This window comes from Prionailurus bengalensis, chromosome D1, assembly GCF_016509475.1.
Source record: "Prionailurus bengalensis isolate Pbe53 chromosome D1, Fcat_Pben_1.1_paternal_pri, whole genome shotgun sequence".
Lineage (NCBI taxonomy): Eukaryota > Metazoa > Chordata > Mammalia > Carnivora > Felidae > Prionailurus > Prionailurus bengalensis.
Window position 1 is genome coordinate 9,503,334 of NC_057346.1, and position 72,089 is coordinate 9,575,422.

At 47.0% G+C, this 72,089-nt stretch overlaps 1 protein-coding gene across 1 annotated transcript; it reads right to left on the reverse strand.

The window, feature by feature from the left end:
* Positions 1-22,140: 22,140 nt before the first annotated feature.
* POU2AF1 (POU class 2 homeobox associating factor 1) lies at positions 22,141-45,284 on the reverse strand. Its single transcript, XM_043579282.1, has 5 exons — positions 44,889-45,284; positions 26,242-26,372; positions 25,684-25,726; positions 25,334-25,599; positions 22,141-22,698 (listed from the first exon to the last, which is right to left on the reverse strand). The coding sequence occupies exons 1-5, from the start codon at positions 44,902-44,904 to the stop codon at positions 22,384-22,386; spliced, it is 771 nt and encodes a 256-aa protein (XP_043435217.1). The 5' UTR covers positions 44,905-45,284; the 3' UTR covers positions 22,141-22,383.
* Positions 45,285-72,089: the final 26,805 nt, after the last annotated feature.

Here is a 72,089-nt window from a genome sequence, read left to right on the forward strand (position 1 = left end):
ACCCCAGCAGTTTGGGGTGTTTTCCCTGAAGGGGGACTGTCACTACTGTCCGGGTCTCAGCCAAACGGGCCTCCCCTTCTCAAGACTGTTGGGCAGGGACCCTGGCCTGGCTTTGTCAGTCACTCTATGCCCAGGCCCCACATATGGGGCCACCCCAGGGTGATTTGGACCCTCCTAGTGCTTGTAGTCTCAAGGAAGACAGCAGATTGTCAGAGAAGGTAACCTCAGGACCAATGTCTTAATCAGAAAAGGAGTGATTCCAAGGACAGACAAGAAGAAAGGAACTCCTGTTTGGGGCCAAGACCTTTGACATATGTGAGCACCTTTCACTGAACCAACCAGCAGCTCAGAGATCCGTAATATAACCCCCATTTTACAGATGAAGAAACTGAGGCTTGAGGAGGGAAAGTGACTTGACGAGTGTCATAATGTTAGTAAATGGAGTCAGGATTTGAACCCAGGCCTGCTGGCCCCAGAGCTTGCCTCATTGCACTTGGTCACTTACCCCACAGGGGCCAGTGTGCGCAGCCTGCAGACATGGGCGGGAGTATCATTCGCACGTGCCACAGCCAGACGGCTCAACTGTTTCATCTTGGGCCTCAAGTCAGATGGACTGATAACAGGGGCAGAGGGTCAGGTGTGGTGGCCTCAGGGATCATCGTCTGACTGGTTCCTTGTCCTCCCGATCGTGCCTGGCGTCTGGCAGCAGAGACAGGGGTTGGGTGCATGCCAAGGCCACAGTCCAGGACAAAGGGCACCCTCATAAAGGCCCCTGAAGCCTCCCAGCCCCTAATCTCCCTGCTAGCTGCAGGGCCCTGGGCTTTACAGGTCAGCCTCAAGCCCTGTGATCTCTCTCCAGGCTTCTGCTCTGTTGAGGGCTCGGCCCCAGTCTGACTTGGAGACACACAGAGGAATGCAGGTGCTGCAGCCGCGGGCCGCCCAGCTTCACACATGCACATGCAGCATTCTCCACCGGCTAAAAATCCATTCCTGGCTGCACAGGGATCTGAGTCAAATGGTAATAGCAACCAGGCTATCTGTGGGCACGTGCCTCAGTTTTCATAACAGAAGAGAGCAAAGAGAACAGAGTTAGCAAGCACTGAGTGTCTCCTCTTTGCCAGTCACCATGCACATTATGTGCCTTCTTTTAACCTCACGAGAATTCAACAAGGGAACAGATACACTAATAGCCTCATTATACAAAGGCCACAGACTATAGAGCAGCTAGGGGCATAGGCTCTGGAGAAAAGACTGCCGGGGTCCAAACTTTGGCTCTTCTTCTCCCTGCTGTTTGCCTTTGGGCAAGTTCCTTCACCTCTCTGTGCCTCAGTGTCCATTCTCATCAGTTCTTCCCTGGCCTCCAGATTTGAAATGCAACATCGGCCCTTCCCCGATCTCCAGCCTGCTGACCCACTCCGCAGATTTTGGATTTGCCAGCCTCCTTAATCAAATGAGCCAATTCCTTAAAATAACCCCCAGGCTCCACCTCCCTCTGGAATGTATGACCCCCCCCCTTTTCTTCTTCTCAAGCCAACGACTGTCCACACTGGTGCCATCTACCAGGCCCAAGAGAAGGCCACTCCTCAGGAGAGCTGGCCCAGCCCTGGCAGGTGGGGTCAGTTATTGCTGTCATGGTTATATTAACCTAGGTTGTAAAGGCCTTTACCTCCCTGGCTTCCAGCCCAACATCAGGGTAGCACCTGGTGGGGGCATCACGGCTGGGGGTGGAGGGACTTCTCACACCGAAAGCCCATGGGCTGTTTCTGGAGTCTGGTTTGTCAGTCCTTTACCCTTCTCAGCAAAACTTCCTGAGCCACAGAGACACTAGGTCATTTTCCCAAGGCTACACTGCTAGTGGATTTCAACCCAGATTTGCCTCCAGGGACCACCACCTACTTCTACTTGCTGTGGCATTAAATTAGGTAATAACCCAATCACACATGTGAAGTGAGTAACAAGCATCACATCTGGGGGCACCTGGGTGGCTCAGGCGGTTAAACGGCGGACTCTTGATTTCCGCTCGGGTCATGAGCTCACAGTTTGTGAGCGTGATCTCATGCTGACAACAAGGAGCCTGCTTGGGATTCTCTCTCTCTCCCCCCTCCCCCATCTCTCTCTCTCTTTCTCTCTCTCTCTCTCTCTCTCTCAATAAACAAACAAACGAACATTTCAAAAAAAATAACCACAACGTCTGGTGCATTTTAGGTGTTCCATAGTCATTAGCTTTTCTTACAGACATGATTGTCATCCAATCTTTACAAAGGATTGACACTTAAGACAGTTCCACCATTTTCTCAAAGTTACTCATACCGAGTGAAGGTCAGAGCTAAGATGACTGTGCAATGCTGATAGGAAAATAAAACCCACCGAATGAAAGCATTACTACTTTATTGGCATTACCTCGGTGGTCTAGACGCCCGTACATTTGCCATACAAAATGTGAGAGAAGTCAGGGTTGCAAAGTTAAGACACTTCAAAGGCAAAGAGTTGACATTTCAAAACCACAAGAGCATTTCTTGCGAATTTGTAATTCTCATAAAAAGTGATGAATGTCCATGCTATTTGGCCTTCCACCCCTCCTAGGCTGGCTGGTCAAAGTCAAGGTCATGGCTTGTGGCTTTACGGCCCTGCTCTGAAATCGACTGGTCACTAATACCCTGTCATCCAGTCCTCTGCTGCCGGAGGATGGCTCCTGGGTCCAGTCCAGGTGTGAGCTTGCCATCCTTAAAGATTTCCCAGGAAAGACACCTCTGAGTCTCCCCTGTCATCATTTCCTTCCTGTAGCTAATGACCATTGTCATCAATGCTTCATATATCCATGTTCAAGGATCTTGGTTAAAACATCATGGTGGTGGAAATTGGGTAACAAACGTTCACCAACTGTTCACCAACAAACAAACAACAAACAACAGAGGAACCAGACAGCTACGGCTTACGTACCCACAACGGGAAACTCCAGGCAGTGGCAGACAGGGATGAATGCATCTGCTATGTGTACATGGAAAGAGGGTCAAGACATATTGTGAAGTGAGAGAATCTCGAAAACGACGCTTGTAAACACCATTCCGTGTATTAACGGATAATAAGGGATGCTGATGCTTTCTCTGCATTTACTTAACATGAATGTGAGATAGAAAAAGCTCTGAATTAGCCAAACTGACAATAATTACCACCGGGATGGGGAAAAGTGACACAAAAATAGGGGATTGCAGCTTTTCCTGAGCCGTCTTAATTTTTCCACAAGAATAATGTATCCATGCGCTGCTTATGCAATTATAGAAAATTTCAAATAAAGTCGCTTTGATCATTTACATTAGAGAAACGGTAACATAAGGTGTTAAAGGATGCAGCGTAGGTTCAGATCTTGGCTTCCACGTTGACTGGGCCACTCAATAGCTGTGTGACCTAAAATAAGTTTACTTAACGTCTCTGCGTCTCTTCAGCCTTTTCTATAAAACAAAGCTGATACTAGCACTTAGCTCAGAAGGTGTAGGGAGGAATTAAATGAGGTAATGGAGTAAGCACTCAACTCTGTGCCTAGAGCATTAAGTGATAAGTAATATTGGCAACTCGTTTGGTTCCTGAAGACCTCTGAGGAACTGTGGCTTCTGCCCTGGAACTGGCAGAGATCTACTGGCGATTACTAAATGTCTCATCACAACTACAGGATTTCTATCAGGGAAATATCCAGAGCTCGTGCCTCAGCCCCAGCGCACGCACACACACACACACACACACACACACACACACCAGAGGAGAAGAAACGGCAGGACAAGTGACAGCCAACAGGGAAGCTGGATGGAGAACAGGCATGAGAGCTCTTGTCTGTTGAGGTCAGAGGATGTTTACGGAAGCAGGTCCCAAAGACCCAGGACTCATCTGACATCCTTTCCCCAACATGGCTGATCCCCTTAGCTCTGAGGGCAGGAGTTCACCCCCAGGGAAACCAGATCCCTAGAAGAAGGCTTTTGGAAATAGAAAGGGGCAAATAGAAGAACTGAAAGAGAGCATTTCTTCCTTCCTGTAAGACCACCACTCAGTTGACTGTGCTGAGCGCTGGCTGAGCAGGGAAGGTGGACAATAATGAGGGGGTGGCTGGGAAGGTCCAGTTAGGAGAGTGGTGGGGTAGGGGGCTTTCTCCAGAGAGTGAGGCTAGACCAGGCTCTGTCTATCCCAGCCCAGCACAGACCCAGAACCACAGCATGGCTGTTAAGGATGTAGGAGTCCGGGGAAGCAGGGCTGCTGTTCGGCACAACATATCCATGTGAATTCCAGTGACTGGCTTCGGGGCCAAATAACTCTGTAATCTTACCCTTCAAGCGAGGGAGGGACTAATACTTTCCTTGGCACTTAGCCAGAGTCTACAAGCACACGTCCCGAGCGTTGCCTTTACAGAGCCGAATGCTATGTATCCTGATTAAATATTGGTAATAGCTCTACCTGCCTTATCTTGATCTGGTGGAAACCTGGTCCCCGGGGAGCTGTGCATTCAGGCTGGGATTTACCTGCTGTGCTACATGCCAAGGAGATTTCCTTGAGTCATCTCTGCAAAGAAACTGCTCTAAATTATGTAAAATCCAAATCTGTGGTTTAAATACTTACATTAGCAAAATCGTTTGTCTGACTGTTAAACCCTAAATAAAAGTCTCCTTCAGCCATCTGGGTTTGGGAGGTGAATAGCAGGAATGTCACCTGTGTGACTTAATAAATCACTCATTAACTTTCTCCTGGCAGGTTCCGTGGGGGGTGGTGTGAAAGGCCCGGGCGCAGATCCCTGATGCCTGTGCTTGAGGCTGCTGACCATCCAGGCCCTCCCCATCCAGGGCCAGGGCCTGCGAGGTCTGAGGGAGTCCAAGAATGCCAGACCTAAAAGAAAGGACTAGCTTGAAGTGAAATCTTCAGGGGGCAGATGTTACCCTCAGTCCAAGCTTGCCCAGTCGCTCGGGGCCCTCAGGCTATTCTGTGCCATCCAGGACCCAGACCTCTATGCTGTGTCTTCCCTAGGAACATGCCAGCCCCCTGCCTGGGACCCCTGATTTCCCCACTACGCACCCTGCTAAAGGGGCAAGATTAGATTACGATTATCTCCCAGGAGATGAGGAAGGGGTGATCCCATGCCCTAGGTCTCTTTGTTGGCAGAGGTCATCAGGGTGTCCCTCGCGAGGAGGGTTTCTGATGGCAGAGCTCACTACAGTAAGGAGGGTGGGCACTTGTGACTCCCCCAGGCAGGTCCCCTGCTCTGCAGGTGTGAGTCAGAGGTTTCTCTCTCCCCCTCCCGCCTCCACCCCACAGCCCCTGGCAGACAAGTGAATCTAATCAGAAGCACAAATGCTCAAGACCGAGTTTTCAGTTTGCGCCGCATCCTAAGACCCTTCTGGTAAGAGCTCTGAATCGCTGCCGTCTCACACTCCCTTCCGCCCCTCCCCAGGCAGGAGATCACGAGTTCCAGAGCTCTGTGACAGAGAAGAGCCACACGCCTCTAGAACGCTGGATATGGTCTTCTCTTCAGGGGAGAATGTTTTGGTGTCGGATCCCATAGGCCACAGAGACGGATCTCTGAGACGTCAGGTTTTCTCTCTCGTTCTGCCCCGGTGCCACCTGTCACTCAAGACACCAGGCCCTAGGATAAGTGCTTTGTGTATTATAGTAGCTCATCTAATCTTCAAGGTAATCCTTTGAGAACCCATTTTATAGATGGAGAAACTAGGGCAGAGAAGCAGCAACCAACGTGCCCTTGGTCACATGGCGACTCAGTGACAGAATCAGGGTTTGAAACTAGATCCATCCGACCTCATAGACCAGCTCTCAGCCAGTCGGAGACTCTAGGGCAAGACCGCTGAGGTTACCGTAGTATGAAATGAGTTACTACCCATGAGGTACTCAGAGCAGAGCCTAGAACATTGTAACACTGTGCAGGGTTTATTAATTCATAACAAGCCTTGTGGGACCACAGGAGAAGATGACGCCGAGCGTCTGCGTGGCCAGGATGCAGCCCACAAATGGAGAAGTGGCCTGGGACCAGGCTGAAGAGCCTCTCAGATCTCTGCCCCTTTCGAACTCCTGACTGTCCCCCTAACCCCATGTGCTGAGGAGGAAGTGGGAGCCACCGGCACAGTTCTCGGCTCTGCCTGTACCTGACGGTCCCTGGGGCTGGAAAGGGCAAGAGTGATCTCCTGCAAGGGCTCCCAGGAAGGCTGCACTCAGCCCCCTAAGCCTGGACGTTAATACAGCTGGAGTTCGTTTGCATTGGGATCGCACGGGCACCGCATCATCCAGGAGATAAGTCTGCATTATGCAAATTACTTGTGCCAGGATTCTCCAGAAATAACCGAGCCACAGGGGAATTGCCTAACCGCTTAACCCTTTCCATCCAGCTCCAGATTGAAAACAGACACTGCTGATCAATGCGAAGTTTCCCAGGACTTGATAACTTGATGAGCAGACGGTGACCACTCAGGATGGGTGTGACGGGCACGGGACTCACCCAGTGGGTTTGCGGGTTTGCCCTTACAGCTGGTTTGAAGCCCGAACTCTGCCTTCCCATACCTCTTGAAGGGGAATGTGTTTCCTCCAGGGGATCCTTGGGGCTCACTGAGGGCGGGAGATTCCTCCAACGGGCCCCAGGAGCTCAGAGTCATTTCCTCTGACTGACAAGGCGGTGGGGGTTCTCAGAAAGGTGGTATTTGAACTTGACATTGGGGGTGAGTCAACCAGAGAGAAAGAGCATGTCAGGGACACAGAAGCAGAAAAGTCTTCGGTTTATATTGAGGACAGCAAGCGGTTTAAGCGGACTAGGTAACGAACAAAGGCAAAGTGCGTTTTGTATTACAGAAATCAGTGTAACAAAGCTAGGGATATTTACTAAAATCACCAAGTTCATATCTATGAGCTATAAAATTTACCACTTGAACAAAAGACAAACAACAAACAATTGCCCAAACTCACTAGACAGATTTCCTACCGGCAGGCATGTGGGCATTGGAGGTTCCAAAGCAAAAGGTAAGGTCGGCACAAATACAAACTCATAACTGGCATTTGCATAGCTGAGCTCCCGGGTCCAGCTGGAGCAGACAAGCCCCAGGAAGGCCAACAGCTTGGCCACCTGGGGCTTAGACTGCCAAGTGAGAAGAAAGCAAAGGGTCCCTCAGAAAGGCCAGTTTCCCCTTGTGAGTGGCAATCTGAGACATCAGCTTTTCTTATGGCGTCCATAAGAAGGAGTCATGGGATCTCAGGGGGGGTGGCCAACCAGAGAGCATCTGATCCATCCTTCTATTTTGAGGCCAAACTGTACTACCTCTAACAAAAAATGGAGACAGAGAGATGATGCTCATCAAATGCGTCTTGTGACAGTAATGTTCCCAGCCCAGCCTGTCCTTTGATGCTCAGAGATCTTATTGATTCCATTCACCCTATGGTGACGATTTTACTGCCTTTATTTTATTTTATTTTTATTTTTTTAATGTTTATTTTTGAGAGAGAGACAGAGACAGACAGAGCCTGAGTGGGGGAGGGGCAGAAAGAGGGAGACACAGAATCCAAAGCAGGCTCCAGGCTCTGAGCTGTCAGCACAGAGCCTGACACAGGGCTGGAACTCATGAACCGCGATATCACCCATCTGAGCCGAAGTTGGACGCTTAACCGACTGAGCCACCCAGGCACCCCTCACTGCCTTTATAACCAAAAGCTGTTTCTTTAGCGTCAGCCTGGAACCCTGGAGAGGAACTGTGAGCATCCATGGCTTTAGATGATAGAAAATGGACCACCTTCTCACATATGCTTCCTACATTTGCCCTCGCTTATCAGTTGACAGAACAGGACTCACTAAGCACTGTGCTCTTAGAAAAGTCACTTAATCCCTGTGGACTCAGTTTCATCTCTGTAAAATGCAGATAACAGCATCATGTTCTCATAAGATTGCTGTGGAGATCAAAGGAGAACATAGAAGCTAAATCTGTTCATAAATAATGCAGTATAAATATAAAATATCATAGTATTATTTCTACTTACAAAAGAACAATACCAGTGAGCAAACAGTAAGCACAATGAGGCTGAAGTGGCTATATTAATATCAAATAAAGTAGACTTCAAAACAAACGGTATGACCAGAGACAAAGAGGGATATTTCATAATGATAAAAGAATCTATTTATACTGAAGCCATGACAACGTAAATGTGTATCTACCTAACAAGAGAAATTCAAAATACATGAATCAAAAGTCAACAGGACTAAATAGAGAAATAAATAAACTCACAATCATAGAGATTTTAACACCCGTCTTTCAGCAATTGATAGAATAAGTAGACCAAAATAATCAGTAAATACATAGGAGACTTAACACTATCAACCATCTTAATTGAATTAACATGTATAGAATACCACATCCAACAGTTACAGAATTTGATTTTTTTTTCAAGAGATCATGGTATATTCACCAAGAAAGACCAAATGGTGGTCCATAAACACAAGTCTCAATACATTTTAAGATCGCAATCTTACAGACTATATCCCCTCGCAACAGGGGCGCCTGGGTGGTTCAGTGGGTTAGGCATCTGACTCTTGATTTCGGCTCAGGTCATGATCTCACGGTTCATGGGATTGGGCCCCATGTCAGGCTCTGCACTGACAATGCCGGGCCCACTCAGGATTTTCTCTTGCCCTCTCTCTCTGCCCCTCCCTTGCTCATGCTCTCTCTGTCTCTCTCAAAATAAATAAATAGACATTAAAGAAAAAAGAATATATTCCCCCACAATAGAATTAAATTGCAAACCAGGAATGTTATGATTTCTAGAGAATTCCAAAGCATTTGGAAATTAAAACATACCCACATACCCATGGCCAAAGAAGAAATCACAAGGAAAATTAAAAATATCCCTGAATTAATTATAATTAAAATACCATACATAAAAATTTGCAGAGCACAGCTAAGGTAATGTTAAGGGAAATTTATAGATCTAAATGCATATTTTAAAAGGTATTAAAAGAAAATTCAGTGACCTCAGATGTATCTTTAAACTATAGGTCAAATGTAATTCTCAACCAGGAGTGATTTTATTCCCTAGAGGATACTTGGAAATGTATAGAGACATTTTTGGTGTCACAGCTGGGTGAGGGAGAGCTATTAGCATCTAATGGATAGAGGGCAGGTTTGGCCCTAACCATCCTGCAACGAATCAAACAGCCTCCCCCAACAAAGAATTATCCAGTCAAAAATGTCCATAGTGCCAGGGTTGAGAAACCTGAATTAAATATGGCATGGAAAACAGCCCCACAAAAAAAGCTATAGGCCCAGATAATTTCATTGGTAAATTGTTTCAAACATTTCAGGAAACGATGAATACCAATCTTACACAAACTACTGTAGAATACGGAAAACAAACAAACAAACAAACAAACAGTTCCCCATTCATGTTATGAGGCTAGCATAACCTGTTATTAAAACCTGATAAAGACAGGACATATATACAGGTGAAAATTTTTTTACCAAACAAGTTACATCGTGGCCTAGTGAGATTTATTCCAAGAATACAAGGTTAGTTTAAATTCCAAATAAACCTATTGATGTAATTCACCATATTGACAGAAAGAAGAAGAAAAACTGCATGATTATCTCAATGGATCAGAAAAAGTCACATGACAAATTCAGCATCATTGTGACTTTTTTTAACTCAGCAAATTAGAAATAAAAAGGTATTTCCTCAATCTTATAAAGGGCATCCATTAAAAACCTACAATTAACATTATACATAATGGTAAATATTGGTTTCTCTCTAAGATCGGGAATAAGGCAAGTATGTTGCCTCTCTCCACTTCTATTCAACATTTACTAGAGGTCCTAACCCATGTGATAAAACAAGAAACGAAAATAACCCAAACAGACTGGAGAGAAAGAACTCTGTTCACACATGAATGTCTATATATAAAATCCTAAGAAGCCTTTGAAAAATAGCGACTATAATCAATAAATAAGTTTAGCAAGATTGTGGGGTACAAGGTCAATCCACAAATGTTAGTTGTATTTGTATATACTAGCAGCAATTAGAGAATGAAATTTTTAAATACAATTTCTTTTATGATAACATAAAAAAATGAAATACTTAGGAATAAATTTTGAAAACATGTATAGGATTTGTACATTAAAAACTACAAAACCTTGGTAAGAAAAATTTTTAAAGAACTAGATATATGGAGAGATACACCACGTACATGTATTGGAATATGCAATGTTTTAATATGTGAATTACTGAAAATTGATGTACAAATTTAATAAGATCCAATCATAATCTCACCAGGCTTTTTTTTGGGGGGGGTGGGGGTGGGGGGGGAGTAGGAATTGACAAGCTGATTCAAAATTTACATGGAAATGAAAAGGACCTACAATATTCAAAGCAATCTTGAGAAAAAGAAGAACAAAATTGGAGAACTTGCATATTTGATTTAAGTTTCACTACAAAGCTATAATAATTAAGACAGTATAGTACTAGCATAAGAATAGATAAATGTATCAATAGATCAGAAAAGAAAGTCCAGAAATAGAATTAGACTTACATACTTATCTAATTTCAGCAAAAAACATCAGAAAAATCTGATGGAGAAGGGCAAGGCTTTTCAACAAAGACTATTTCATACCCCACCAAAAAAAAATGGATATTAGGTTTCAACATAAAACATAAAACTATCAAGCTTCTAGAAAAAAAATAGGATAATATTTTCACAACTTGGTAGGGAGGGTAGGCAACAAAAATTTCTTAGGTAAGACACAGAAATAAATACCCATAAAATAAACTACTGCCTCAAATTAAGATCTTATTCGCACCAAAAGATACTATGGGAAAAATGAATGTGCAAGCTGCAGCCTGGGAGAAATATTCACAAAATATATACGGGGCAAAGGAATTATATTCAGAATACATAAAGATCCTATAACTCAATAAAAAAGAAGACAAATTGCCTTATTAAAAAATGGGCAAAATATCTGAACAGACATTTCACAAAGGAAGATAAATGAACAATAAATATGTGTAGGACAGTATCCAACATCATTAGTCATCAAAGAAATGCAAACTGAGATACACCAAACATTGGCAAGGATGTGGAATAAAATGGAACAACCACTTTGCAAAAAGATCTGGCAGCTTTTTTATGAAACTAAATATATACCTCCTATATGATACAGTAATTCACTCTTGGGTATTTACCTGAGATAAATAAAAACCTATGTGTACCCACACAGACATAGGCAAAGTAAACCAACTCGCACAGGACTGTTTTTAGCAACCGCAATCGGAAGAGCCCCAAACTGGCAACAGCCCGGGTGTCAGTCAATAGGAAAATGGGTAAAGCGACTGTGATGTGTTCTTGCCATGGACTAGTACTCGGCAGTTCAAAGAAACCATACGTTCAACAATGGGGGTAAGCATGAACAGCATTATACTGAGTGACAGGAGAGTTACACGAGGGAGTGTATACTGTATGATCCGATTCGTGTTAATTCTCCAACAGGCAACACTGATCTATGAGGAAAAATAATTGGTGGTTGCCCCCATGGAGTTGGCAGTGGAGACTGAGGGCATGAGGGGATTTGGGAGTGATGGTAACGTTTTGGGTCTTGATAGAGATTCGAGTTACACAGGTGTACTCGTTGAATTCTTACATTTCGTTTTACGTAAATTTGCCCTCCCGATAAGAAATAAGAGCCCTGATCTCAGTTGGGTTTTTTTTCTCATCTCATTTTTTCTTTTTTTTTTAATTTTTTTTTCCCAACGTTTATTTATTTTGGGGACAGAGAGAGACAGAGCATGAACAGGGGAGGGGCAGAGAGAGAGGGAGACACAGAATCGGAAACAGGCTCCAGGCTCTGAGCCATCAGCCCAGAGCCCGACGCGGGGCTCGAACTCACGGACCGCGAGATCGTGACCTGGCTGAAGCCGGCCGCTTAACCGACTGCGCCACCCAGGCGCCCCTCATCTCATTTTTAACATACGCGTCCTAAAGTACTTAGAGGTGAGTGCACCGATGTCCACGACTTAGTTTGAGATACATCTAAATACAAAATCGATTAATGGAGAAAAAGATGCATTAGATCAGTTTATAATAAACTAGACAGAAATGCTCATTGTAGCTCGGGGGGGGGGGGTGGTGAGCATATGGGCATTCACTGTATGTTTTTTTAAATTTTGGTGCCTGTTTGAAAATTCTTATGATGAAATGCAGGGAAAAAAAAAGTAACGGTGATGGGAAATATCAGAACTCTTCCTGGTAGCCTCAGGGCAAAGGTATGTGCGCTTCTCCTGTTTCTTTCCAGCCCACTCGCCCACCTGTTGCCATGAATGGGTTCTTCTAAACACAGGCGTCTGATAAACCCACATCGTTACGTTGAACTTGCCCAAAAGAATATACAGTGTTTTCAGTAAGTCTGTGCGTACCTTCTAATTTTAATAGTGGTTGCCAGTATAAGGTTTATGATAAGTACATCATTTAAGTATATGAAAGGTACCCTTATTTCAGACGTAAAGCTAGTGACACACAACTGCTATATACAGCAGTTTGTGTAATAAATGAAACTCTAACTATATTTATATAATAAGCAAGCTATAAAAAATATAATTATTTTGCAGCCAGGTGATTCTGTTTTACCATCAGCGATAAGAAAGGTAGTTTGCCTTTAAATTTTGTTTCGGAAGTGTTTCTACCATACCTGTGGGCTGCTTTTAAAGTTTCAGTACAAGATGCCGGAAGATCTTCTTTACCTTCTACTCAGGAGGAACTAACATTCATGGAAGGTTTATGATAGCTACGTCAGACGTTCCCACGGGCACTTTAATTCTACTCTGACATATATCATACCCATTCAAACCTAGTTTCGTCTGCTCTAAGCTGTTCTCCTTTTCACCAGGTACCTCTGCGGCAGATGGGGTAACAATGGCTTTTGATGTGAGAAAGAGTCTGTTATTCCATTTCAAAGGTGCAGGTAAACAGATCTTGTACAGGGGACACAGCAGCAAACGCCTAGCGTCTGAACTCGCCCCAGGTGAGTTGGCGCTGAGTCACTGCAATGACTCAGCTCAAAAGCCTTCTTGTCTTCAAGTTCATAGACTAGAGTCACTGTTGGGGGGGGGGGGGGGTCAATAGGGCCGAATGCCGCAACTCCAAAAAAATATTTATCCTGACTTACTTCCTGAGGCAGAAAGACAGAAATTCAGGTCTGCAAAGGCATTTAGGCGTTCTCGATGCATCTTTACCCCAAAGCCCTTGCACTCTTTATTGGCTTATGCAGAAAGGATTATGCTTTTTCTGTTTAGTAAGATGGTGTGTAGATTTCTGTTTAAAACGGAGAAAGTAGATCTGTAAGTCTAAGAGATTTGGAAAAACAAAAGAGGATCCCCTTCAGAATAAAGAGAAATACCTGTTTCAAATTATCTCATAAAAACTTCATACCGACTACATCATTCCTTCCTCTGAAGGGCATTTTTTTTAATTTAGTTTATTTTTGAGAGAGACAGAGACAGAGACAGAGCAAGGGAGAGGCAGAGAGAGTGGGAGACACAGAATCTGAAGCAGGTTCCAGGCCCTGAGCTGTCAGCACAGAGCCCTACTCAGGCCTCCCAAGTCACCAGCTATCAGATCATGACCTGAGCCGAAGTCGGACGCTTAACCGACTGAGCCACCCAGGCGCCCCAGAAAGGCATTTTTAAATCAAATCTACAGAACAGGGTACTCTCATGAATAATTTGCCAGAACTGAATTCTGTGTTGAAATTTACCAAGGTGTTTAACCCATTTAATTTCAGCCCCTTAGATATTCTGATTTATGTTAACGATGTCAGGAAACAAAAAAGAAAGGCGAGGAATTCTAAATTTAGGAAATGTGCCAGCACCTTGGCTGAACATGGTAGCTGCTCACTATGATATTGTGATTTTTAAGAAATAGAAATTTGGTCTTCATCCTGTTCCTAGCACACTGCTCCTAAAACCCTTGGAATTTCCTAAGTGACCAGGGGGATAAAGACGTTTTGTTAATGAAGCGGTTTAGGATAGCCCCTGGGTAACCTGAGGAGGGGCTGGTTGCCAGAGAAACCAACCTGCCAACCGAGGCTAGATAGTCCTGGAGGGAAGAGGGGCCAGAGGTTGATTGAAATGATCGCCAGGACGGATGATTTAAGTCAATCAGTGACCGTGTAATGAGCCTCCATAAAAACCCAAAAGGGTGGGGTCCAGAGAGCTCCTGGGTTGGTGAACACTGGGAGATTTGGAGAGAAGGGTGCGTGGGAGAGAGCAGGGGAGCACCGCTCCCTTTCTCCCATCCTTTGCCCCGGGCACCCCCCCCCCACTGGCCCGGCCCTTAAATAAAATACTTCTCTGACGTCTGTGAGCCACTCTAGCAAGTTAATGGAAACTGAGGAGGAGGTCATTGGAACCCCCAATCTATAATCAGTGGGGGTGCGGTCTCGTGGGACTGAGTCCGTCACCTGTGGGATCCGAGATATTTCCAGGTGATGGTGTCAGACGTGAGTAACAGAACTGGACTCCCTAAAGCACCTGTTAAATGGGTGGCTAACATATCAAAAGGAATGCAAAAAAGGAGCATAATGAAGACAGAGCTACCATCATCACTTCCCTCGATTTGGAAAGCACCCAAGCATAAGTGTGCATGGAGCGCTTTGGAGCTAACAATCTACTAATTCTCAAAATTCCTCACCCTCAGAAATGGGCAAATGATACTCCCCTCGACAGAGGAAAACAACCCAGGCACACAGGTGGCGTGGCAGACTCAGAATCTCAACAGCAACTTTGAAAATCTCGACACCTGAGAAACCGCCTCTGGGGACGGTTGGCTACAGGTCCATTGAAGGACAAACTTTCAGAGAGACCACAAAAGTACGAAAAGGTAAGACTTCTGGCTACAGTCTGCGTAATCCATTAAATATATTTTGTTTTGTAAATCTACATCCATTCAGTTTTCTATCTGTATTGTGTATATACCGCAGGTCCAAATGATATTACCTCGCTTAGTAGCAAAACGGGAGGGTTTGGATATTGGCACATAGATAATTAGCACCGTGAGAGCATATAGGACTTGGAGGGGGACACCACTAACCATGAAGATTCTAGATCTCAAGGTCAAACAGCCACCAGCCGGCTGACCTAAAATGGTGCCCTTCTCCCTGCACATCCATTCTGGATTCAGTGCTGACCAGGTGATTCTCCCAATATGTAGACCCCTGAGTGATTGCAATCTGAGGTCGTCCACGTGGGAACATTCCAACCAACCACACGTCTTCATCCGTATCTTCTTCTGCACCCATCTTTACACGCAGGGCAAACGGTAATACTTGCTGGATGAATTGAGGTGAACATGTGAACTTGGATAAGTTACTTAACCCCTTTAAGGGTTTCTTCTCCCTATAAACAGGAGTTAAAATGGTGCCTTCCTTAGTTGCTTTTTGTGAGGATTAAATGAGATAGTGGCAACACCTTTACTAGTAAATGTGAGATACGTAGAGCACCTGGGTTTATACTTACCACTCATGTCACGACGTTAACAACCTTCCATTTGCTCCGCTAACCCTGAGTGGCTTGTAATAAGGGCTATGCCTGACTTTTTAAATTCCCCAACAAGTAGCCCAGTACCCGGCACGTACATGTTATTTATTGCATGTGGCATATGAGGCAAGAGTCTCCAGTCTCATTTATCAGAAGTCAGTTACAACCTCTCTGGAGCCCTCCTGAGTCACTGTAGACACCACCAGCTTGTTTCACAGAAATAGATAGAATTTTAAGACCGCAACTAAAGACATTAGTCGTGGCTCAGTTACACCCTATCATTGGGATAAGCAGATTTTTCAGCCCTGCAGGGGTCATTCTAGTGCCAAGGTTCTTCAGGCCACAGCCAGCTTCCCTCGGGTGGTCCCCATGGAGGGGTTTAGTGACAACTGCAGCAAGCAAGAATCTTTAATCCAAGCTCCAAAGTGGGGTGTGTATATCCTAGGTATCACAAGAGACAATCCATTGGGGTATAGAAAGAAACTACTCATTTATGAGAAGAAAAGAAATGAAATCTACTTGGATTGAATATGTGAACTAAGGGGACCAGATGTCCCTGTTTGCCTCAGACTGAAGATTTCCTAGAACGCTTGATTTTCAGTGCTCAATCATGAGTGAATTGTTACCTCAGCATGGACTAAGGCTGGTGCCCAAACTGTGTGACACGTGGGTCTGAGAGTGTTCCCAGAGAGACGAGGACGTCCTGTATGGGAGAAAGGTTGATGGTGGTGCCTTTGTTCAGTTCATTCACTTCCATCAAGTTGCAACATAGTGAGTTTTACAGGATGATCTTCTGTGTGATTAACCTTATGGACACAGCACCTCTCAGTGACGCAAGCTTTATAGTGGGATGGGACTCTTGCACCATGAAGAGAATCACTGATTATCTCCCGGCTAAAACTCCAAAGAACTGTCAGACTGAAACATGAATTGTGGATATTTTTTTACCTAAACTTGCTATTCTTTTTTGGTTGATAAGTTTACTGTGCAAAATATGTTACCTGCAGATTTTTTAATGTTTCATGTATTTTTGAGAGAGTGCAAGCAGGGGTGGGGCAGAGAGACAGGGGGACAGAGGATTCGCAGTGGGCTCTGGGCTGACAGTTGTGAGCCCGACTTGGGGCTTGAACTCATGAACCGGGAGGTGGTGACCTGAGCCGAAGTCGGACGTTCAACCAACCAAGTCACTCAGGTGCCTCAGATATTTTTTAAGTAACCAACATAATTTACATTTAACCAGCCCATCAAAACAAAGATGACATTTTAATGATGCTTTTATAAACTCACACAATGGGGAAAACATTTAGAAAGTGGAAGTTTAGTAGATGTTGAGGAATATATCCATCATCATGGGCTATTGTTGCTGACAATTACGATTTAGGTGTGTGTCACCTATGAAAACTGTCTTCATACCTTTTTTTTTAAGTAGAAGCAGAATGTTTTAGCTTAAGAATTTTCCAGATAAAGATTTTGAGTGGTTTTAACTCAGTGTGTTGAAAATATAAAAAGGCAGCCCCCTCAGTGAGTTTATAAGACTAATTGGTGTCAGCTAGGATGGCAATTTACCAGCCAGATTTACAAATAAAGCTTTGCAAAATTGATGGAAGCAGTTATGAAATGATTTTTTAATTTGTTTAGCACAGCCAATGATTTACTATTTTTATTTGGATGTCAATATCTTGGTATAGTGTCTTTTTCAGCTGTGACATCCATTCAAACCAAGTACCTCAACAATAGAACTTAGACCCAGATCTTCAACTTGGAGTTTCACAAAGATTTTTTTATTTTATTTTATTTTATTTTATTTTATTTTATTTTATTTTATTTTATTTTATTTTATTTTAAATTTATTAAGTTTATTTATTTATTTTGAGAGAGAGAGCACAAGGAGGGGAAGGGGCAGAGAGAGAGAGAGAACGAATCCCAAGCAGGCTCCACACCACCAGCACAGAGCCTGACGCAGGTCTCGAACCCACAAACTGCAAGATCGTGACCTGAGCCGAAGTCGGACGCTTAACCGACTGAGCCACTCAGGCGTCCCTGGAGAATCACAAAGAGTTTAAAAATCAATTTAGATATATTCAATAATATTTCTCCTTCTAAACATTATTTATTATTATTTATTATTTATCAGTAACAAATAACTTTAATAATAAAGTTAAAAGAATTTTATTATATTAATGACTGAAACAATGCTTTAAAATATTATGTTTTATGCGGCGCCTGGGTGGCGCAGTCGGTTAAGCGTCCGACTTCAGCCAGCTCACGATCTCACGGTCCGGGAGTTCGAGCCCCGCGTCGGGCTCTGGGCTGATGGCTCAGAGCCTGGAGCCTGTTTCCGATTCTGTGTCTCCCTCTCTCTCTGCCCCTCCCCCGTTCATGCTCTGTCTCTCTCTGTCCCCAAAAAAATAAATAAACGTTGAAAAAAAATTTTTTTTAATAAAATATTATGTTTTATATTTACTTCATCTTTTAAATTTCTCTTGTGACCGTTCTATAATGGATATTATGTTCATAGAGGAGTTCAGGGATACGATTTATAAATAACTAAATATACGTGTATAGGGATGGACACTCACACTGAAAAGAGATCACTGCACTAGCAAACTACTTCAAAGCAGAAATCTGTAATAACTCTTGATGCCTGCCTAGCCCAGAGCTGCCACTGAATAACATGTATTCAGTGAATGAATGGTCACGTTCGTCAATGTTGTCATGTCCTGGAGGACTGCCTTTTTTAAAGCTGAATAACCATCGTATGTATAGGTCACATTTTCTTTATCCATCGAGGACATGATGCTATGTGGAAGAAGTCAGTCACAGAAGCACAAACACTGTACAAGTCCATGTCCACGAGTGTTTTGCCAAAATAGTTAAACGCATAGAAGCAAAGAATGGAATGGTGGTTGCCAGGGGCTAGGCCGAGGGGGAAGAGGGAGTTGCTAATCAGCGGGTATTCCATTTCAGTTATTCAAGATGAATAAGTTCTTAGAGATCTGACGTATAACATTGTGCCTAGAGATAACAATACTGTATGGTATACTTACAAGTATGTTGAGTGTTCTTGACAAAATTGATTAATCTAATTTTAAAAAAATTTCATTTTACTGAGGGCTGATGGGGGGTGGGAGGGAGGAGAGGGTGGGTGATGGGTATTGAAGAGGGCATCTTTTGGGATGAGCACTGGGTGTTGTATGGAAACCAATTTGACAATAAATTTCATATATTTTTAAAAAAAATTTAAAAAATAAAAATTTTATTTTATTTATCTTGAGAGAGAGAGAGAGCAAGGCAGGGCACAGAGTGAGGGAGAGGCAGAGAGAGAGAGAAGGGAAGGGCACAGAGCGAGGGAGAGGCAGAGAGAGAGCATCCCAAGCAGGCTCTGGCTGCCAGCGCAGAGCCCAACGGGGCTTGAATTCAAGAACCGTGAGATCATGACCTGAGCCGAAATGAAGAGTCAGGCACTTAACAGACTGAGGCACCCAGGTGCCCCTAAAAATTTTTAATAAAGAAAAAAATGTAAAGCCCTTCCGAAGGATCCATAGGTGTACCTGAAGAACTAACGAATAAGAAGACCAGCTTATGGAAGTTCCTACCCAAGCTTTAAGGGGGGAAAAAAAAAGCATCTGAGAAACGTCATGTGTCTGAGAGTCTCAGAAAGGAGGCTCCACTGTAATCAACTGTGTCATCCGTATCCGTATTCCTTCAACAGAATCGATGGAAAATCTCCCAAATTCATGCAATTCAGCGAGGAATTACTGAGTACCTCACCTCTGATTCACAAAGTAGGTTACTACAAAATGAGTGATCTATGATTTCCGATTTCAGGAAATTCATGTTTAGAACACGTCTCCAAATTCCACTGAGAGATGATTGCAGACGAAGGATCAGAGAATTTGAGCCTCGTGGTGGCATTATTATGTTGTAGAGGCCCAGCTTCTTTGTCCCACCGGGTACTCATCTTCTCCTTTCTGCCTCATTTCACGCCGGAAATGGGCAGCTTCACGGATCAGAATCTGACAGGGCACCGACCTAGACCAAGGCGGCCATATGTTCCACACTGCAGACCGAGGGCATCACGGAAGCTGGTGACAGAGGCAAAGTACATTTTTAAAAGATCTTCCCCTCCCACTGAGTGTTGGTAAAACTAGAGGGGGAAGAAATCCTCAAGTACGTTTCCTTTCGCGTCTTTATTCTGGATTATGGTCTACACAGAGACTAAGAAGGAAGACAACAGTGGTGATCAAGTAAAGCATACGAAATAGCTGGAGATACTATTGTCCCCCAAAATCTGGACACAGACATATGGCAGAAGAAAGTGGACTATTAAAAAAAAAAAAACAAAAACGGTTACCCCAGGAGAGATGAACAGTGAAGGCAGTGATCTCAGAAGTTCTTAGTAACTCAGAAAGTCACCTGGAAAAGGAGGCCTTCCAAACCGTTACTCACTCTAAGGACTGGTGTTCCCCAGGACTGGCAGGCTTCTTGACCGTCCCTCTCACTGTGATGTCTGGCGCCCTGAGAGCTGGCTTCCTGTGGGCCTAGCTTCTGGACACATGGAGGCACCAGTGGTTGAACTTACCTCTGGACACCCAGCATCACGAGAATGGACTCATGTAGCATGAATAACACCCAGGAAGGGCAATAGGGTTAAACAGTTTCCTTCATCATCTCAGATCCCCGCTCGCCTGGAGACAAGGCTACGGGCCTCGCACGTTGTGCCCGCGGGAGCTGGGCAGCAGGCAGGTGGGGCCGGTTCCTTCTTCCCTTGCTGTAGATCAAGTTGCAAAGTCAACAAGACTGGTGTAAGCGGCTGCCTACACTCACCCTGCCCGACACGGAACTGCAGGTGAAGGGGGATTAATCTGATGAGAAATAAAACGCTTCGGCACAGGAGTCTGAGCAAATCTTTATTAACATGTTTCCATTTTAGCAGGAAAACCCAGGAAGAAACTGAGGGAGGTTATTACAACCAAGACCTTTTCACCTCAAGGTAAGGAGACAAAAAGACAGTTTAAATCTTAGCAAACACTTAAAATACTTTATTTCCTTGGTAGTTTTTGCGAACCTAACTCCCCTACAGAGATTGCTTCTACGTCCTCTCAAGCCCTCCAAGAGTAGGCTGAAAAATCTTGCATAGTGTTTTCTTAAAGGAAACCAGGGTGTTTGATCCAACAGGCCTGAAACCGCCCCCCCCCCACCTCCTTTGCCTACTCGCCGTCACTACCAACAAAGATGTCAATTCGGTACCTGAAATTTTACGCTTTTAAATCCAAAGAGTAAGTCTGAGTAAAAATAATTCAAGATATTCGTATTGAGATTTTAGGCAGATGCTGAGACATTTGGGTCAAAATAAACCCAAAGCAGAAAAAAAAAAAATCCAATGAAAGACAACTTTCTGGAGTTCTTATTTTAAAAGGGCAAGAAAATGTGTCCAAGAGGCCATTGTTTCTGAGAAAAGTTTATTACCTCGTCATGGATTCCGCCAACTAAGCTGTCTGCCCAGTGCTGACAATGGGGTTAGCCAGCAGATGACAGCCCCTGTCAGGAGATGAACGCCCCCAGCAACAGCTGTGCTCCAGCACCAGCCAGTTTGGAGGCCCCCCAGCCAGAAAATATCCGTTGAAATTAAACCCAGTGGTACTTCTGGCTGAGCTTCTAGAAGCCTCCAGGAAGGTGCCTGAGAAGGAGGCTGTGGTCCCACACAATGATGGCTCTTTATAAGACACAGAAGAACCACGTGTGGCACTGAGCGAGGACCTCGCCCCCACGGGGCTTCAGTGAGTTTTGGTTCGCACACAGCGAGCACCGGAGGGTCCGCACGTGGGAAGGCGCAATCAGAGGTAGTAACCCTCCCGATTATAAGAGCTCGGCTTTCCTTGCAAGTATCCTCAAGGAGAGCGACAAAACCACCAATGGAAGCAATTATTGCTCTTAAGTTTATTCTCCTTCTTAATAACCAAGTAATCTGAAGCTCAGTGGTTCCTTAGTCCTCCTCCCCACCCAACCTTCTCCTCCCCCTCCCCCCACCGCAACACATGCCCGCGCGCGCGCACACACACACACACACACACACACACACAGACACACACACAACGTTCCCCTCCCTCCTCTGTCCCTCAACCCACCCACTCTGCTGTTGATTTTTCTCCCCGGAACACCACCCCCACCACCTAACTGAGCCCCAGGCCTTGGGACTCTGCTGCCTAGACTTTAAATCTGGCCAGCGCAGAGAACAGCAAACAAAGAATCAACTGTGAGAACTGACAGCTCAAGGACTTGGGCAGTGGGTCTGCAAGGCCACCCCATACACCTCAAAATGACAGAGGGCAGGGCGGCACTGGCCCCAAGACAGCTCAGCTGGGCTGCTGCTCCAATGAACAAAATGAGGCAGAAATAAAAGCACCTGGGACATGGGTTTGCAACACTGGCATCAATATTACCACAAAAATCTCTATAATTCCTTCTCAGATAGGAACAGAAATGGAAAAAAAAATGAAGGAAGGAGGAAGGGAGGAAGGGGTTCGGGGGAGGGAGGAAAGGAGAAAGGAAGGGAGGAGGGGGGAGCAAGGAGGGGAGGGAGGAAGGCAGAAAGGGAAGGAAGGGAGAGGGAGAAAAGGGGGAAGAAGGCAGGAAGGCAAGGGGGAAGAAGGGAGGAGGAGGGAGGGAGGGAGGAAAGAAGGAGGAAGAGGGGAGGGAGGAAGGAAAGCCAATTATTCTAGTTGAGGGTGGAAAGTGTAGTTGTGAGACAGCTACTCCAAACAGGTGTGAATCTGAGGCTCAATCCCAGGCTCAGTGTAAAATCCCAGGCTCGGGGAGCAGGACTCTCCGGGCGAGCAGGCCCTAAAAGCCTTCCACCGAGAGCGTGTGGTTGAGCGCGTAGGCGTCGCCATCCTCTTCCTCCAAAAGCAGCTTGTCGATGGTCAGGGAATTGATGGCCCTCCTGGGGTCTTCCGTGTCCTGAAGGACCGGCTCGGGGATGGAGATGGGAAGCTGGACGAACTGGGGCCCGGGCAGGGCTGGGGCCGGAGGCTGGTACTGCAGGGTGGAGGCGGGCAGTGTGGACAGGGGCTGCGGCCATGGGAAATAGGTGAGGGGCGCCTGGTGCTCCGGGCCCTCCAGCTGGGGCCCCACGGTGGGCGCGGCCGCTCCTCTGGTCTGTGATGGGGAAGACAAGGGACCAAGGGTTAGCAGCCCCGGGGGTATCCGCTCCTCCGCGTCCCGGTGGAGAGCTCTCCGGCCCCCTCAACTTGGCCCCTGCCTGCGCTCTCAGCCCAGGGAGTGTGGGGGTGGGGGCTCCATTTCCACCTGCTCGGTGTCTCCCCCCAAGGAGAAGCCACGCAAACTTCAGCTGGATCCCTGCCCCTGACTCTCACTAGCTACAAGTCCTGGCTCCCACCACCTCCCCCCGCCTCCATTTTTCTCTTCTGTGGGGTCCCTTACGAGCAGGACTGACATCGCAGAGCTGAGCCAACTGGAGACGCTTTTCCAGATTTTATTGCATATGAATTCCATCCTAATTTCAGAGATATTAAATTGTGGAGGCGGGGGAGGGGGGGGATGCACATCTTAAAAACTGGTGAAAATACAGCATGTTAACGAGACTGCCCCCTGGGTAGCAGCTGTACCCCCAGGCGGCCGCTGTCACGCCTGGACACACACGGTGTGTGGTCCGCCCTGAGGTCCGCCCACACGGTGCCACTCATCTCCCACGGGATCGGGACCGACCCGGACGCTGGGGGGAGCCCGGTGCCTGCCACATCCTCATCCTCCTCTGTCTCTGAGCTGGGTCCCCGTGGCTGTCCCCGGCCCTTCTCGCAGGTGCCCTATAAACAATACCCCTCACGTGGGCAACAACCACATATAAAGGTCACTTTATAAAACCACACTTGAGGTCAAGCCTGCAAGAGAGGCAGGGCCTGGATTCCGACTATCTCCCGCAGCTGAGGCAGCAGGGACGGGGAGGAAGATCTCTGCGTGAAATGATGTGAGAGAGGCTGAAGTCTCCCCCTACCGCCCCTGGGAACAGAGTCATTTAGAAAAGAGATTATGTCAGTCCCCTGGGAATCTTGCTACAATGCCCGTTTTGGTACGAGAGGTCTGGAGTAGGGCCCGGGATTCTGCATGTCCCATCAGATCCTTGGTGACGCCAGGGTGGCTGGTCCGGGGACCGTAGCTCGAGTAGCAAGGCTTCAGGGTGTTTTTCTATAGAATGATAGAGCTGGGAAGGGTCTCAGAGGCCTTCCAGCCTCCCAGCAAAGCCTGACTGTTTCCAGCATTTCAAAATTCCCATGGAAATCCTACTTTGTGGAGTCAGGAACCGGGGACTGCAGGTTTCTTTGCTCAGGGATAGAATTCCACCAACCCCGGGCTTTAACAGGTCTTATCTCCTGCTAATCAGCGGTGCTGACTAGTAGCTCTCACCAGCTTTGATGCGTTAATTTACAAAGCGGCAAAACAAACAAATTATTTCTTAATAAATACGGTCTGTTTGATACACAGAGCCTTTCAAGGTAGGAGGTGGGGATAATGAAAGGATAAATAATGAGAGAAATCCTTGAGATTGAAATGACTGAGAACCATTACGTCCACCGCTTCCCGCCCCCACCAAAGGCCCCCGATATGGAAATGAGTTGCTTGGGAAAGATGTTGAATTCACTCCTCTAGCCACCATCATCCATGCCCACAACCGGTTTGCAGAGTAGCCAGGTAGGGTTGGGGGAGGAGAGCTCTTGTGGGCCCTTGCCTGGATGGTGATGAAAGGGCAGGTGCAACAGCATGACGCAGAACCCTTGAGGGAAACGGGTGTGGGGAGGTGGGGAACCAAAGCCAGTTCCACCTCAATGTGGGCTTTGCAGCTACTCCTGAGGCCCCAACTCGCACCCCCAGAGTGTTCCCTGAACTGAGGCTGGATATAGCTACACCCATAGACCTTTCCTCCTCCAAACGCTTAGGGGATTCCCATTCCTTTGCTCAAACAGATACCATTCACATAAAACCACTTCTCTTCCTTTCTTTGTGTCTGGGGGAGCAGGCCCTTTCTTTCCCATCGGGCACTCGAAGGCAGCCCTTGGTTAATGTTGCTGGCCGACTTTGAGACAATCATAACGTAACATTTATTGAGTGTTTTCTGTATGCCAGGAACTGTGTTAAGTCCTCCACGGGCATCATCCCGATTGAGCCTGACATCAGCCCTCTTGTTAGTATACCCATTTCACAGATGAGGACACCGGGGCTCAGAGAAATTAAATTACTCAGTCCAGGATCACATAGCTAGTAAGGGACAAGGATTTGAACCCAAGCAATCTGATGCTAGAGTCAGGACTCAACAAATTACTCTGTAGGTGGGTCTGACTTCATCAAAAGTAGTTTTCTGAAAAGTCGTGTCACCTGTTGCAAATCCCACTATGAGGTGACCGATCAGCCTCTAAGTCAGCGGAATAGAAAGAGAGCCCTGGTGTGGCACAAGGCCCCAGTCAGACCTCAACTGATACTCCCATTCACTGAAAACCGAAACTTCCAACCAAGACCTTCTGCTTTGGGGGCAGCATGGGGATATTTAGGGCAGAAGGGCCGGAGAACATCCCAGCCCCAAAGAGCACAACGTACGACAAGGGAGGCCATCCGCCTTCTTCGCGGAAGGTCAATGGGAAGAGCAGGCCTCCCTGCGGAACAGGAAGGGCTTGAAGACTCAGTTATCCTGAGAATCAGTAGCAAGAACGATCAGGGGTCAGGAAGTCAGCCCAGGTTCCAAAGGGTGTCCTTGGTGCAGCAATGCTTTTGTGTGACGTACCGTGACGTTAGTGATGAGCGGCTGGGAGGCGTAGGTCAGCACGGAGGAGGGCCCCACCACCGTGTAGCTCGGGCACATGGGCTGCACGTACATGTCAGCCGAGTAGGGGCAGCTGACAGCTTCATGGGACACGTACTCCGTGTAGGGTGTCCACGGGGCCAGGGGTTGGAGGGTGGCCGGGGCCGGCTGGGAGAGCCAGCCGGCACACAGGGCCCCCTCCTCTGTCACTGTGGAAGCGGAGACCTCCATGTCGAGGCAGGGAGGACCTGTGGGAAGAAGGAAATTACAGAGTTGCAGGTGTGGCCCAGACGAGGGGCCTGGAGGGGACCAGGGCTGTGGGGAGCTCTTACCCACTGTGGTGTAGGTAGCCAGGGGCTGATGGGGCAGCACCACCTAGAGGGAGGAGAGACTAGGATCAGTGTTCAGCTCTCTCCATCTGGCCCTCTGCAGAAAACTTGCCCAGAGGGCCCCAGGGGAGGAAAGTATACGTTGGGGGGTGATGGGGGGGAATCTTCCTTCTCAGACCAAAACATCCATGTCATGTCCCAGCCGTCACCACCTATACTTATGGGGGATGCGTGTTTCCGTTTAGCAAGAAGCCTGTGCACGTAGGGAACTGGCCTCGTCGTCTTCCCAAGGGGGTACCCAGCTCACGCCAGGACGTGTGAGTCATCTGCTCACTCAGGCCCCCGGCATTGGCTTTGTTCAATGGGGCCAGCCCATGGCCCCAGTCCTCCTTGGTCTACCCAGGGATCACTGACCTCTTCTCCCCTAAGCCCATTCGTCAGCAGCCGTACCTGGCAGCGTGTTGCCTTTGTGGCCTCGCTGAGCCTCGCCTAGAGCCAGGGCCCCTTTGGACACCCCACCGCACACGCACACGCGCACTCGGGCCACAGCAGCCCCCTCACCGCCGTAGGTGTGACAGCCGTCCCGCTGCTGGCATGGCCTCGTTTCCTCCGGAGCAGTTCCTTCACTGGCTCCTTCACACGGACGCCCTGGTATGGCCGGGGTGGAGCCGGGGCCTGTTCTGGTGCCGAGGCTGCGAAAAACAATGTCGCCGGTGCTCATCGGCCTCTCAGACGAGCCCCCACCCCGGCGTATGCTCCCCTCTTCTCAAGGGTCTGCCGGCTCACCTCAGCTGTGCCTGAGCAGGGAGGACCCGGGAGACTTCCTAGACAATTTCCCCCGGTATTGCCACTCCTCCTGCCCCAAACCGTCTATAGCTCCCTTCTGCCTGACCAGTTCAGCCCTGTAAACTTAATGTACAATTGAAAGTCCTGGGCTGCGTCAGCTCGACCCATTTTCCGACCACTTTGCACACTAAGGACTGATAAGCCCTGACTCTGGCCAGAAGGTCTCCTCAGACTTCTCTGGTTTCCTGCTTGTCTCCTCTCCTCACCTTTACTTGAGATTTCCAGTGGTCAGGATTCACGCTCACACTTCTCAGCTTCCTGATTTGCCCTGGCTCAAGACTAGTGCAACCCTCCTGGTGGCCCACGGCTGCCCACAGAAGTGGCTTCATCCTCCAGCCTCTTAGACAGGCCTGGTTAGTGCTCATCATAGGGGGCAGTAGAGGACGGCAAAAGAGCAGGGACGCCAAGTCGGATGGCACAGGCCTCGAAATCTGCCCCTGCCACATTCTAGCTATGTGATCCTGGGCAAGTCACTAAACCTCTCTGTGCCATTTCTTACCAAACGAATGTCATAAGGGGTCGCTGACCTAGTAAATGGGGAGCACAGTATATGCTTAGTATAAAACAGGTACAGAGCAAGCATTTAATAAATTTGCAATCTGCTATATAATAATTAGTAATCCTTCAGTGTAAATTTCGTATGCCCCTAACCAGATGATAAGCTTCTCAAGATGAGATACTATACCTTCTTTCTCTATATCTTCTCAAGTAGCATGTCCACAGCGAGCTCAGTAAGGGATTTGCTGATTAACCGGTTGGATGATTATTTGGAATGTGCTACCATTCATCCCCCCCACCCCCCGCCTTCCCCTCTCCTAGACCCATAGAATGGGCTGCAGTGAACGGTTCCTGGATTCTCCGTGGCTCCCAGGGCAGAGGACCAGTACCCACTGGTGATCCACATACCGGGAGCCAGAGAGTGTCCAGCCCTGCTGTAGAGAGAAGGCTCCCTGTGCCCTTTGTCATCAAAGCTGGGAAACCAAAGCACTGAGCTGGAACCGGGCACTTCCTGGCCAGGGAGAGCAAGCCAGAAGCAGTCATGGCTGGGCACTGACCATCTGCCCTCCCAGACAGCCCACAGTCTAGGGCCCTGGGCCTTTGGAGGGCAGGCCTGGGTCAGCCAAGAATAGTGAGTAGCCCTGGCCCTGGGGACTCACACAGGGAGCCCATTATCATCCACTGATAAGGGTCCCAGGGACCTGGACTCTGAATCAAAAGCCTGGAAGCCTAGGTATCTATTAAACCCGGAACCATAGTGCTACCTGGCTGAACTTTGCTCAGTAAATACCCAACTGATAAGAACTCATGCCTGACCCGGCACCAGGCCTCCCTCCATCCATGCTCCAGGCACACACGCAGTTGGCCTTGAAGCCCAGCAGGTAGAGAGGCAGCAGGGGGAGGGAAAGGGGTGTCCAAGAGCCCCGGGGACACATAATACAGAGAACCCCAGACTCAGATGCATCCATGGGGCCTCCTCACCTGGCCAGGTAGCAGAATTGACCAGGGAGTGGTACGCAGTGCAGATACCCAGGCCCTGCTTCCAGGTAGTTCCGATTCTGGGGGGTTGATGTGGGCCTAGGAATCTATATTTTAAAAGTCTTTCGGGTGATTCTGAAGCTCTGCTGGGGTTAGCATCACTGATAACCACCCCTAATCGAATACCAGAGTTTCCCTCTAACGTCCTGATAGATAAATTATCCTCTTTTTAATTCCACCCCCACCCCCGACCCCGCCCCATCGTAACAAGGAGTCTCAACTGATACTCATTCATTCTTCCAACTATCCCTGGGCACTGGGAATACAGCACTGAGCAAGATAGCTATGGCTCCTGCCCACATGCATCTTGCATCTAGTGGGAGAGACATGCAATGAAACAGTTACAACCGACATAAAATCAGACTGAAACTAGAGTGTGGAGCAGAGAGATCCAGCCCCATACCAGTGCCCCAGCACTACCTGGGCACCATCACCTTCGTAAAAGCAGCATTAACAACAGACTTGAGAGCCAAAAATACCTGTATGCAAAAGTGGGCTGTCGCTTATTGGTGGCAAGGTCTCGGATGATTTATTTAACACCCCTGGGCCTCAATAACCCACGTCTCACACAGTAGTTGTGAGGATTCCCTGCAATAATACGCCAGAGGTCCGCAAAGCCATGGCCAGGGCCAGCTATGGTAGACGCTACTCTCCTTCCCCTCCCTCCACCCATTTCCACCTTCCTCTGGGGAGCTTCAGTGTCAGGAAGCTCTATCCTCTTGCTTGACCGGCCGCATGGTAACAAGCTCCATTTTGCCTGGCATTGCCTTCTGATGAAACTCACCGTTCAGAATCCATTGACAGCCTTCTCACCTCTGCAAATGAAGATCGTAATGGCACATACCTGGTAGGCTTGAGAATTCCAAGTAAATGCTTGCAACAGAGCGTGTGCTCAGCAAGCATTAAATACATGTGAGCGAATAGTATCAGCAGGAGTCGTATCCCTTTCCAGCATCGGAAGGCAGATACCAGGTCCCCTGTAGTCTGAATGCATATCTGTCCTTCCAGCTATTTCTTAATGACATGTTCTGAATCCTTCTAACCCTCCTTCTGGGTGCCTCACTCCTACACGGGTTCCCTGTGCCACTTTCTCTCATGATCAGTGATGCCCAGCATTGGCCACAGACCCCAGGTGGGGCCCCACATGGCAGCAAACAGGGGCGCCTGCCTTCCCACACTCTGTTCACTCATTCTCAGTCACCCGCAGTGGCTTTATTCGCGCCCATATCAGACCACACTTGTCTGCAGCTGGGTTTCCAGCTATTCTTAGGCACGAGTGCAGCCTGAGGCATTGCACACTCGGAAGAAACTCAGGGGACAGGGTTATTTGGGGGTCTAAGCACGGTGGCCACACTCTTAATTCAGCTGAGGGGCAAGAAAGGCTCCATCCCACGTGCTCACATCTCAGTCCAGACCAAAGACAGGTATACGGCTAACCCTCTCTGATTTGCATGTACGCTTGTGGGGAAGGGCCCAGAGGACTCCCCACCTGCTCCCTCCCAGGAAGTGGACACATCGAACACTTGGCTGCAAAGGGGCCTGCTGGGCATTTCCAGGATCTTGTCAAGGGAGGGCTTCCTGCCTCCTGTTGTTTTTGAATCAATGAACAAAGAGGGCTTGGGGGAGGTGCTATGAGCCGAGGGCATCACCCTCTGATGTCTGGACTTCCTTAGAAGCCACAGTGTCAACAGGTGTGCCCTGGCACAAGGACCATATGGAGAGCAGTTTCTAAGTCCCCACCTCTTCCTAGTGCAAAACTCCCAGAGCTCTCAAGGACCTGCTGCCTCCCCACCTACCAGCCCACAACCAGCTGCCAAGGAATCCAGGAACTGACTGCCAGTGCGCATGTTCGAGTGCTCGAGGGTGCTTCAGCCGGTGTCTTTGCAAAGTGACCGTGAAATACCGGAATCAGAAGCCTCAGGACAATTCCCCAAGGACCCCAGTGGCCAAGCCTATTTGCAAAGCCAAAACCTGCAGTTATTCCTTTTCACACCAACCTTTGTAAAGCAACAATAAACGTTTCTAATTCTGTGGTAAACACTGTACCCACCCCCCCCCCCCCACCGCCACCAGCCTGAGAAACCAGCATAAAAATTTGGAAGGTGAAAAGAAATTTGTCTGAAATCGAGATTGCTTTGCCTTGGGAGCGTGGGGATCCCTGAACGGAGCCACTTTAAAACAACTAGACTAGAATACTGAGAAGAACATTTTTAAGATTCTTAAAATAATTTCTTTTTTTTTTTTTTTTAATTTTTTTTTCAACGTTTTTATTTTGGGGACAGAGAAAGACAGAGCATGAATGGGGGAGGGGCAGAGAGAGGGAGACACAGAATCGGAAACAGGCTCCAGGCTCTGAGCCATCAGCCCAGAGCCCGACGCGGGGCTCGAACTCACGGACCGCGAGATCGTGACCTGGCTGAAGTCGGACGCTCAACCGACTGCGCCACCCAGGCGCCCCAATAATTTCTTAATAATAAATAAGAGACAAAGAAAAGAAAGCAGGAGATCAAAATGATGCTACCCGGTCCAGTTTCCCAGAGTAGAGTTGACCAGAAGTGTTAGGAGTCCCCTGACCAAACGGCAGCTTGTCCTGAAAGCCTGAAGCCTCCTCACCATTTCTCCTGTGGCCGAAGGCCCGTTAAGTGTCCTGGGAGCAGCCAAGTTGTCCGTCACTGAGAAAAATCTTTCCACCTAAACATGAGCCTCTTGGCCTTTGCTAGCAATCTCCTTTCCTCAGGGCGAGTAACGTGCAGCCATGTTACTTCCCACCACTGGAAGTCAGTCGCCAATGGAGTTTGGGGGAAAAAAAACAAAACAAAACACAACACAACAACAAAAACCCCACAAAACTCGTTTACAGAAAAACCTGTAACTTTGGCCCCAGTGAGGGCTTTCCTTTTCCAAAATAAGCGATGAAAAAAATCTGAAGGTATAAAAAGTCAGCAGAAGACATTTCAGTTCCCCCTGCCACACAGCCGGACAGGCTCCACGTCACAAAAATAAGAGCCCTGCAGCTGTCGTTCCACTGGAGGGCACAGACCATGACAGATCAAGCCGACGGGTCGCTTCTGGCAGTGCTCTGTCTGCATGCGGGCGTCGTGTGTGTTCACCCCGAGCTTAGGAAGCATATGGATGCTACTCATTTAAATAAACACGGCCCTCCAGTTCCCTGAAGAAGGGATAATAAATATCACCGAGGACATATGCAAAATTGTCAGCACTTGTTTATTTAATCGCCCCGTGTAAACCACATTCACGCCACAGTGAGGAAGCTAAGGAGATAGGTCCCTCCTCATGGCTCCTGGTGGAGCTCACACCCAGGCGTTTGTCACTGTAACTTCTCCTCCAGTCAGCTTTCAGAGAGCCTTCATCAGCCAGGTGCTACCTAGAACAGTGTCGAGGGTCCTCTTGAAAGAAGATGCTTCTCCTAGCCGCTGTCCTGTTACAGATTTCTTGCGAGCCACCAGGGCCAGGCAGTAAGTTCAACAGCAGATGGGACTGCTGCTGTAAGGGCTAGTTGGGATCCAGGGTAAGCCTACATTTTTACCATCAAGGAACCCGGAAGAGGAACCCATCTCGCTCATGTCGACTATCTACCTCGCTGAAAGTGCTTTCCATTTACATCTGACTGGTTGAACCTCCCTCCTGCAGCCACACAAGGCCATTTTGAAAGACAAAACCTTCCTAGCCCAGAAGGACACATGACACACTATTGATCACTCCAAGTAACCTCGGTAAATATTATTCTCTTTTGCTGTTGAACCTTCAGTATTATTTTTTTAAAGATCCGCTAAGGAGAAATACAAATAATTTTCTCTTCACTTGTAGCAAAACCAAAAACAAATAAGTGAACAATAGGAATTCAAGCCCAGGGCTAACAAACTTGTCCTAGCTTCTAAGTGAAAACAAAGTCATAAAAGTTGCTGACACTTTTTACTTTAACGTAAAGAAGTTTGTTTGTGTTCTCTGCCTAAGGTAGTTGAGGGCGCCTGGGAAAGTTTAGGTCATGTGGCTAAAGGATTATCCACATCCTTAATTGAAACACTAATGTGAATGTTCCTCTTCTGGTGAAGATCTGAGTCAAAGTTTTCAAATTTGTTCTTTCCATTCATGGACAATGGCTGAGTTTTTTCCAAACAGGAAGCAAGAACTTGGGCTTTGGCCAAAGGTTGGACTTGACACGCTACAGAAAAGCTTTCCCGCCCAATTTACACTGGATTGCTGTTTACTTTTTTTTTTTTTGTAATGGACTCCAACAAAGAGATTTCATGCACATGTAAATGTGGGCTTTCCACTCACTGGTGTTTGAACTGAAAGGGCTCTGCTGCTAGGAGGTATCACCACGTCACTCATACGTTCTAGCAATCTGGATAACACACAGGGCAGAGGCGGAAAAAGATAGATGGACAAAAAATGCCTTTGAAGGTGTTTAGAAGATATGAGAAAGTAGAACCTCAACCGAATTACAATCTGGTGTTGCTTGTAAGGCTGCTGAGGCAGCCGAAAAGGAGTAAGTCGTGGCATCTTGATGTGTAGACCGGTACCTCTCCACCAGGAGAGCTCCAAGATGGCAGCTGATCTTGGGCTCTCTGGTCTCACCAGAGAAGGAAAGGGAAAAGTAGTGACATTTCCTCTCTCTTTGTCTCCATTCTAAGAGGCATACTTCCATCAGCCCCACAGAGGCCGGTCACTGGGAAAGGATGAAGGAGAGCCACAGACCTGGGCGGGCCAAAAGGACCTAGAGCTGATGACCTGAGAGAGCCACAGAAGGCTCCTAAAGTACATCTGGGGTGACCACAGAGGTTTGTTCAGTCTTAGAAAGCATAGAGTCCCTGACCAAAGGGGTCTAGGGGCCGAGTGATCCCTGTTGAAGGGAAGCCTCAGTCAGCCTGGAATGAATACCCAGGGTCACCACACTGCTCTCAGGTTATGTTAGGCTTAAGCAGAGAGCTAGTTTTCCTGCAGTCTGCTCTCTTCCACCAGGTTCCTGCATGAGGTGTTCCCATTCCACAGCCTCAATATTACCTGGACTGTCCCAAAGTTCTGGATGTCCCACTCCATGACCTTGGGAGAGGTCAGCCAAAAGGCTGCTAGTGCCAGAGCCTTCAGACTCTCTTCATGGGCACCGCTGCGGAGACATCCTTCCCCCGAGGACTCTCAGGGCCTTCCACACCATACGTCCATCCTCCCTCCAAACCTCCAGCAGAACAAGCAGACCACACAAGGCTCTTGGGTTGCTCTTGGGTTGCTCTCTCTACTCCCAGAAACAGTGTCTGTGTTCTGCCTCTTCTTTGTGGAGACTCGGGCCTGTGTCTCCTGGTCGTGAGCTTAGCCCCCAGGAACTCAGAAATCACCATGCTCACCTTTGCACACAGTGTTCTGTGACTCACACAGCCTTGACACAAATGATTTCAAGTGTGGCCTCACCACAACTCCTGAAATAGGCAGGGTCGGTCTCCCTCTCACCCTCCTTTCCACTGATGAGGAACACGATGCCCAGAGATGTTAAGTGGCTTGCCCAAGTCCACACTTGTAAATAGCTTTGTAATCAGCTAAACCCAGGACCTCTGATTCCAAGCACAGTCCATTTCTGCCTTACCACCTGCCTGTCCTCTGCCTGGGCAAGTCCATTTATCTCTCTGGGTAACCCTGGAGGTCAGTCACCAAATGTCCCCTGCCAGGTTCTGACCCTCATTCCTCTCGTTGGAGTCTGGGATTGGACCACCCTGATCCAGTCTCCTTTGACTGCCAATTTCCCCAAGAAATAGTGTTTCCCATCTGAGACGTGAAAAAGAAGTCCATGAGAAGGTTACCAGCAGTGTGCTCACATGAGTGACGAGAACTGAGAGGCCCAAACAATTCCCCGCAAAGTTTTATTTTTGGTATTTTCGACTGAAATGACAGTGGATAGGTCCACCTGAGAAACCAGCTGCATCTGCCTGTCTCTTACAGAAACCCGGGTCACCAGAGCAGAAAGTGCTTCCATCTGAGATACACTGGGTCCCAGTGCAGAGGACAAGACTAGGAGAGCCCTGAACAAATACTAAGCAGAGTAAACCAGGTCCCAACCATCATGGAGCTCACCGTGTAGTCTAGTGGGATATCGACATTAATTGAATAAATGCACAAGCTAGAATTACAAACTATGACAGAGCTGCAAGTGCCTCACAGTTGAAGTGTTTTAACTTGTTTGGCTGGTTTCCACCACCACTTTATTCTTACTTGGACTTACTTAAGCAGCAAATGGGGTCCCCAGTCTGTAGGGGCTATATAAAGGGGACAGTGCAAGAGGCATGGTTGTTCTCCTTCTGAGGCAGAGAAACTAGTCTGGGGTCAGGCTCAGCCCACACCATGAATGTAAGTCCTGCCCAAGACACACAAAGTAGTTCCAGATGTTCAGGGTCCACCCCCAGCCTAGGGGTCCTGGATGAACTCCAAAGATGTTACACCAGCTGGTCTTATCCTATCTTGGCTGATTAGCCCATGGAAGGCCAGTCCTAGGAACTCAGATTCTGAGATAGAAATTGGCTGGCTCCAGAGGTTCTATATCTCAAATCTAACTTCCTGAGATTCATATTTGCAGGAACTTTTGAGTCAGGATACAACTGCTCCCAGTGAAGTAAAAATCCACTTCCATCTAAGGGTGGACTTCTTTCAGTGGGGAGGGGAAGAAGCATCTAACGGAACCCTAAAATCCTTGGCCTTGAAAAGTGGCATGATGCTGTTGGGACTCAAGCAGACCTAGTTTGGAAAGCCTACTACATAGCTTATCACTGTGTGACCCTTGCCAAATCATTTAACATGCATGTGCTTCAGTTTCCCTATTTGCTGAATGAGAGTAATGATATCCATCTCATGGGATTATCATGAGGATTGGATGAAATTAACACAGTTAACCATCTAGTACATAACAGGTGTTCAACAAATGGCTATTTCTCCTGTGACCTCAGCCCCTCACTCATCAGGGAAGTAGCTAATCCTTGTGTGGTGATTGCAACTTCTCTTGTCTTGCTACGTCCTGATACTGAATGTCTCTATCCTCAACACACCCAGAGCGTCTGTGGCCAGCAAGGCCTGTCTCAAACTGCCTTCATTGTGCTCCTGGAAGTCATCCCTCAGGTATCTGGGCCTGGTGTCTCCAAGCAGCAGGAGAGCCATGCTTAGGAGACAGGGGGGCAAAGATGCTGCAGAGAGACTGGTCAAAGACTGCAACTGAAAACAGAACAAGCCTGGACAGGAGACATCAAAATCCTAGCATTGGTCTCTCTTAAAGGTACCATGAGCTGAGCAGAAGGATGCCTTTATGTCTTTCTTCAGAAGCCAGTAGAGGAGTACGTTTGTGGTAGATTTAAATTTTTAAAGAATGCCAGGAAGGAGCACCTGGGAGATTTCTGAGAGACAGACAGAGTAAGATGGCATGTCCTTGTCCTGACCTCAGATACAGCCCCTCAAGGAATTTCCGTGTATCTCCCAAAGGACAGAGACAGAGCCATGACTGAGACCATGGTCATGGTACTTCTCCACAGGGCTAGAAATCTAGGAGCACATATCCCATATGGGTTGGAAACATGGCAGTGTGAATGGGAAGGCTCTTTGGTGGTCAGGGAGGGAAGTTTTATCACCTATTAGAGCAAGGCAGACTTCCAGTTGACATACTGGGAGCATTGCCTTAGCATTATCAAGAGAAACAGGAATCAGAATGGGGAGAGAGAGGGTCTATACTGAGAGCACAAGACCATAACGGGGATGAGCCAACCCAAGGTGTCTACCCAAATTTTGTAGCAAGGTAGCACCAAAGTGAAGAGACTGAGCAGAGGAGACAGATATATCTTTCCTTACTAGATTATGACCTGGAGGCTGAATCTAGAATTGACAGTCTGATCAAGAACAGGAAAAACCTATGGTCAGGCAGCTAGAGGAGAAGAAAACCCAATTGTTTGTTCGTTGATTTAAATAATATCTAGTTTGAGATTTTCCAGACCAAAGAGATTAAGGAAATCAAATTTTCCCGAGACCACTTCCCTGGAGGAAGACTCTTCAGACCCAACACCAGCTGTACATTTGGGGTCAGATCCAAATGCTCCAACCCCAAGGCCTGGGGCACAGCCCCTGTGAGTGAAATTAGACCTTATAATTGATTCACGATGTGAGGTATAACTGCCAGTCAAGATGAGCTTTTTTGCCAAGTCTCTGGTTTACTAACCATGCCTCATGACGTGGGGCATTCCTTCATGAAGTTGCTAGAATAGCAAGCCAGGGAGAGGAGTCACCAGGTCAATCTTTGAGGAACAGATGCCCTTCTTTCTTCACAAGATACCCACATAGACTGAAAATATGACCTTCACAGTTTCAGAGCTTAATGGAGACCAATACAACACGCTTCACAGTGACTCACTTTGCTTTGGGAGTGTAGCCTTTACCCTGGAAGTATTTAACCCAAGGACTTATGACCAGCTATGAGGAATCTTGCTGAATGAGTGGAGGATGGGTCCAGGTCATGGTTGTCCAGCTATGACCTAAAGAACTTTGGAATACAGTGAAGGCACCCGGAGTGGCCAACAAGAGGAAGGAAGTAGGAGAGTCTGGGGGTGAATAAGCAGTCAGAGCTTCAATATCCTCCCCAAATGGCTCCATTTTTATTTCTGTATTGGAGTTCTGCAGTAGGTTTGGTTTGAATAAAGAGGTTTGTGCCAAAAAAAAAAAAAAAAAAATGTTGTAAACACCAGCCTACACATCCTCGGATTTTCTTCCTAATGCTCACATGTTATATCCCTCATAGGCTTCTTCCTCTCCCAAGTTCTAAACAAGAAGTCTGACTATCTATCGTTTTATCATTTATTCTTGAAGATCCATATCCAATGCCACATGCTTCAGGATACCTTCCCTGATTCCACCCTCCACTCTCCACTGCTGAAGATAATTTATTTCATCGCTTGATTTCCCTACTAGGAATAATTCCATTATTGGGTGGATGTCCCCACACAAAGGATGACACACGGGTCATTGATTTTCCTTCCATGCCTTTCTTTCCTGAATTGGTGTTGCTTTCATCCAGCATTCGAACTTTCAACTCTCTTGTCTCCCTTTTTTTTCTCTCTTTTCTATCTCCCCAGCATTTCTCAGTCCTGGAAATTTATAACAATCTTTGTATATTTGCTTCCTACCTTCCAATTAAATATATGAGTCTTTCTAGAGGATTAAAGAGGAATGCAGTTTTTCTCACGTGTGGTCAGATCCTTTTTGGTCCCAACACCTGGTCTGAGAATATCTCTGGTTTATACCTCTTTGGCTGCCTGTTCTTCCCAGAAAGTGATACTAATGAAACCATTACTAAGAAAGGCAGCACACTGGTGTTTCAGTTTTCGGTATCATTGTGCCATTTCTTGAAAAATTCAAGGGTCATTCTCCTGATGGCTAGATTATAAACACCTCAGTCCAATTTTGTGAATTAAAAAAAAACAAACACAATTGGTCAGTCAGTATGAGCCTGCCGCCTGATGAGGCGTGATTGAAAATTGTGGCCCAAGTTCCTAGTTTGGTCACAGAATGGCCAGCTTCACCATCGGCATTAGCCCTGATCACTAGCCCCACCACAAGTTACAAGACTGGAAATGTGCCGCCCTGCTATTTCACAAGAAATGCAGAACTCAGAGGCCACACAAATTACGATCTATAATTAGCCGCATCAGCTTTGTTCTCAGACGGAGAGCGAGAGGGAGCGGGAAATTAAGAATAGTAACTAATATTTATTATTGAGCATTGACTTAATGCAAAGCACAGTAGTAAACACGTACCACAGCCTGTGAGGTAAGAGCTACAGCCCCATTATATACTTAAGGAAATGGCAACAAAGTGAGGCATAAACCTAGGACTCAAACTCAGATCTGTCTCCACTAGAGGCTAAACTTTAAACCGCTAACGGCATAGAAAGAACAGAGATGGCACTCTGATTCCAAATAAACCCCTACTCTCTAGATGTTGCTTTCCACACCACACCACACGCGTGTGTGAACGGACAGCCTGGCTCTTCCAAAGTCTAGATAGTTCAAAAAGAAGGCAGTGCCGACGAGGCAGAAGCTTGGGTCCCAGCTCAGGCTGCCACACAGCTCTTCATCAGTGCTGCCCGGAAAACAGATGGGCTGCACGTTGGCAGGAGGGGGAGATTCTGGGTCACTCTCTCCGCGTTGAGCACTCCCATTGCAGCTGAAATGTGTGCAAAGAGCCCAGTGCGGGAGGTAAGGAAGCAAAGACTTTATTTCTTTCAGTAAGTTAGATGAAACGCACGCATCAGAATGAGGGCGTGAAGTATGAACATCAGTCTGCCAGCTGCCGTACTTGATTTTTGCCATCAGGTGTCCATTCCTTTATCTCACGCGGAAGGCCTGTGCCTTTACCAAGAGCACCCTTCTGAGCCCCGGGAGTGAGCCGAGCCCTGTGGCGGGGACACAGGACAGCTTTGTAAGACAATATTCAGCGTGAGTTACTAACCTAATCTTTAAGCTCAGATTTTCTCATCCAGGAAATGGAGCTTGAAACAGAACCTGCCTCTCGGAGTTTCTCTGAGGATTAAGTGAGATAATACATCCAAAGTGTGGCAAAGACTGGCCACTGCCACACCCAACATCAGCCTTATCCTTTCTGACTTAACAACCCTACACGATGGGGGGAGGGGGGGTTGTTTTTTTTCTTTTTTCTTCTTCTTCCGTGTCCAAAACACAGAGGTGGTGGCTGGAGCTAAAGTGGCACAACCACAAAGCAACTTTGACAAAAGTTGCATGCCAAGGACAACAGACCGGAAAGACGGAAGTAGCCAGAGGTGTCGCTGGGACCGTAGAGTCTGCATACAGTCCTGTACAGCCTGCTGTGGACTTGTTCAGTGCGACAGAGTGAATGCCGCTGTCTTATTCAAACCCACGTTGTTTCAGGTCTCCTCACTAGCAATCAAATGTAATCAGTCTGATGCGACAGAACATGTGACACAGTGCAAGGCACCAAGTAAGTACTCCATGCCCCATAGCTGGTACGTACCCCTATGAACAGGATGGAACGTGTCCTGCCCACGGCACTGCAATGTCCAAAGGAATATTAGAAGCCGTCCCCTGTAACCTCCAGCTCAGTAGTTCTCACCTTGACTGCACATGAGAATTGCCTGGGAAGGTTTGAAAAGCTAATGCCCAGGGCCATTTAATGAGAACCCTCGGGTTGGGACCTGGGCATTAGGATTTCTTTAATTCCCCAGAGCATTCCAATGCGTAGCCAAGGTTGAAAAGCACTGCTCTGTGCAGATGGGAGCATGCCTTCTACTAAATTAAAGACTTGGGTTTGAAAACATGTATTTATTTGGTATAAGCATTCATGAAAGCTCAGAAATTACAGCTAGAAAAAGAAGATGAAGTCAAGTTCACTCTCCCTGCTCTTAACCAGGGAAGGGCAAGTCCCATTTTATAGCTGGAACACTTGAGAAATAAGGTGCTTAGGTGGCTTGCCTGTAACCCCACACCTAATTACCTGTAGATTGGAAAGTAAACTCCGCGTCTCCTGTCTGCAAGAACAGTGCTTTGTCCATGGGGCGCCTGGGTGGTTCAGTCGGTTAAGTGTCCAACTTCAGCTCAGGTTATGATCTCGCCGCTCATGAGTTTGAGCCCCACATAGGGCTCTGTGCCGACAGCTCACAGCCTGGAGCCTGTTTCAGATTCTGTGTCTCCCTCTCTCTCTCTGCCCCTCCCCCACTCACGCTCTGTCTCTCTCTCTCTCTCTCTCTCTCTCTCAAATAAATGAAAACATAAAAAAAAAAAAAAGTTTAAAGAACAATGCTTTGGCCAGACCATCACACAACCGGGACAAGAAGATTCCAGAGAAAGCCTCTCTATCCCAGGCAAGCCCACTCTCCTCAAGCATTTGTTCTACAAAAATGATTAAACTAGAATGTTGCCAGGTACTTTATAAATGTGAAACTTACGTTAATAATCTTAATTAACCAACCTTGACTTGGTTGGCTCAAAGTCAGAAACTGGTGACATCTTCATCAGTAGGCAAATAAACTTCTTTAGAAAGAAATCAGAAGGAGGAAAGAACCTAATACCTTTATTTTGTAATGGGAAGGTTTAAAAGCAAAAATTTACAGAACTTCTAAGCTAATTAAATGTCCAGGTATTTAGCTAATAAGTGTAGTCAACCTTGGTTCTTTTTGTTCCTTACAACAGAACGGATTTACCGACTTAAACTGGAGGAGAGATTTCCAAACCTCTGACTTGGGAACTTTCTGGGTATAGAGAAAAACAAAGTTGGCATTTTTCTTTAGTGAATACGGGGAGAAGGAAGTGTCCACCTTGAAAGATTACTCTTTTTACCAGTTAATCTGTGTGCTTGGTAGATGTTTGTCACTTACTTTACTTCCTTCTGTGCATGTGACTTTGTGTCTGTCTTTTAGACCCTACTTGTCCTTATCAACAAGAACCACTGAATCAATAACATAAACTTGGTAAGAAGTAAAGGTGCTTGCTAAGTGGGCAAAGGTTGTAACACACAATAGAAATGTTGGAGGTACTGCACAGACCTAAATTACTTCTTGTTACCAGTTTGACTGAGTTCCTACAAGAGATAGACTTCCAAATAGTAGATGACTACTATAGGCGTTTCTTATGTTTTACTGAATTTTCACTTCCCTTTAAAAATTGGCTATTTTGGAGGGCCTGGGTGACTCAGTCAGTTGAGCATCCAACTTTGGCTCAGGTCATGATCTCAAGGCTTGTGGGTTCGAGTGCCATGTCGGACTCTGTGCTGAGAGCTCAGCCTGGAGTCTGCTTCAGATTCTCTGTCTCCTTCTCTCTCTGCTCCTCCCCTGCTTGTGCTCTCTCTCAAAAATAAATAAACATTAAAAAACATTGGCTACAGGGGTGCCTGGGCGGCTCAGTTGGTTAAGCATCAGACTTCGGTTCAGGTCATGATCTCACAGTTGGTGGGTTGGAGCCTCACATCGGGCTCTGTGCTGACAGCTCAGAGCCTGAAGCCTGCTTGGGATTCTTGTCTCCTCTCTCCGCCCCTCCCCTGCTCATGCTCTGTTTCTCTCTGTCTCTCAAAAATAAATATCAAGAAAAAAATTTTTTCTAATTGGCTATTTAGTGGAACCCTGGAGTAAAATCCAGAGTTCTACATGAATGACAATTTTGACACCCTAATGTATCTATTTGTGAACCTGTGCTCTGTTGAAGTTGTCGGAAAGCAAAGGCACATTCATGCCATAATAGTTTAATAACCATTTCCTGTTCGTAAAGTGCCTCCCTGGGCACCACAGCAAAGAAACACCAAGGCCATGTCTATGGGGAATCAAGGCAACTAGCCAGTTCAAAGAAAATCAGGCAGCCTGCCTTTCATTATCGTGTAAACCTTCCCTTACACAAAGAACAACAAGAAAAAGCAGTTATGTGACTCATTCATTTTGTAACAAATGGTGTTGAGTTTATTATACACGGTTCCATAGCTTTCAAGGAAGAAGTCAATCAAATCAAATTTCAGCATTATGCAAATCGCTTAATCAATTGACTGCAAATTTTACCTCCCACTGGCGCTGGCATTGTGTGACCCCAGGACGCAGAGAAACCCAAGGAAAAGAGTATCTAAAGTATGAACCAAATCATTTTAGTTCAGAGGTCAGCAAACTATTTTCTGTAAAGGACCAGATAGTAAATACTGTAGGCTTTGTAGGTCACATGGCACCTACTCAACTCTTTCGTTGTAACAAAAGCAGCCCAACAATATGTGAATAGACACGGCTATGCTCTGATAAAATTTTATTTGCAAAAACAGTTAGTGGGACCCATGTGGCACTAAGGCTGTGGTTTGCAGATCCCTGATTTAGACCCGCAAAAAATTGTTTGAAAGATGCTGTCACTCAAGAATATTTTGGTGATGTCTTTTTAACTCTGCTAATCAAATTGTGGAAAAGGAGAGACAGGAAGGAATTTAGCATAACCCTGATCCTTCCAGATGGACACAAGGGAGATATCCCAGGACAGCACATACTCTCTCTCACCACGCTCAGGAGACTTGATAACACTACGTACATTCCCTACTTTAGCTCTGACAGAAACCTTGTAAGGCAGGCGTTAAAATTCCCATTTTCCAGATTTTTAAGAATCTAAGAAGGTTGAATAATTAAGCTGCCGAGCCAACTTTCAAACCCAGACCTGCCTCACCCCATCGCTTCTGCTGTTTCTACTGCCCTGTAGCCAGTTGGCCTTAACAAGGACCTCTCATTGGGGTGGATGTGAATTCATATCCACTCGGGACCTGTAGGCCGAAGTGCAGAGCCCAGAAGGGAATCTGCAGGTGCCGTGACTTCTTTATCTAACCGGCCAGTCAAGCAAAGCTCAGATCCATGGATGAGGCTTGAAGATTTCCACTTCTGTGTGTCAGCATTTCCGAGCTGATCTGAACCAGAGTCTGTGTTCACATTTGGTTCACAAACAGGGATCATGGGCCAGGCAGGGAGGAGGCAACATTTACAAAGTGGATGTTTTCTTAACCCTTTCCAGAACCCCCTAGTACAGTCATTTCAGATCATGGCCCGAGGGTGTTTTCTGAAAAAAGAAAGTGCCTTTTCAGCACTCTTGGTGTCTGATTTCAAACTCTGCCCTTCCATCAGGTGATTCTAAGTGGGCTGACAATGCTGCCCTGTTTTTACCGGTTTCCCCACAGAATCTAGTCACCTATGACCCCTCAGTGTCCTGGAGGAAGGTTTTACTTGAATCCAGGGTAAGGGGTCCGGTGCCCAGGGCCTTTCTTAATTTCCTTTAAGGTGCCAAAGGACAATTAAAGATAATTCGGATTGTATGCATCCGAACCTGTAACACCATTCACTCCAGCTATTCCACTGAGGAGTTTACAATACAGTCTCCCTAAGGATGCGGCTTTGCTGGACCTGACCGACCTCTGGGGTGTCAGCAAGAAACATGCCTCCAGCATCCCCTTAAAAAGCAAAACAAACAAACAAACAAACAAAAAAAACACTGCTAATATCACAAGAGGAATTAGAGAAGGAAAAATGCAGTGCATAACCAAAAAGGGGGAATATGGCGGCTCATGAACGCAGGAAAGCAACCCGTATCCCAGACACTGAAGGCAAACGACAGTGATCAACAATATGGTGGCATCTCAGCTCACCAAGGTAAGGGTAGCTCTGAGGAATAGGTAGTATTTTTACCCCATTTTACATATGAGAAACCTAAAACTTTAAAAGAAAGAAAGAAAGAAAGAAAGGGAGAAAGAAAGGAAGGAAGAGAGAAAGAAAGAAAAGGAAAATGACTTACTCTGAATAGGTAGGAACCAAGGCAGAAGTCCCCCAAGGGCTCATATAAAATCCACCAATTCAGCTCTAAGCATAAGGGCTTATGGACGCTCAGCGCTTCCAGTAAAGACAATCATGCCTGCCTCGGCTGCATAGCTGTCCCGTGGGGCCGGCTGCCGTTACCTCTGCAGGTCAGGGTCTTCCTTCACCTAACTGTGCACACCACCCATATCAGCATACCTCTAATTGCTGTGGAAGGATTCCATAGCTCTCAAGCCCAAATGGAAGTTCATCTCTTTTATTTTAAAAAAAAAAAGTTGCATCTTGCTAGTATCAACGATGAGACCTCGCAGTCTGAGAGATTTTGAAATCACTCCTCCAAATTATACATTAACAAGTTCAATTCCAGAGAATTTACACAAGTAACAAAGGAGAACAGTGAGTTGGTGATAAAGGACTCTAAGTTACGTTTTCATCGATGAAGGTGTATTTTCAGAACTCAAGGCCTCCAGGAGAATATCTTTGTGTAAAATACACAAAGACTCCCCAATGTATCATCTTCTGTAAATCTAGATTCTCTTACATGAAGTTTGCTTGCAGTAGGGTGTACATGAATTTGTTAAAAGGCATTGTAAAGACCCAAGCACCTTGGAAAAGACAGAGTGATTTTTTTTTTTTTTTTTTTTTTTTTTGGTAATATTTCTCTCTGGAGGTAGCACAGAACTGAGCCCCGGTAAGGTTCAAGTCTCATGAGGCTGCTGAGTTGACTTTGTTATTTCAAGAAAGGAATGCTGTAGATAATCTCTGTATGATTTCCATTATTAATAACAGGAGTCTCTGTTTGATCCCACATAATGGAAAGTAAAGTTCACAGTTGTTCCATCCGACCCCAGGGATAAACATTAAGGTTAAAGATAAGCCCGCTGCCCCTTTGCACTGGGACACACGGGCCTCGCCACCAAGGCGCGGAGAAGAGTGACTTAGGCAGGACAGCGGAGCGAGTGGAGGCACGCCTGACCAAAGCCAAGTTTCCACATTGTCCCAGGGCACGCACGCAAACCAATCACGCCTTCGGCAGAAACCTAAGTCACTCAGACAGCAACAGGCCCGAGGAATTGAACCCCAGGCCACAGGGCAGCCGTGGATGAAAAACAAAGCCAGTCATGTGAAGGACCCCACGGCCTTCCCCTCTCGGCCCCAAACCAATGTCACCGTTGGCTTTTCTGTTGTGTGAATCATGAACTGCCCTTTCCTCACCACAGTGATTCATGCCTCGCAGCGGAGACACGATGAGCTGTCCCACCTTGGAACACTAGTTCGTTCCCCTCCAGCCTGGAAAATCAGCATCACCTCTGCCAGGTCGCTTTCTCCACCGGGCTCCGTCGCCCACCTGGCCCCTGCGCCCCCCTGGCTGGGGACGGGCACCCCCGGTGCCTCCATCGCCACCACCCCCTCCCCCGTCCCCGGGTGGGCTCGCCGGTGAAGCCCCGGCCCCTGCCCGTGCTTGCACGGCTCTGACAGCCACGGTCAAACCACTTACGTTTCTGCCAGAGCATGGCCTGTGACAGGATGTTGCCTTTTCTCTTTGAAGCAGACAGTTTGGCTGCTTTCACGTGAGACCTGGGTGTGCTCTCCTCCAGTGTAGCCACCGCCTGCTCAGAGGCTGTTTCCTCGGCTTTTTAAAGGCCCGAGTCCCCGCTGCGCGGGGGCACAGCGTCGTCACATCCTCCCACCTCAGGTACCCGGGCGCTTTTTCTGTAGCAGGGCTGCCCGTCACCCCACTGTGCGCTCCCTCGGAGGCCCACCGGCCACAGACCCGCAGAGCCAGCCAGCTGGATCTGAACAACAACACAGCACAGAAGGCCGCGTCCTGATGACCGGGGTCATCAGAGTGTGGTGCGGTGCACGGTGAGCGTGAAAATGTCTGTGCGTGCGAGCTGAGCGAGCATGTGTGTCAGCCCTGGACCTCTCCACACCCACGAGGTGCCCAAAAGACCCCTGGAAAACTCTGGGTTTTCTGGGGCGCCCATTCAGGCTTCTACGCCACAGGCATGTTAGCAGGACTCAGTCCGCCATGGGCCCTGCTCAACGGGAAATGCAATTCCCAGGGGCCGCTGGTTCTCAACACAGGAGGAAACACCTGTAGCCTCTTCAAGCCTCACTAAACAACCTCCTCATTCTTTTAATACTGCTTTTCTGTTTATTCCACTTTGAAACACAACAGCCCCTCCCTTGCCCCCCGGCCATGACCAAAATGGCGAGGCCTAATCATGCTTAAATATGGGAGACGCTGGTTCCCGTGGTCCGTACGCCCGTGGAGAAAAAGGCCAACTCGCTCAGGGAAGAGAGGAGAGGACACCCATGCTGTTTAACCAGAGCTGGTAACTGAAAGGGAACGTGCAGGTACAATATGAGCGGGGCCTCTTTCCTGGTACCCACCCACCTGTTAGCATGAAGCTTCTCAAAGGAAAAGTCACGAGGCTCCCCACCTGAGAGCGTACAAGTAGCAGGCCACGGACTCCCCCCCAGTTTGGAAGCCTCCCGCCTCTCTGCATCTGAATTCACATGCTCAGGCCCCCGTGACCCAGGTTTTGGGATTAAGACCCTCTGACGAAGGTCCCCCAGGGCAGGTCTGGGGCCTTGACCCCTATGCTACCTCAGAGCCATCTGACACAACTTTGTCCACTGGAAACAGAGGCACATCCATCCGGCCCTGCTCAGTCATGGGAGAGGTGGGTTCCCGGGGAGGCTGTGCCACTCCCTGCGTCCTCTCCACCAAGTCACGTAACACTGAGTCTAAGTTTTCCTTGTTTATAAAATTACGAAGCAGTTCTCTGAATGTCCCCCAGGGTTCTTAGGAAAGACATGTGACCTCACTTGTCCTGTCTCACATCGTTCTGAGTTTTGTCCTGTTTCTCCAAGTTCCACGAAGTTAAGAACTTTTTCTTACGTATCTTGGTCTCTCCTCCCAGGCCTAGCATGATGAGTTTCATGAAGCAATCATAATAACAACTACTTACGAGGCTCCAAGCTCTATGGTAGCCCTAACGACATTATCTAGTGGAGTTTCCACAACTCTGGGGAAACTTCTATCTATATTGTTCAGAGAAACAAATGCTCAGGAAATTTAATTTGCCCAGAGTCACAGGGGGATTGGGCAATAGGCTGACCATCAGACTCAAGTTCATCTTACTGGAGCCAGAGCTTTAAATAATCACACTGGCAGATGTGTGAAATCAGTGAAAGCCAAATGTCAGCCATGTTTAAAACCTAGAACAGGTTGATGGAAGCTCTGAGGTAATTCCTCTATCCTCTGGAAAGAAGGGAGAACACAAATCTAGAGGTGCTCTGGCAAGTCAGATCTTATACAATAGCAGATAAAAAAGGATGTCAGTAGTTTAGCCCACTGTCATGCCCAGCTATAAGCCCAGTAGTCTATGACAGCCTTGAAGCTCAGGAAGTAGATTCCAGCTCAGTGCTTCCAGAAAAGACTCTGGATATCAGTGACCACATATAAGGGAACCAAGACTTGATCAAAATGTCAAATATTTGCTGGGAAGACATTCTCTGCGGCTAAGAATCCAAAGTGAAACTTCATGGCGTCGTTCAAAAGAACAGAAGGAGGTGTCCATGTTTACGACACTTCGAGAAGTTGAGGAAAAGAAAAAATTCCCTTAATGCCTCGAGATGTCTCAAATTTGGGCATGCTCCCATTTTTTTTTAAAACTTTCCTATATTAAAATCAAAACTCCCAAAATAATTCAGTGAAGAACTCTGATCCGTACTGCAAAAGAATTCTAGCTTTGCAAAACAGGATTTGCCACAGATTTCATTCCTTCCTTCAAGTGAACAAGTATTTACTAAATTCTCACTATGTGCCATCATCTAGACTAGGCCTTGTTTTCCCCTTTCCATTTGGGCCTTCATCATCTTTTTCAGCCATGGCACTTTATCATCATGGGTCCATGAAAGTCCCTCTCTTACTTATTCATTCACTCACTCATTCTTTCATTCATTCATCCCCATCCACATCTGCCATGTCTGTTCTTGTCCCCACTCACCTCCATCACACACCAGTCAAAGCAGCTATTTTCATCTGGTTGATGTCAACCCTTTTATTTGTGGATATTTGTACCTGTTCTTACAAAATGTATACTGTTTGGCATGCATGCATTTTTAAAAATTTTTTTAATGTTTATTTATTTTTGAGAGACAGAGACATGGCACGAGTGGGGGAGGGGCAGAGAGAGAGGGAGACACAGAATCCGAAGCAGGCTCCAGGCTGTGAGCTGTCAGCACAGAGCCCAACGCGGGGCTTGAACTCACCAGCTGTGAGATGGTGACCTGAGCTGAAGTCGTACGCTCAGCCGACTGAGCCACCCAGGAGCCCTGGGCATGCATGCATTTTTAATTTATGTAAGTGGTATTGTCTTATAGTGCTTACCCTGTCCCTTAGTTTGTAACGCAGCACTATGTTGTATCCAACCACATTGCTCTGTAGACATTCCCTCCGTCTCTTGCAATGTCTTGAAAGGAGCCCATGGAATGCAAACACTGTGTTTTACTTAACCAGATTGCCTCCGAATTCTCCCTCCACAATCAAAGCATCAGTGAATATTTTGATGCATCCTTTTACAGATATATATCCTTTTATGGGTTATATGCCCAGAGGTAGAATTACTACCTCAGAGAACATGCATATATTTAAGTGGAACAGATACAGCCAGATTGTTCTCCAGGACTCCCACCACCAGTTCACAAGGCTTCACGTATTTCCATTTCACCGCCCAACGCGGTACCAGCCAGCTTTCCAGGTTTTGCCAACCTAACAGATGCAATGATGGTTCATTACGCTTTTGTTTTACGTTACTAGCACTAATGCATTCGAGCATCTCTTCCTATGCCTGTTAACCTTCTGGATTTCCTCTTCTCTAAAATGACTTTTTCTTTTGCTAATGTCTCTAATAGGGTTGCTGTCATTTTCCCATTGATTAGGATACTTTGTCTACTCTATTCATAAAATTCTAGATATGATCAGTTTTGCTCAATATAGATTTCTTCTCTTAACCTGGCATCTGTTAACTTCACTCATGGTTTTTTGAGTAGAAACACCTAATTTATATACATGGGCCTGTCTTTGAATTCTGTGGTATTTCATTGGTCTCCTTGTCTGTTCTTGTACTAATATTTGAAAGTTTTCTCTATTATTTATTATAGTACATCTTAAAACTTTAGAACAAGCTTTTCAAGCTCCTCCAAAAAAAACGCAACTGGAATTTTTATTGCCTTCTCCTTGAATTTTATAGATACCTTTAAGAAGGACTGATACCATTATAAGATTAATTTGGTCCCGCTAAGCATGGGCTAGCTCCCCATCTACTGAGATCATATTCCATGTTCTTTATTACTAGAAATTAAAAATTGTCTCCATAGAAGTCTGATGTATTCTGAGCTAAGGTAATTCTTTTTTTATTACATTTTTTTAATGTTTATTTATTTTTGAGACAGAGAGAGACAGAGCATGAGCAAGGAAGGGGCAGAAAGAGAGGGAGACACAGAATGTGAACCAGGCTCCAGGCTCTGAGCTGGCAGCACAGAGCCCAACGCAGGGCTCGAACTCACGGAGTGTGAGATCATGACCTGAGCCGAAGTCAGATGCTTAACCGACTGAGCCACCCAGGCGCCCCATAAGGTAATTCTTATTTGCTTCATAGTTCCTGTTGACATTGTGAACAGCATCTTACTTTTTATTGTATTTTTGAGTTGGCTGTTGACGTTATTGAAAAATTCTAACAATACTGTGAGTTTTTCTTACATCTTGCTAAACTCTCTTATTGGTTTTAACAGTTTGTCTGTTGATTATGATGGTCTTTCTAGGTAGATGATCATCTCTCCTGTTAACTGTGGCAGTTTTCTCTTTCCCCTTCCAATCTTTACATTTCTTATTCCCTTTTTTATAGTGTTAGAGAGTACCATGATAACAGCAATGGTGATAGTGGGAATTCATGTCTCATCCTTGTCTTGGATATGATGAAGACAAATCCCTAAAATTAATATATATTAATATATATGATTTATATATTAATAATTAATTGATGTATACAATATAATATATTATATAAGTAATAATTAATGATATTAATATATATTTACATATGAAAGATCTAATATTAAAAGAGTGATAGACAGTCAAACTGTAGGGGTAAAGAAAAACACCTGGACACATTATTGTGAAGTTTAAAAACAACTCATACAAAGAGGAAATTCTGAAAACCTGTGGAGAAAAAGAGTATATTAACAGCTGAGGAACAAGAATCATATTAATACTAGTTTTTCTTAACAGCAAAACTAGATGCAAGCAAACAATGAACAAAACAGAAATTGTCAGCATCGTATAGCCAGATATTTGGTGTTGGATAGAAAATCCATACGACCTTCCAATGAATGAATCATCAATGCAGATGCAGACAGACTGGAGCAACCCCTAAACTAGAAAGATTGTGGCCCAGAAAAGCAGAGCAATTTGTAAAGTCATATCTAGAGAAAGATTTCTTTCTCTCTCTCTCTTTTTTTACTGTTTATTTATTTTTGAACGAGAGAGAGAGAAAGAGAGACAGAGTGCAAGTGGAGGAAGGGTAGAGAGACAGGGAGACACAGAATCTGAAGCAGACTCCAGGCTCTGAGCTCCAGGCACAGAGCCCAAGGCGGGACTCAAACTCATGAACCGTGAGATCATGACAGGAGAGATCATGACCTGAGCCAAAGTTGGATGCTTAATTGACTGAGTCACCCAGGCGCCCCTAGAGAAAGATTTCTTGACCTTAGGGGTGGGGTGAGAGACAAAGGGAGGACCCAGTGATTTTAAAGAGGGGTCCTGTGTGTGTGTGCTTATATACATTTTCCTTGGGAGACAGTCTGTACAGTTCATAAGAATTCCAAGGTTAAGAACCACCATTTATTTCAGAGAAGTACTATGATATCAAATTAAAAAAAATTTTTTTTTCAACGTGTATTTATTTTTGGGACAGAGAGAGACAGAGCATGAACGGGGGAGGGGCAGAGAGAGAGGGAGACACAGAATCGGAAACAGGCTCCAGGCTCCGAGCCATCAGCCCAGAGCCTGACGCGGGGCTCGAACTCACGGACCATGAGATCGTGACCTGGCTGAAGTCGGACGCTTAACCGACTGCGCCACCCAGGCGCCCCAATATCAAATTTTTAAATACATGAAAGATACATTGCCTAAGTCCAGCTAAAACACTAATGAGCCCCCAAGTGATATGGGAAATCCGTGGGCATAGTATCAAACTTCATTGCTACCTACAGGCAATCTCCCATATTTCCTTTACACACCGAGTCAGCCAAGCCCATTTCTCATTTCTCCTGCAAATAAATACCATTTCATTCTTCCATCGAATTTGCCTCCCGGCAAGACAGCAGAGCATAGTGAAGAGATTATTTAATGTAGAGTCAGAGAGCTTGGTGTGGAATCTAACTGTACTTTTAGCAGGGTGGCCTTGGATAAGTTGTTTCAACTCTCCTAGCTCTAGTGTCCTCCTCTTCCAGATCAAGATAATAATAACAATAATAGTAAGGATAACTGTTGTTATTGCAATGATTGAATGCAATAGCCTAGGGTAGAGGACTCTACATCTACTAATTTTCATTGTTTCATTCTGATCAAGAGACTCCATAACTGAATTCCCTTTCATGTTTTTGTTCTCAAAACTCATGCACACCAGGGCCCCTTCAAGCTTGAATAGTTTGTACCTTTCCAAGAGAAGAGCAGGTCCGCTACCTTTGCCAAAGAAGCAGTGGGATTCTGACCACGTCTTGTCATCCCCGGTTCCCAGCCATCATCTGCGCATCTGGCTGACAGCTGCATATGGCAGGCTCTTATCTGGGAGTAGCATTAATAGCTGGGATTTCCAGCTTTATTATGCCTTAAATAACTAGATGTTATGACTAGGTACAATTAAAAAAGGAAAGCACACTCATTCTGATTGCATAGACCCAGGGCAGAGTGGCCTGGATGGGTGCCAGTATTCAGAGCTATTGTACGTAGCAGCCTGGCCTTTGGAACAAGCTGGAGGATGCCCCCCCCCTCTTTTTATGGCTATCCTGAATGCCTCTTGATGCTAAACAGATGGTTCCTAGAATTTAAAGGTGACTTTAATTATTATCTACGGCTCAAGACTGCCATAAATAATCCTGGAAGATAGTCAAGAAAACTTAGTGGTTATTACCTTTGATTCACCTGTTACCCTGGAGCTTTAAAAAACCAGCCTTTGCACAAGAAAAAGTCTCCAGGCTATTCTACCCACATGTGGTCCTTTCAAGGCAAAGGGACTTTTTTTGTGTGTGTGCTCTACCCTTCCTCGGCATCTCACACTGAATAATAACTTTAATTTGATAGTTTAACCTCCATGTCACTAACATTACCTCCCCCACAGTCTACACAGTTGATGGCCACCTTGGAGAAACAGCTTCCCTCTTACTTCTACAAATGTTTTTTTTTTTAAGGTTTATTTATTTAGTTTGAGAGAGAGAGGAGAGAGAAAATCCCAAGCAGGCTCCATGCTGTCAGGGAGATTCCATCTCACAAACCATGAGCTCACAGCCTGAGCCCAAACCGAGTCAGGCGATTAACTGGCTGAGCCACCTAGGCTCCCCTCTACAAATGCTTTTTGAGCACTAACTCTGTGCTGGAAATTATGCTAGACATTAGGGATTTCGCGTGAAGAAGACCCAGGCCCTGTGCTCAAGTACTTATCACTGTTAAGAAACACCGGATTTTTTTTAAATGAGAAGTCCTACAAGAATTCCTAAAGAATGGTTCACATCCTAATTATGCAGGATAATTGTTATAAAGAAATGTTCTTGAGTGCTACCCTTAGAAAACCTGGTTCAGTAGGTCTGGGAGCTGCCTATGACTCTATTGGCTGTTTTTTATCTTTAAAAAAAAAAAATCAGATGACATTATTTGGGGTTTAAGAAACACTAACTTAGGCAATCAAAAACTAGTCCTTCCTGAGGCTCAGGACCATCCTTTGCCCTCACTCCCCTGTCCGGGCAGAGCCCCATATGACTGACCTGATTCCAGGGAGGATTGTAATTGGCTGGACTTTGCAAATGTGCAAGGGGTCCTGCCTGGGATGGTTGTTGCCTCTGGTGACCTCCTTGGCCATCTGCAGCTCAAGGCACTCCAAGAGTATCTCTTATGGGTCACCTTCTCCCCTCACCCTCCTGGGCCAAATTTCAAGCAAGCATCTCCCACTTGAGTGTGGTGACAGAGAGCAGCCTTATCAACTTCTAGATCTCTACCGTTAAGTGTGCTCTTAGCTGTAGGCTTTATTAAAGATTCCATTTACCAAATTATGGAAGTTCCCTTCTATTCTGGTAGAGTGAGAGTGTACATGATCATAGGGTATTGTGTTCTGTCCTATTGTTTTCCTGCCCCTACTGAGATAGTCACACTGTTTCTCTTAATCGGTTAATATGAATCACATTCATCATTAAAATTAAAACCAAAAAACTAGTTCTGTCTTCTTTCTCAAGATCTCTTTTCCTTTTTATCCTCTTTCAAACTCTTATTCATTGGAATGCCCCTAGAAAGCCCTGATTAAGAAGAAAAACAAAAGTCTCCACCTGAAGTGTAGCATGGAAGATCCTTTGTCTAGGGAAGCAAATAAGCATCATTTCCCACGCACGGAGGGGAGCTTGGCCCCACCAAGGAGTAGTGGTCAGGTGACTCTGTGACCTGGCACCCACTTGGCACGCCCATGACTCAGACCACTCAGTCTCACTGCTTTTCAGTTCAGTGTTGAGAGGTCCCCCAAGTGACCAGAGCCCCCCCAAACAATGGACATCAGGGATGCTCTTGGCCTCTGTTCCCCTAAGCTGAAGGTTCAGAAGAGTAAGGGGAGGGGAGCTTGTCCAGTGATGTTTGCCAGTCATCCTTCCTTCCAAAATGCAACAAAGGATCTCCTCCAAGATCCCCTTCCTGCAACACCAAGCCCTCTGGTGACTCAGGATTTTACCAGGTGTACAGTTCAAGATTTGTGCCCAAACACTGTGGAAATCGGAACTACGGTAAAGCTAAGGCCTATTTCCTTGTGAATCGAAGGTCTGGTTTACTACAAAAGGGAAAAGGCTGCCGACAAGCCCCGACAAGTCTATTTGCATGCATGCCGTGCTCCCGGGCAGCTGTTGGTCACACGGGGAACTGCCAGGCGGGCCGCTGTAGTTTGGCGGGAGAGCAACTCGAATGAATGAATGAAGAGATGGAGAAGTCGAAAAGGAGACAGAAATAGAAATGCAAGTGGAGAAAGAAGAAAAAGAGGAAAAGGATGAGAAAGAGAGAGAGGGGTGACTCAGAATTGTAGACATCCTAAACGTCCAAGGGGAAAAAAGGTCCGCCTCTAAAGACAGAGCTGTTAATTCAATCAGGCAGTAAGTGTGTGGGGTACGTGTGGCCCAGTACCACCGGGGAGAGACTAGTAAACCGAGTAAACTAAGCGTGTGCTCAGTGAACCCAGAGGCAAAGTCAGAAACTGACAGTCCGTGCCTACACGTCATTGACCCTGGCCTGGGCAAGCACTTAGCCACTAAAGTATATGATGCCCAGCATATAATAAGAATCTATAAATGGTGGCCATCATTATTCTTTTTAATATGAAATATTTTAAATAATATGGAAGCTTTTGACTTGAGCCCAATATCTCTGCCATTACCTGTGGGAGCAAATATGGAAAGTGAAAACACAAACACAAACAGGGTTAGAAACGTAATAGGCACGCAATAAATAGATATTGATTGGCATGAATATATTTAAAAAAATCTTTCTTAGTTAATGTGTTCCACAAATGGGCACAGTCACACCACGAAAAAATAAAATAAAATAAAATAAAATAAAATAAAATAAAATAAAATAAAATAAAATAAAAGTGAGGGGAAGGGCCAGAGATCAAACAGCTCCAGGAGCTCCCTGTGTACCTTCCAGTTTGCAAAGCCAATGACAGCCGAGATTTACGGACATTTACTATATGCCAGGAACTCTTCTCAATGCTCTGCACATATTATTTCATTTAATCCTCATAACAATGCTTTGAAGTATTAGCCTCATTTTACAGGTGAGAAAACAGACAGAATGAGGTTAAGAAACTTGGCTAAAACACACAGCTCATAAGGAGAGCCAGGGATCCCACCTGGACACTTGGATTCCACAGCTCTTTTTTTTTTTTTTTTTTTTTTAACTGAGGTATACTTGACCTATTCATTTCCTGTGTACAACACAATGACACAAGTATATACTGCGAAAAAGTCTTGTTAACATCCATCACCACGTATAGTTGCACGTTTCTTCTTGTGATGAGAACAGCTCTACCACCATGTAACACTACCTCACCACGAGAGAGTTAGTTTCCAAACAATCGATCATTCACCTCTCCATTCATTCAGCAAAGAGTCGTTGACGGTCATTCTACTGTTATCCAGGCTGTATTTGGCACTGAGGATATATTAGTGAACAAGGAAAGGAAAGTCCCCGACTTCACAGAACTTACATTCTAATGGGGGGGTGGAGGGAGGTGGGGGAGGTGGAAGAGGGACAGCCAGCACCAATGTCCTCACACCAGAACAAGGAAAACAGTGGGTCAATAAATATCTTGTGTTTCCATAGAAATATGCACATGCAGGAAAGCATTTCTAAGAACCCAGCTAAGGATACAGATAAAAACCATCAGTGATGTTAAACCCAGATATTCTACACTCAGCACACTCAACAAACATCAACTGAGCACGAACCACTCCCTCACCGTGGCAAGGTAGACACTGAATTCAAGGAGGTCCAAGCTCGGTCATATAGCAGGAGGTGGGGCGAGGGCTCTGGTGGGCTTTCCACTCTTTCACAGATACCTACAAGGATTTTACCAGGGTATGGATGCCACCCCTAGAAACCGAAAGTCCAGTAAGACCCAAATAGCCTTGTTGCTTTCCCTCTTGTTCAGCCTCAGCTGCAACTCGGACCACTTCTATATCTGCAACAAGGTGAGCATTTCGCACCAGGGAGGCGGCCTTCACAGGCAAGAGCACCAACCTTAGAGCAAGTTACAGACAGATTGCTAAGTCCCAGATCCATCTCAGCTTGAGTGTAGATTGCCCGACGCATTGACGACACCAAGCTGTGGAATGCAGAAGCCTTGGCAAATCGCCTTTTCTGGTCCAAGAAGAGCCAGTTCCTTAAGGAAGCATCTCGGGTTCCTTTTGTACCCAGAAACTTTGACACAATGCCAGTTGTAGAGTATATGCTCAGTAAAGTCTCCTGGATGGATATATCGCCAGCCATTTATTCTTTTTCAAACAACCACGTGGACAACGGTGGCCATGCCTGAAGTTGGAGAGCAAGCTCCATAGCCCATCAAATTCAACTGAGGTCACTAAGCATCAAATTCAACTGCGGTCACTTTACTCAGGATGCTGACTGAGGGGTACAGTGTCTCACAATAGACTCAGGCTCATGCTGTTAAAAGTTTTGCATCTTGAGTCTTGAATAGCCAACACATCTTGGGCAAGTTATCTTCTCTGGGTGTGAGTATTTTAAAAATTTTTGGGTGGATTAGATTAGTTAGTATGTGAAAAACACTGCAAGTGCCTGGCAGATAGTAAGCCTCTAAAAGCGATAGCTATGACTCTTACAATGCTGTGGCAGGGCTTGCGCCCGAGGCCCCAAGAGGAGTCGTGTGGTCTTGCCTAGACCACAGAGGAGGGGCATGAGGACATGTAACAGAGTGTGTTAGATTACATGATACAGTCACCTAGATTCACAAACATGCATATCAATGAGTACAAAGATTGCTGGAAGAACAGGGAGATCACTGTGGGCTGATCCTATGTAGATCACTTCAAGGCCTCCTCCAAGTCCACTTGGATGATCATGGAGCTCCCTGCTATTTCTCTGGGTCGAGGAACCAGGTTGCTAAATCTGTTTGTAAATGATGGTGAGTCACAGCGTGTAATCTAGGTAGCCCTCTGCTCTCACCTGTCAGAGGATGTGATGACAGCTTGGACTGATTAGATCGGCCAGAGCAAATGGCAGACGTCAAACATTTGAACACCTGCCCCTGTCCAGCCCTCTGAATACCCTCAGGCAGCACTGGCAGGTGACTCTGGCTCTCAGTCCCCGTGAATGCCTGAGAAGCTCACGCTGAAACCAGGCAGTAACTGAGTGTGGATGCTGGCCACCCAGAGAACTGTATATTTGGAGATTTACTTTAGTTCTAAGTTTCAGTTGCACCCCCTGACCCCTAAGAGAATTTTCTCATTAGCCAAAGATGGAAGGACCACTGGGCAGAGGTTGCAGAAAGAAGTCATGGGGGATGGCTCCCAAATTACTAAAGAGTGTCAGTGTCTAAAGTGTAGCATGGGAAGGAAACACTCTAGGAAGGAAGGGTGAGTGAGCAAGTGTCATGGCCCCTACCCCAAGACCCACCATACGCTGCAACCGTGTCCTCCCTGGGAGCTCTCCCACCTCTGAAAAAGTTCCCTCCAAGCTTAAACTGAACACGCCCCCTTAGTAACCCTCAGCACAGAAGATCGGCCGATATTGTCCAGAGGACTCCACGGCAAAAAGCAGTTAAGAATTTGATCTCTGGAATTAGATAGATCCAGGGTTCAAATTCTGGTTCTACCACTTAAAACTGTAATCTTAAACAGGTCAGTGAACACTCTACCCCTCAATTTCCTTGTCTGTAAAATACAGGTAATACTTCCTTCCCAGGCTATTGAGGATCAAATTGAACACTGCATGAAAAGCCACACCACAATGCCAGTAACCGTGGATGCCCCGTGAAGGTTGGCCATTGCATTACTAACCACTGGGCGAGAGAGCCCACAGTGGGAATGAGCCCCAAGGACGCCAGGCTTGGTGAAGAAGCCAAGCCGACCAAGTGCCACAACCAGCTTATTCCAGTGGCTCATGGGTCCTGCCTTTTCCACATGTCATGTTCAAGTTAATGCCACCGTGGGGCTCATCGACGCTGCCCCCTCACTGCTACTGTTTATCTCCATGTGAGCCCACCCTGACTCCCTCTCCAGATGTTTGTGCACAGCCCGTGCCTGGTCTGAGCAGACCTCCTCGCCAGGTGACTGACACCAGGCACGGTGTCTCTCCTTGTGATACAATTACTCCCACCCACCATGATATAGTTATACCCGTGTCGGCCCAACGGTCTTAACACAGTGGGATAGTAACACACTAGCGCTCTCATAGAATCACTCATTTCACAGATGCTGATGAGAGCCTACGAGGTGTCCTGTCCCCATCAGACCCTTCCCCCTTAGAAGCGATTGCATTAGATCTTAGTTCCCTGGCTCAGGGAACATCTCCCAGATGGTGAGCCATGAGGCGGCCACGGGGAAAAGGCTGAGCAACCTGGACACAACAGGGAATCCTTTTATGGAGCAGGGGCGGGAGGGGGACCGTCCTCAAGCACAAGCAGGAAGTGAGAAACGTGGCTGGCCAGGGGGGCTGGCCAGCAACCGCTCCTGCCGTCTTCAAGGTGCCCGGGGCTCCACTGCAGGTGGCGTCAGATGTGCCAGGGGAGCCTGGCTCAGGGTCCCTGGTGGCTTCCTGCCTGGACAAACACGCCTCCGCAGCGCCGGTGGACTGTCCCCTCTGCTGAGCCCCTCGGGCGGCGCTCACACTAGCCCATTGTTCCTCCCGCTGGCAGCTCTCTGGCTCTTGCTCCCCGGCCCTGCCTCCAGCGACCCCAGCAGAGCCTTGGCTGGTCTGCACATGCCGAGCAGATCCTCGGGGCTCAGTGCTTCCACCCTGGTGCGCCCCCACGGAGGCGGGGGGCTCAACGAGTGCCTTCCCTGTATTGAGGACATTCCTCCAAACAGGGACCGAAACAGAATGTTGTGGGAAGGCCATCGGACTGACAAAGGTTTTCAGCTGATTTCTGTCATCAGAATTCTTTTCTTTTTCATCTCAATTATTAAACAGATCCCCCAAAGTCTAAAACAGAAAGAAGAGGACTAACTCCGGTGAAAACCGAGTGAGGTCGTCGGCTCTTTGGAGTCTCCCACCCCTTTGGCTGCCCTGGCCCTCGGTCAAGCAGTCCACAAGCATCTCTGGAGAACACACACGGTTGGAGATGTTCTGCCCCGTGACGTTCCCCCTTGAACTCACCTTGCAGACCGATGTCTTCCGGCCAGACTCTGAGACACGTTCCCTGCACCACCCTGACCCTCTGCACAGACCCTGCCCCCTGGCCCACAGGCCGGTACAGCTATCTCCCGGAGGCAGACCTGTCTGCTCTCAGCCTGGCCACACCTGCCTCTGCTGCCACAGGGTCTGCTTTCGGCCCCTCTGCTCTTCGGCCTCCTCCCTACTTCCTGCCCATGGTGGTGGCAAATGGCCATCGAGTGGCAACTCGCGCCTAGGACTTGAGGGCAACGCAGAGCCAAATCGACCCTTTGGTACAATTGAACTCTGCACAAGAGCAGATTGTGTCAGGATTAAGAAGCAAAGGGTTGGGGTTTCTGGTGGCTGCGACTTTAGAAACGGCCCCTTCTGTTACAGGTAACTTCTAAACTGTCTTGGTGCTAGGTAAGGTCCAGAAAAGTAGAGCGTGCTGATTTCTGGGGTGGCAGGTAGGGTCATGGAGGGCCCCTCACCCGCCCTCCCCAGGCCTATCCCCAGTCAACCCCACACGCCTTTCCAAGTGTGCCTCAGTTCCAGCAGGGATGGCAGAGAAGTGACCGCTACTCAAGATGGGAACATTTACTACTGCCTTATTCTTTGCCCAAAGCTACTGCACTTTTCTGTTATGTCTCAGGTCCCGTCGACTTTCCCTGAAAATCAAGACAAATTGAAACCACAAGTGTGGACCCAATCACAACGCCCACTTCCGCCACCTGCACTGTCTTCCCTCAGCTGGTCTCTCTACCCACCCCCAGGAGCCTTCAAAGCCATGTGCAAAGACCAAGACCTACGTCTTCCACAAAACTGCTTCTACTACTGCTCCTCTTCGAGCGTCTGTGATTCCATCCTCCCTTTTTGATCATTGATAACACACAGATGGAGTCTTCGATGAAAATTGAAATGTATGTTTTTATTTCCGTAATTCAAACATCAGTTTCTTGTGGTCAAGGACCAAGGCTTCCTGGAATCCCCCATGATATCCAGCACGGTGTTTTACATTGTGATTTGCGAGAGGCTAGTGTCCACTTAGCATTAGTTGTCTTACGCCGCTAACTAGAAACTCCATGTGTCGAATGCATATCCACGCCGAAGATAGATGCCACACGTGTGCTTTATCCAAAGAACAAAACTCGGGCTGAAAAAGAACACAAGAGGCAATACATTTGAATCTCACAATCTCTTAGTCCATTTCATATTTTTCTAAGCAAATATTCATAAGTTTCATCTGTACAACAGACAGCTTCTGTCTCCCAATACTACGGCTCATCCCCCTCCCCCGGCCAATGCACTTTCCAAAGTGTTGCCACAGGATTTATTTCTCATGCAAATCTGTCATTTTCTTCCACTGCTTAAAAACCCTCAGTGGTTTCCAGTTGCCTTTAGGCCCCGGTCCAAATCCTTCATGGGACTTCCTAGGCCCTCGGGGATCCGGACTCACTGCCTTTCCAACCTCATCCTTCCATCCCATGGCCTACGCTCTCCAGGGCCTGGTTTATTCAGCTCACGGCTCTTAAAACTTTCACATCAGGCTCTCTCTGGACTCCAGGCCTTCACTCGAGCTCTTCCTCTTTCTAGAATGTTCTTCTCTCCACTCTCTTCTTCCCTCCCCTGCGTCCCTTCACCTGGCTGATTCCTGTTCAACCCTCACTTCCCCAGAGAAGATTTACCTGAGCCCCAGAGAGCAGATCAGAGAAAGTACCAGATGCACACACAGCATCCTTCCTGTGTCCCCTCTTCGGTGGCACTCATGTTTGTTTCCCCCCGTAGATCTTGAGGTTAGGGACAGTGTCCCTCCTGCTCATTGACTAGCACCACCACCCCAGTACCGAGAATAGTGCTAGTTGAATAGAATCATTGAAACGTCCCCACATTCCAGCCAAATGTTGAAGGCATCTTTCCCACATACAGTGCTGTAGGCCATGAAGACATTACCCTTCAAAGTAAACTTTAGGATCACTGTTTTTTGAGATTAAATTTATAATTCAAGAAATAGGTACTGTGAAAAACAGTTCCCTGACCTCTAATTCAATCCAGTTCAGCTTAAGAAATCAAATTACTTATTTCCCCTACCACAACCTTATTCTCTGCCTCAGCCCTGTCCACCAGCCTCACTTGTGGTCTGTGGCTTGTGGGACACAAGAGGAAGGAAGGGGGGAGTCGTGATCACCAACATAAACAGCGCCAGTTAATACGATTACCCAGTATACTGTTGCCACTTGAAGCAAAGCCGTTCTTCCTGGAAAAAAAAGTTCTAACACCGCTGATGGTCTGCAAATCTGAGACAGCCTCAGTCGACGGACGAGGAACCGGAGACGGCTTTCTGTGTACATAGACCAGACAACCATTTATGGAATGTGTTTCCCGGGGGAGCCAGTGCCCTCCGTCCATTGTTCTCCACTCCTGGCTAAAATGTACCGGTTAGACCTCGGTCCTTTTGCTCAAGGCAATGGTTCTCAAACCTTACCATGCATCCGAGTCAGACTTAATAAAACAGATCGTGGGGACGCACCCCCAGGTTTTCTGATTCAGGAGGTCTGATTCAGGCCCCAAAATTTGCATTCCTAAGTCTGCAGGCGATGCTCATGCTGCTGATTCAGGGACCACACACTAAAAACCTCTGCTTAAACTAGGAATGGTCTCAGCCCTGGTTGTGCATGGCGACACCTGAGGAGGCGTTTGACGTTACGGAGCTTAAGTGAGGCCTGAGCTGTATCACAAATGTGCCACAAGTGATGCCAATGCATGACCAGGACTGAGAACCATATATGTGTTCATCTGCATCGAAAGGTAATGGTCCTTCTAAAGGCTTAACACTTTGAAGTGGAATCAGTCAGTTACATGCCAGTATGAATGAGTCCCCAGGGTTTCCTGAGATACGATGTCTAAATGAAAAAGGGCATCCCGGATTGGATCCTGGAAAAGAAAAAAAAAAAATCAATGAAAAACTGGAGAAATTCTAATAGTCTGTATAATCTAGTTAATAGTATTATATCAATGTTAATTTCTTAGTTTGGATCCACGTACCATGGTTATAGAAGAGCTTAACATCAGGGTAAGCCGAGCGAAGGGTACCCAGGAATTCTCTGTCTGTTTTTTCTGCAACCCTTCTATAAAACTAAAATTATCTTAAAAAGCTTTTTTAAAAAAGGCTCTACGTGGTACGTGCCAAGTCATCGTTGCTGAAAATGTGTCAACTGGCAATTAATATGGCATTATTCTTTAGATATAAGGTAAATCTTTTCAGATGTAAGATTTAAGAATTGTACATCAGTAAGCCTGGATTAAATGTCAAAAAAAGCATGGCCTGGGGCGCCTGGGTGGCGCAGTCGGTTAAGCGTCCGACTTCAGCCAGGTCATGATCTCGCGATCCGTGAGTTCGAGCCCCGCGTCGGGCTCTGGGCTGATGGCTCAGAGCCTGGAGCCTGTTTCCGATTCTGTGTCTCCCTCTCTCTCTGCCCCTCCCCCGTTCATGCTCTGTCTCTCTCTGTCCCAAAAATAAAAAAATAAAAATAAAACGTTGAAAAAAAAAAAAAAAGCATGGCCTCACTATCTTCGTCTCGATATTTGCTAAATTACGCTATAATTTGTATGAGAGATTTTAGGTCTTGTTCATCACAGTATCGCCATCACCTCCCTCAAAGTAGACGCTCAGAGAGTAAGTGTTGAGTGGATGAATGAAAGAGTAATGAATGATGATATTCTGGATTCTGTACAAAGATAGTTGGATAAGCTCAACCCTTGAATTCTTGGAACTTACCATCTAAGAAGGCATATTTATATATTGTTTTACTTAATGATATGTATATTTACATTTTTATTATGTATTATATATAAAGCTGATAAATTTAAGATCTGCATATAAAACCTACAGATATACATACATGTATAAAAAATACAGGTGCCAATAGATAGATAGATAGATAGATAGATATAGATAGATATAAAATCAAAGAGAGCATAGCAATGTGAAGCCAATCCGAGGAAAAGTGAAATTTGTATCACTAGGGATTTTTGCCTACTTTTGTTCCCTGCTGTATCCTGCACCTAGAATAGGTTTGGCATTAGCTCACACTCAATAAATATTTGTTCAATGGATGAATGGCTCAAGCCTCATGTACCAGCCAAGGGGATGCCTTCCAGTTCCTTTTGGGTGAGCGTGTAGGAAGAGGGGCCGCGGCAGAGAAGCCCTCAGTCTCCTCAGCCTTGAGGCAAGTTGGCACGTGCTGTGTTTCTGCTAAATGTTCCCCTGAGATACCTTCGACGTCCTCCCCCTCTGCCTTCCATGGCCTTTCAGAATCCGCATTGTGCACAAAGGTCTGACTGTGTTGTTATCCAAAGGCAAAAAAAGAAAAGAAAGAAAGAAATACCACATCGGAAATGTCTCCACACGCTCATTTCCACATTGCAACCTGTGTTGACTTGGTGAAGAAATTAAACGGAACTCAACACCCCCTTTGCAGAGTGGAACTTCTCAGCAGAGCCCCCCGCCCCGACCCAAGCAAAAATTTCCCTCAGAATCCCTTTACCCTTGTGAATCGCCAAATAAACATCTCTCCACAGAGAAGGGCTTCTCTTATGGGGGTCCCACGTGGTATTTATGTCCATCTTCTTACAACTCTTAATGAGGGCAGGGCTCTGGACACAGCCTGAGTAATTTCTCTACTTCAGAAACCCTCAAAGTATAGCCGCGGGTCACAAAGATGAAACACAATTGTGTACACAGAAATCTGTCTGGGAAGCCGAAGGTAATTAACTCGGCTTTTTAGGCTTCAGAATCCCAACCTCAAACAGTTCTGTTTTCCTCCTCCAGGCGCTCCCATTATTAGAGACCAAAATTGAAATGAAGCATCTTCTCTTTCCCATGACATTATAATTAATGGGGAAAAGGGAAATGATTTTAGTGGGCTAAGGTCTCCTTCACTTGCATCATCGCCGCTGTTATTCACGGGGAAATGAGAAGAACTCAGTGAAAGAATTTTTCTGTGGGACAGACCTACTAGCTGCAGAAGGGGTGATTCGAGGGACATCCAAAAGACCATCCAACTAAAACTAACGCCCTTTCTGCTCGACCACAGGGACTAAAATTGTCAGCATTCATTTCCAGCAACTCACTTCCTTGCCTCTGAAAACTCGCAGAGATATTACCTGAGCGGGGTGACCAGCCACTGTCACATCAGGAGAACATGATATTTATCGGATTAGCCAGCCAGTCAGTTAAAAAGGTCCTACAGGATGGGGCACCCGGGTGGTCAGTCAGTTAAGCCTCTGACTCTTGATCCCGGCTCAGGGCATGATCTTACAGTTGGTGAGCTCAAGTCCCATGTCGGGCTCTACACCGACAGTTTGGAGCCATTTTGGGATTCTCTCTCTCTGCCTCTACCCTGCTCCCAATCTCTCTCTCTCTCTCTCTCTCAAATAAATAGGTAAACTTAAAAAAAAAAAGATCCTACAGGAATGAGTCACGGGAGGTCCTGCTTAGATGAAGGTGATGATGGCAGTGATGGCGATGATATCTTTAGTGATGACAGTGAAGATTGTGGTGGTGGTAGTGATGTGGGGGTATGGGCAGTAGAGCTGATAATGACAGAAAGACACCCCTTTGAAAAACATGTAATGTGCCAGTCACTCTGATGAGCACGCTGCAGTTAAGTGTTCCATTTCCGCCTCACATTCACTTTTATATATCCATCTTATAGACGAGAAAAACAAAAGCCGAAAGAGATTAAGCAGCTTGCCCAAAGTCGCCCAGCTAAGGGAAGGGGCTGCAGCCCACCAAAGATTCAAGATGGTGCCCTAGATGGGACACCCTACATTCCCAGAGTAGGAAGCTTTCCAAGGTCCCTGTGGAAGTAAGAGCACCCCAAGAAAGGAGTAGAGGGCAGGGCATCGACAGACTTAATCCCTTGGCCTCAAGTCCCCTCTGTTCACATCTTTAGGACAGTTATTCTTCAGGGAGAACAGTCAAACTGCCTTCTCTAGCACCTCTGTTGAAAAAAATCATAGGAAAGGACAGAGTCACATCTTGATGAACATGGTGTGAGCTGCTGGGTGAAAAATGTTCTTTGCGTGGAATTTTCTTCTCTGAGAAGCAAAGACAGGTTACCCATGCTGGGTACAATGTCCCTAAAAAACTTAGAACTTTGAGGGAAAAAAAAAAAAAGAGCTAGGGCATGAAGGTCACACAATTCGCGACATGTTCCATTCACCTCCCACTGTTTTGTTGGCAATACTGAACAATTTTGTGTTACATCACACTGTTACCTAACGGTATTGTTTTGTCATCTTAATCTGTTGTCTCATCTGTCTGATCTTTCCGAACAGACTTCTAACTTTTTGTGAATGGAGACCATAAAGAATCTTGTTTCTTTTACGCATCATGCCCCCTTGTCCCTGCACAGTGTGGGCGTGATGTAGGTGCCTGATGAATTTGGGTGATGTGCTTCCATTGCTGCCAGAGTCAGCTACCGGGGACTCTGATGGACGCTGAGGTGTCAGAACAGTGAGAACCCGGACAGTTGGGTGAGATTATCTGGCCTCCCTACAAGAACAAAGATGAGTCTCTTGATTTTTTTTCTGCAAGCGCCAGGCAAGCTTTGCCAGGTTTGGTCTCTGAAGAGACTCAAGACAGTTCTCCAAGAAGTAGATTTTGCTCATTCTGAAGAATGGCCCAATTTCCTCTGTGCCCAAGACTTTCCCTGTTCAGGGACCAGGGAGGATTACCTGAGATCGTGGATGGAGGCAGGCTTTACCAGTGCACATGCTCCCATTCGCCTTAACCGCTCGGCTGTTAAGAGCACAGATTTGGAGCCGATCTGCATTCAGATGCCAGTTGTGCTCCTTGCTAGCTGTGTGACTTTGGACAACTTATTTAACTTCTCTGTGCCTCAGTTTTTCATCTTTAAAATGGATACAATACTCCTACTTGTCTCATAAGACTGTTGTGAGCTAAATATATATAAAGCACTTAGGAGCATTCCTGGGGGCACCCTGGTGGCTCACTCAGTTAAGCTCTGACTTCGGCTCCAGTCATGATCTCACGGTTTGTGGGTTTGAGCCACGCATCGGGCTCTGTGCTGACAGCTTAGAGCCTGGAGCCCGCTTTGAGTTCTGTGTCCCCCTCTCTCTGTCCCTCCCCCACTCACATTCAGTCTCTCTCTCTCTCTCTCTCTCAAAAATAAATAAACATTTAAAAAAATGTTAAAAAAAAAAAAAAAGGAGAGTTCCTGGCATACAGCAAGCGCTGTATGTAGGTTAGATGCTATTACTGCTATTATTTTTATTTATTATCATCATTATTAAAGCATTTGCAGATCTAAGGTATCTTCACCACTGTCACAACATAGGATGTTTCACTTTCTCCCAACAAACCCATGAGACACATTCTACTGTTATCCTCACTGTAGATAAGAGGAAATTTAAGATCAGAAGATGTAAGGGTTCACCATCTGTGCTCATTTCACTGCACCATTCTTATCTCTCGACGACGGTGCAGTTAATAACCTTCAGGTGACAATCGGGCCCCATCTTGACTAGAGCAGGGCAGGGGCGGATGGCTCAGAACAGGCTGTTTCCCAAACAGGCTGTGTCCTCGGCTGGCATCCCAAGGATCCTCTCTCTCTATTGTTTGCCCACCACGTGATTAAACCCCTGCTTGTGCCCAACACCTTACCTCTACTGACTTTTCTAATAGAGTCCCTAACTGCAAAGTGAACATCTATCTTTCTTATTCTAATTGGCTTGGTGGTCATTTTGTCTCATTACACCATGCCTGTATACTCTAAGTGATCTTCCCTGTTGCCAGGCTCAGAGAGAGGCTGTTTAGTTGGGCTCCAAATGCGCAGGAGGCTTGGGCTTTGGGCACCTGGGTACCAGGAAGCCAGTGTCCTCCCTTTTGAGCTCTTAGCCACGGATGGCATGTTCCCAGAAGGCCTCTGCTTCTACAGGCACTCCGAGACCACTGCCAAACTGGCGCAAGACGCTGGAAGGTTACAAAAATGCACCTGCCACGGGCAATGGAGACCCAGAGCCCAGGGATGGATACAAAGTGCACGTTGTAATATATGGTGTCTGCATGTGATGAGGATTTAAGAAGTTAGTTGTTATAATTATTACTATTAATACTATTATTATCATATTATATCTTTTATTTGCCTACTATTAAACATATAGTAAATCCATAGTATATACTACATATAGACTAGAGAACATATACTATATAGTTACACTCCATAAGTATGTAACATAAATAGCACATGGCCTACATATAGCATATTATTATATTTACTTCTATTAAAGGAACTAGATATTATTATTATAATACACTATAGTGACACCAAGGAGAAAGTGATTATATCGAGCCTAATTTGTTCAGGAAATGTGCTTGTAATCCAAAGAACTCGTACATGAAAGCGAATTTCGAAAACCATGGGCTCCGTTGTGATCATGTGACATTCAGCAGCATGTAGCACTCATATATTTTTTTAATGTTTATTTATTTTTGAGAGCGACAGAGAGAGCACGAGCAGGGGAGGAGCGGAGAGAGAGGGAGACACGGTATCGGAAGCAGGCCCCAGGCTCTAAGCTGTCAGCACAGAGCTCCACACAGGGCTTGAACTCACAAGACGAAAGATCACGACCTGACCTGAAGTCAGACTCTTGACCGACTGAGCCACCCAGGCACCCCATCAAGTTAAAATTTATTAGAAATGTTTGCTCATCTCGTGGAACACTCACAGAACAAGTTCCTTGCAATCCAAGGTTTTACTGTAGGTATGAAACGGCAGAACAGTCACTATTTTTGAAGTCTCACAATATGCTAGAGCTTTCACAAGCATTATTGCTACAACCGTCATAAAATCCCATCCGTGGAGAATTGCCACATTTTGGATGAGACAACGAATCCTTTCGGAGAGGGTTAAGTGACGTGCACCACAGGTCACGGTGGGACCGAGATTCGCACCAGGGTTGGACTGCCTCCAGAGCACAAGGTCTCCAGTGGGGAGCCTGACAAAGAGCCCGGGAAAAGAATGGCCGGGAGAATAGCCCAGAGGCAGCCGCAGGCACCTTCTGAAAGCCAGAAGGACAGAGTCCATCCCCAAGCCTGCCGCCAACGGCGGGGGAAGGCTCTGGCAGGGGGAGCAGATGCCAGCAGGTACGATCGGTGTCTGGCAGGAAGACAGAACCAGAGCCTTCCGAGAGCACGGCCCAGGTGGCTCTGAATCCAGTTGAGACAATTAGTCCCTCTGACATCACAGCGGGGCATGTGCGGAGGTGGCCCCGGCCAAGCCTTGCGGCCCTGCTCTGGGACCCCCCACCCCCGCCCTCCCCCAGCTCCCCGAGCCGCGGAGCTGTGCTGTCCTGTCCCGTCATTCAGTGAAATGTCAGTGTGGGAGCAAACCGAGAGCAAACGTGTCTTTCATTTGCCAATTAGTCACTTACCACCTGTAACTGTTCTTGGGTGTGATGTGCGGGCACGTGCTCTACATTATTTAACCTCGCCTTGATCTGGACTTGGTGCCCCCGCTCGAGTTTCATTAAGTTCCACGTGGGGCAAGACTGTCTTCTATTTAACTGGATGCCCCGGAGCACGAGGCAGACCCACTCCTGGTGATGGAGGGCCTGCTCCAGAGAAGGGAAGCAGCCCGGCCCCTCCCCGGTCGGTGGAGACGGCACCTGGGGCGGAGGTGACTAGTTCTGATCACGGCAGTGCTTCCCCACCCAGCCGTGCTTCCCCACCCAGCCGTGCTTCCCCACCGGGGCTCAGGGAATCCCTGCCCTGCCTCGCCCTCCCCTTCTGCCTCTGTGAGAAATGGCAGCGGCACCACACGTGGGCGTGGGCGTCTGGTGTGAAGACGTTGGGTGAGTGACTGTTTGCTCTGTTGTTTTCCTGCCCTTTCCTGACGAGATAAGATCTGGACAGGCTTGCGGTTCTCTCCCACCGACCCTCAAAGGCAACACGGAAACCAAGCTCCCATTTCTCAGCCGCCTCCCCCAAATCACACCCCATTTCAATATCTGTAATGAGATCCGGGTCACTTGAAAGCAGCAGCAGAGAAAAACACAGAGCAAGATCAATGCCTCTGCGCTTCCCTTTCTTCTCGGAAGGTGGAAGGTCTCCGGGCAAAAGTGATTTGCATGGGCCTGCAGCTCCTCTCCCCTCTGCTCAGCACCTCAGAGGGAGACTCCAACTGGAGGTTGCTAGTGAAGGCCACATTCCCCAGCCCTAAGGGGGTGGGGGGGTGAGCAGGGGATGCTTAAAGGAGAACTAAGTGTGCAAGTCTTCCAGGAGCCTGGGAAGAGGGAGCAGCCTGCCTTGGAGAGACAGGAGAGTGGAAAATCACATATCCTCAGAGAAACAGCTGAAGAGCGGAAAGGGCGATGTGCACAAGCCCTGTGTGCCAGCTGGCTCCCAAATGGGATGCCAGTCGCAGGATGCCCTACGTAGGCTGATGCCTCTAGAGCCCCGCCTTGCAGAGCAGAATGCGGAGTTAGCCCCCCTCGCTAAAACCCTGTGGCCAGGTTCCTGTGGCCAGGTTGCTGACCCTCTGTGTGTCTTGCCAGCCGAAGAGAACAGAAGCCTTCCCTCCACTCCTCTTCAGACTCCCTTTACTTATAAGCTGGCCGCTGGTCACACCAGTCACTAGGATGCTGAAGTTTACTGAGAAATCAGGGAAAGTGAGCATAAAAGATAGCACTGCACAGAGAGGGCTCGAAAGGACAGAGGGGAAAAGACTTAGACATCTCTTCTTTGTTTTAAAAAGAATCATGTCCTTCTGGCCTTAGGTCCCAGAGGTCAGAGGGCAGGAGGAGACAGGGAGGTGGGAGAAAAGAAAGAGGTGGGGTGAAACAGAGAGAGAGAGTTTGGGATTCCTTTGGATCTCTGGTGTTCAAAATAGCAGGTATTCGAAAAGGAGGCGAGTATGGCTTAAGGTCCTGTAGGACTTAGCAATGGTCTCTCTGAATGACCAGCCCGACAGACTCCCAAGACACGTCCACATTAAACAAGGAAGAAAATCTGGCCTCCAAGATGAAGTCTGGCTGGTTGCAGAGGGGAAGAGGCAGATGTAGCAGTCCCAGGGGGTTGAGGGTAGGGGAAGGGGTAGGGGTGGGGGACACACAGAGGAGCCAGAGGCCCAAAGGTTAAAAATACAGTGGAATGTGGCAGCTCCTTTGCCATTAAGCTTCAGGATACTCTTCATTCTGGGCACCCTAGAATGTCCAGCTGTTAAGAGATGGACCTGGAGGGTGTGGGGGAGGGATTGCTGGGGTATTGCTGATGGTGTAGCCTGGTGGGGGGAATGGGGTTGTATAGATCGAGTCTATATAGCTTTCATCAGTTCTTTTCCTGGATCCTAGATGGAAAGAACTGAGTCTCTCTCTCTCTCTCTTGCCCCATCTTGGATATATCATTATATTTAATCCTAGATAATATGTGCCCCTTACTTGGGGTCCCCATACATACATACCCCAGGCCTCAGAGGACACTAGCTTCCTGAGGTCAGGTCAGAAGAACAGATTTGAGAAGCTATGAGCCATGCCAGTGCCATGGAATAATTTGGGTCCTTGCAGTAAATCCAGAGCAAGCCTTGGGCTCTAATTCAGTATCCATGCCTCCCCCCAAGTACAGCCTGGAACCCCCAGAAGGGACAGAAGGGACTTCCCCGTGGCAGGACAGGACGACCGTTAAGAGCACAGGCTTTAGGGTCAGAGCTCCTGGATTTGTATTCTGGCCCCACCACGTACTTGGTGACCTTGAGAAAGCCATTTGACTTCTCTGGGTCTCATTTTCTCAAATGTAGAAAGGGAACAATAATGATCCTTGGTAGGACTACATGAGACATTGTGCCTAGCACAACATCTATCTGAGCAGATAAAATGCTCAATAAATAACAGCCATCCTTATTATTTTTATCATCATTATTATTGTGTCCCCCCCAGATGAGTAGCCTCGCCGGGCCCGCAGTAGCTCTCTCAGAGGAGGCTCTCAGGGAAGCCAGGGCCCCCGCATTTCCCTAGTCCCCGTGAGCTCTTGAAGGGGGCCGGAGTGCCCAGGTTTACCGTATGTTAGCTTAACCCGGAGGGGACTCAAAGCCCGGTGCAGCCCAAGGGTTTGGACAGAATTTGGTGGCAAACTTGACTGTCGGAGTTGTACTGACTCTGCCTGAAGGGTTAAAAATGATGTTAACCCGCCGTTCTGACTCGCTTTCTGCCAGTCACTGCTTCGCATGGCCGCCTCTGCCTCTCTTCCTCTTCCTCTTCCTGTGCTCTCTTTGCTGATCTGGACTCGGTATTCTTGTCACAAGGTCATCTCCCAGGTGAGCTCAGCTCGGGCGGGCGTGAAACAAAACAGCTCATCTGAAGGCAGTGCGCCGTCTGCACAGGGAGGGGGACAGCCCTCCACACTGCCCTGACCTCTCCCAAGGAGGCTCTTTAAGTTCCCTGTTGCAAAGCCAGGCGGAAAGGGTTTTAGCCTAAGCTCTTGAAACCCTCGGACAGGGCGCGTGCGCTGCCCCTGATTTGGGTGCTGGGTGGTCCATCTAGGGGTCAACCGTCAGCCTGAAAAGATGTCTGGGCCCAATTTGTTTTCAAAAGCCTTGTATGTTTGTTATTTTTTCAACTTCGGTTTTAGATCAGTTTGGGTGTTCTCCAAAGGAGAGCCACGCCGATTTGGCAAGCGACCACTCTCTCTCCCACGCTCTCCTCCCTGCACCCAGGCGTCTCGAATCCCTGCTGCGCCAGCTGCCGCGTCGTGCATCTGAGGCCTTTTCATGTTCGTGGGCCGCGGCTCGTATTTTATAAACACACGGTCAGTTTACACTGCCTGGGAACTTAGGGGCTTTCCTCTCTCCAGGAAACAGCTGTGAGGAGCTTGACCAACCTTGGCTTTGTGGAGAGCGAGGCGTCGCCTCTGATCATGCACGTGGGGCAGGTGCCCTGGCCGGGTTCCCGTTGTTATGCCTGAGGATTCTCCCAGAAATGCTAAGGAGGGGAGTTCATTACGCTCTCCTCGCCCACTTCGAGTCTAATCGTTCATAAGTGACTCTGCATGCTACAAAACCCTGTACGTGTTCATCTTCACTTGTCTGCCAGTAGTACCTTCTAGCATCTGTGACAGGGAGGTCACAGAATCACAGAATCGTAAAGCTGGAAGGGACTTTGAGAGTGTCATCCATCCAGGGGACAAGTAAGTAGGTGAGTGCTTACTATGCGCAAAGCACTGTGCCGGTTCCATGGGTAAAGGAAAGTGAGCAAGACCAAGTCTCTGCCTTCCTAGAGCAACAGACTTTCTGCTCAGCCACCACCTCCATGAAGCCTCCCGTCACCTCCCCAGGCCAACTCAGGTTGTCTTACTGTGTAGTCCCACATCCCTCTGCTGACCACCTTCAGGGCACCTGCCCCGCTGCAGTCAAATGGCCTTTGTGACTTCCTTCCCCATAGAATGTGCGCTTCTAGTGGACAGGACCTGCCATGCTGGGTGACAATGAGATCCTGCAGTTTGTGTCACAAGGGAAACAATGGACAAAGAGACACGCTTCG

Bases quoted from the DNA above. Each gene is read 5' to 3' on its own strand.
- POU2AF1 (XM_043579282.1), bottom strand. The intron at 25,600-25,683 runs GTAAGAGCTCCC...TTCTTCCCACAG, and splicing joins GGCTACCTACACCACAGTGG to GTCCTCCCTGCCTCGACATG. The intron at 22,699-25,333 runs GTACGTCACACA...TCCCCATCACAG, and splicing joins CGCTCATCACTAACGTCACG to ACCAGAGGAGCGGCCGCGCC.